Source organism: Eumetopias jubatus, unplaced genomic scaffold, assembly GCF_037043125.1.
Source record: "Eumetopias jubatus isolate StellerSeaLion01/CBP00866 unplaced genomic scaffold, mEumJub1_p1.0 scaffold_3, whole genome shotgun sequence".
Lineage (NCBI taxonomy): Eukaryota > Metazoa > Chordata > Mammalia > Carnivora > Otariidae > Eumetopias > Eumetopias jubatus.
In genome coordinates, this window is record NW_028274809.1 from 50,719,418 (window position 1) to 50,779,706 (window position 60,289).

Genomic DNA, 60,289 nt, shown 5'->3' on the forward strand with positions numbered 1-60,289 from the left:
CCAATATGTACTGAAAACCTATTTGTAAACGAGAAATACAAAAATACACATCCCAAAATTTCTGCCCTTAAGAATCTTACTATTGTAAGCAGTCAGAAAAATTTCATATTTCATTTCATTTCAACATATGAAAAGTTGAATGAATAAATATAAATGACAATTCATAGAACAGTATGTGATGAAATGCTAAGTAAGTCAGACAGTAAGTTTAATAAAGAAGAAATGAAGGAATTGAGTCAACTTGTCCTTGAAATTTCATCGTTAAAATGATTTGTTTAACATTGTCAAAACTACAACTTACAAATTTATACTGTTTTAATATACACTATCTTATTTCACCCTCAAAATTGCTTTTTGATAAAGAGTGAGAAAGGACTATTAGGCTCATTTTACAGATGAGGACACTGAGGGTCAGAGAAGTTCAATGACTTAGACAAGGTCAAGATATTAGTATGAGATGGAACCAGGACTAAAACCAAATATGCCTTGCTAGATTTTATATTCATTAAGGTTATTATAATGAATAACTCCTCAATGTTGTTCTTTTCTAGAACAATCAGCAAAGATTCTTTTTCACACTCATTCATTAATCCATGCAACAAATATGTTTTGAGTATCTACTAGATGCCTGGTTCTGTTGTAGGCACTAGAATAAAATGGTCAAATTACTATCCTTGTGAGCTTACATTCTAGACAATAAAATAGACACATATATAATATTGTTTATTACAAGGTGCTAACAGTTATGGAGAAAAATAAAGCAGTACAAGAGGGATAAAGAGGGCCATGGGGTTGAGCATTTACCTTTTTAAATAGGGTTGTCAGGGAAGTCTTCATTAAGAAGTTAACATTTGAACTTAGAGAACTTCAGACAGAGAAATCCACCAATCAGGAGCATTTCCATTCCCAGCATGTTCAAGAAACAGCAAGGAAATATATGTGGCAGGGTGGAGTGAATGTGGCTAAGAGTAGTAGGAGATTAAGCCAGAAAGGAAAGGGAAAGTTAGATCCCATAGAGTCTGGGTGGCCACTCTAAAGACTTTGATGTCTGCTTTAAGTGAAAACGAAGGCCATTGGAAAAGTAACATGATCTAACTTCTATTCTTCATGTATCACCCTGACTGTGGTGTCAGGATTAGACAGTAAGGAGCTGACAGTGGAAGCAGGGAGACGAGTCATGAGGCTCTATGAATAATCTAGACTTGCCCCACTATGCTAACAGTTGAGGTGATGAGAAGTGGTCAGATTCCTTATATATTTTGAAGGCAGGACCGAAAAAAAGAATGGCCCCAAGGATTTTGGACTGAATTACCTGGAAAGATGGAGCTGTCATTAACTGAGATTGGAAAGATTGTGAATGAGCCAACTTTTTAATTTTTTATTATTTTATTTTTTGTGAGGGTTGTTGGTGGTGAAAGATCAGGTGGTGAATATCAGGAGCATAGTTTGGGACATGCTAAATTTGGGATGTGTATTACGTATCCAAGTGGAAATGTTGAATAGGAAGTTGAGTGGAATTCATGGCCAAACTTGGGCTAAGAGACATAAACCTGGCAGTCATCAGTTTCTAGATAAAACATAAAAAGCCATGAGATTGGGTGAGATCACCAAGGGAGTGAATACAGGGAAAAGAATAGAATCAAAGACTGAGCTCTCAGGCTCCCCAACATTACTAAATGAGGGAGATGAGGATTTCTTCTAGGTAGAGAACATAACAAGACTCTCCTACACGTACAAATAGTCTGCCGCCACCACCACCACCACCACCATCATCATTATTATTACTTCCATGACCACATAGCTGTTATGTGATGCTGGTTAGGTGCACTAGATCGCCCATTCATGGTGCTTTGCACAGCAAGAGTGACCTCTTTGCATATCCATGAGAGTGGTGAAATTGCTGAGTGGGGAAATTCCTTAGCCAACTTTCATATGATAACGGATGCCTTTTATTCTACTACTATAGAATATTGATTCACAAAGGGCTTTGCTCTGGATTAACATGCCATGATTAAAGAAGCTACATAAGGTAATTCTAGAGAAAAAAAAAGAATCTGTTCTCATTTAGGTTGCAATACTAACCAGGTACTATGGGAACAGCACACTGGGAAGTATCATGAGATATACAACAGAGTTACAATATAGCTCTCAACCTTGAGGCCTCACAAATTGTTACATGCCTCTATAGCAAGGGGTAATCTGATTAAGTGATATGGTTGTGAATGAGTCACTTCCAGCGGCCAGGGTTGGGGAAGAGTTCATGAAGGTCATGCTTATACAACAGCCTTCCTGGAACAGAGCATATGGATTGAAAGGCAGCTCTGTGTTGACTTGGAGAGAGGAGTAGGTAAGATCTAAGTAAGGGGCATGAAGAGACTGGGACCAAGGAAGTCTTGGGGTGGTGGTGGTTTGGAGGGGAGCATGGCCTAAGCAGTGGGAGAGGTGAGGGGTCTGGCCATCCTGGGCCAAGTGTCTAAAGGGTTTTGATTAAAACTTCAAAGGGTAAGTCTCTAACCACTTACACTGCTTTAAAGACACATGGGTTTGGGAAAGCCAGGACATCGGGACTCTGGGCACTTTCTCATACTGGGCATGGAGGCTGAACAGCCTCACTGACCTTCTGGGTCCTTCCTAAATCTCAGCACGTGAGGGGCACAGGAGTGACTTCCAAAGATTGCTTTCTCTCTTCCCTTCACCCCCACTAGTGTTAGGTTTAATTTCACTAGGAAAATGTGTTGTGAAATTTTTAAAAACATGATTTTTTTTACATGAAAACATTCTTAAAGAACAGAAAGTTGCTATACCAGACAAAAGTGACACATATTCTTTTGTCTATTTTTTCATTCCCTCTCTGCTTTCACAGTCTACATTTATTGAACATGTATATAAGACATCATGCTGAGGACATAAAATGGATGGAGCCTAATTTCTGCCTTCTGTGGAGGTTCTGGCCTGTGCTCACATCATATCATGTTATAGTTGGAATACTTTCTGGTAGAAAAAAAGTCATTCAAGCATGTGCCCCATCACATCCACTCTTCATAACCTCAAATAGTGGGTTTAGTTTAATTTTGCACCTGTGTGCCTCAAAGGAGAAAGTAATGACCAAGCATTTTGTTAAATAAAGCCAAACTGTTCTTTTAGCTGCAGTCATCGTGTGCTCTCCTTGAAGGTTAAGAGCCTACAGAAAAACCTAGTGCTAAAATTATTGAGTTTTATAATTTTATTCCACTAACAATTGATGGTTTTCACTAAGCAGGAAAGAGGCATAAGGCATTTAGTGGGATAGGTGGTTTCAAGACTTTCCTAGTCAAAGGATTTTTATTTCATATTAACAACATCAGATTTTCTCTGAAAGCTTTCTTTTGGAAAGACCATATTGAACCTCAGAATGTATTGTAAGTGCCTTAATCACTGTAATAAAAAAAGATAAACACTGTGGCTGTTTTCATAAATTTCAATGTTCATTTTATGTCTTTGCTGCAGAAGAAAGTCAAGAGGGAAAAAATGAACTCCAGCACTTTGGTATAGTTCATCTAAAATTTGTTTTATTTTTGTTTGTTTCCTTAACAGTTAGGGCTATATTTACCATTTGGGACTGGGTAGATTGCAGCAACAATGACTTTGGCAGAAACTTTTTTTTTTAAAAGAAACTGAGAATTTTGGAACATTTCCAAAACATTACACTAAGGAACCTTTAATTGGTAGCTGTAAAGTTTTGTTTAAGCTTAGCCACTTGGTATTTTATGCTTGTCTGAAAAAAGTTGCCTAGTATGAGGCTGCCAAAGAGCATACAATACACACAATAAGTTAAATTTGTAGTTCAGTATGCCATCTTGAAACAAAATGGTGACCGAGGAGAATTTTCAAATCAATGTAAAATTTTATGGGTTTCTGGGAAATATTTAATGTAAATTATTGTAGTCTTCTATTTTAGACTAGCAAATTAATCAAACTGTAATGGAAAGTCTCATTCTAAAGTTTTTCTAGTTCGTTTGCTTTAAATCAATGGATTTAAAATTTGTTGGTGGATATTCATAAGTTGGAAGAGCTCTATAAATTAAAAATTGAAAATCTTATTCTTTAGAATAGAATGGAATGCCTTTCCAAAGAGTTGTATTTTTCTCGTGTTTAATCCAATTTCAAAGACTCCTGTCTTCTTATCAAGCTGAGCTGCACAGATAAAGGCTATGGGCAGATCTCGGCTACAGTTGACGGCGTTATCACTAGTGTAGACTGTCTTGTCTTTGCTAGATGCCCTAATAATGAGACACTGAATCTAATTCTAACCTATGGTGCTTCATTTGTCAAATCAAGGCCATCTAAATCAGAGCTGGAAAGAGGGAAAGAGGTGGTGTTGAGAAATCTCTGAAGAAACTGGCTCAGAAGGCTCTCCTCTCCCTCTTCCTGCAAACTGATTCTGAACCCTAGATATTTTCTCTGCATATCTCAATGATCTGGGTTTTTTCTCCTTCCTCTTTCTCCCCTAAATTATCATTATCAATAAAATAATTAGTATGTGCTGCTGATCTAACAGAAGGATTTAAGTTACATAAATTTAATTGAATTTTCTTATCATTGAAAATAGGATTAAAAAGCCCCAACCCCACCAACAACCAGATAATTCGAATTTCAATTATATTCAATCTGGCTTTTTGTTCTTAATTAGTCAAATTTGTTTGTTAATATATAGATTCAATCATAGGGATGGGTAAATTGTTTCTGTTTTTCTATGTGCTTAAAATGTAGGCATAACATTGATCTAAAAATAAAATCAAGTAGGGGCGCCTGGGTGGCTCAGATGGTTAAGCATCTCCCTTCGGGTCAGGTCATGATCCCAGGGTCCTGGGATTGAGCCCCGCATCGGGCTCCCTGCTCAGTGGGGAGCCTGCTTCTCCCTCTCCCTCTGCCATTCCTTCCACTTGTGCTCTCTGGCTCTCTCTATCTCTCTGTCAAATAAATAAATAAAATCTTTAAAAAAATAAAAAATAAAATCAAGTATATAGATATAGTACATATGTGTATGTATAATGCAAGAAAGAAAAAGGAGGGAAGTGGGAGAGAAAGGAAGGGAGAGAGGGAGGGGGTAGAAGGGGAGAGATCTCGAGGGAGAGAGAGACAGAACTTTTGGTTTGGTAAGGGAATGGGGTTTGAAGGTCACAAGGTGGAGAAGTTAAGCATTCTATGGAATATTTGCAAATATAAAAAGTTCCTAGACCCTGTCTGCTCTTAAGTACAGAGATACATTTTGAAGTTTTTTTTTTTTTAAGATTTGATTTATTTATTTGAGAGTGAAAGAGAGAAAGACAGAGAGAGGGAGCACAAGCAGGGGGAGTGGCAGAGGGAGAGGGAGAAGCAGGCACCTCAGTAGGGAGCCTGACGCGGGGCTCAATCCCTGGACCCCTTGATCCCAGGATCGTGATCTGAGTGGAAGGCAGACGCTTAACCGACTGAGCCACCCAGGTGCCCCCATTTTGAAGTTTTTCATTTCATTTTTCTTCTCTGCCACTCCTGTGTTTTCCCCTTTATTAGTTTGAAAGTTACATTTGTAGTGGTTACCTTAGATACTTTGAAGGACAAATTTAACCTAATACAATCTAACGTTAATAATTAGACAATCAAATAATCCTTCCAAACAATAAAGGATTTTAAAATGCTTTAGCACTAATCAGTACACCTTTGGAATTACATGTGTTGTTACCCAGTAAATAGGTACCTATGTGTGGACATTCCTTAAAAAAAAAAAAACAAAGAAAGAAAGAAAAAGAAATTGGGACACATCAGTTAAGGGGTCAACAGATGTAAATTTTTATAAATAATTTATAAACTAATTAATAATGGAAATGTACAGGAATTTTTTATCCCTAAGACACCCATAGTTTGTAACCATTCCATATCATGGCGGAACATATTTATGTTCTGACTTGAGTCTTCGTTCACAGGCTCCTGTGAACATACTCATTGATTATTTCTATCAATGAAGGGTTGCAAATAAAATAAGCAGGAGAATCTTGGTGACAGGACATGATAAAGCTGGTAGGTTATATGGTCAATTACAAGCAGATTACACAGAAGCTCAGTGGTTTTCATGGATCTTGCCTCAGAAACTTATACTATTTTATGGCTTTAGCTACAGTACAGATCAGATTCCTGAACAGTACTCATATTATAAAAAGGTACGACATAATTTTGGCCTTATAGAAACATACAATATGCTAAAAGCACCTTCAGTCCTGGGTTTTCTGGGGAGGGGGGAAGGGTTATTGAGCACACCATCTGTTCCGTCTTATATTTATATAATGCTTCATCCCCAGGGCATTTCTGTTTATAGATAGGCAAGGAACAGGCAACATGAGAGAAAAGTTAGTGGGAGGGTCATGGCAAACATGAGAAAAATAAAAATGGTGAGAGTTGAAGGATTGGTAAACAGTATATTTTTCATCTGTGACCTATTTATTCTTTATAATCCTATTTATAAAATTAAACAGTAATATTAATAAGAGTAGCACTTTGGCATCAAAACATCTTTTTGGAATCGTACCCTTTTTGGTGGTGTATTGCTGAGGGACCACACAGAGGTCCCATTACCATCCATATTATAGGGGAACTAGATTCCAGTGGCATACAGTTGTCCCTTTGGCTGATGGGGTGAAATTATACTTCTGGTACATCTTGAAGGAGTCCAGTAAACAAATCCCTCTCTTACCAATTCAAATTAGGAACCAGTTGGAAAATACATTCTAGCAGAGAAACTAATGGATGTTATTACCAACAAAGTTGATTGGGGAATGTGGCTTTAGGTATAGGGCTAACAGGACTTGCTAATTTTTGACTGCCGGTTTAGTAAGAATTAAGTGCCCATTCACAGTAGTGCTGGACCACCTGAGGCGAAGTCTCCCTGCAACGGCTGAGCCACCCCTAGCAGTGACCACACGGGGCACCAGAGAGAGTGGAAGAGCGCCCAAGGGGAGGGGGGAAGCCTGAAGCATCCTTTGCTCAAATTCACAGGTCAGAAAAACTGCTCCTTGTCCAGGTTCCTCCCATGATTTTCCAGCCTGGAGAGAAGAGTGGACATCTCCTCCTCTCTGTCGAAGTATCTTCTTGTCTCGCTGCTAGTATTAAGTTCGTCCCCTGCATCCTTCCATCTTGTCCTCCTGTGCTTTCCTTTGTTCTCATTAACCTCCCTGCGGTGAGTAGGGTAGTTGCCTGCTGTATTGATCCTGCACAGCCATCAGACATTTTTTTCTGCATTTTCTCCTAACCACTTATTTCAATCATGTGTTGTAGCCTTAAGGATATAGTGTTAACATTAGTTATATCCATTTAAGATGCAAACATGGGAACACATATTTTATGTATTTTGAGATCTCTATACGAAATGGCACAAATCTCAATTATCTACATTCAGGAGAGAAAAATTAACTTTTTACTTTGGTTAAAAACATGGAATGTGTGAATGCCTAAGGAACATTACATTTGTTAAAACTATAGAATAAGTTTATTTACATACAGAACCTAGATGTTTGTTTCCCTAGAGGTAGCAATAGCTACATAGAAGCCATTGATTGGCTATCTATTTGGGTAATTTTTTCTTTTCTAAATGTGATTGAATTCTGTTCTATGTAAAGTAGTTTCTTGATTGCCTTTGGTTCCTTTGTTATAATCTTACTAGGAATGACGTGCTACAGTTTTTTTTTTTTAAAGATTTTATTTATTTTATTTGAGAGACAGAGAAAACAAGAGATAGAGAGCACGAGAGGGAAGAGGGTCAGAGGGAGAAGCGGACTCCCCGCCGAGCAGGGAGCCCGATGTGGGACTCGATCCCGGGACTCCAGGATCATGACCTGAGCCGAAGGCCGTCGCTTAACCAACTGAGCCACCCAGGCGCCCTAAGTGCTACAGCTTTTGTGGTTTTCTGTTTGGTTCTTCTTAAATACTTTAGGGAAAATCTTAGCCTTTTCTTGACCACAATCCTCAGAGAAAAACAAGTTCTAAAACAAAATGCATCAAAGTTGCTGCAAAGTTTCCCATCTAATCTTTTACTATAAATGATATTTGTAACACTAGGCAGCACACACTGACTTATTGATGTGGTGCTGGGTGACTGAGGGTTCCTCGTGGCTTATGCAAACCTGGCAATTAGAGTCTTACAGATACTTCTGTGAACATTTTTTATATCTAGATGAGAAAATGCAGTTTCTTGCAAAAACAAAACAAACAAACAAAAAAACAACCAACCAAAAAAAAAACCCCAAACATATCCACAGATAATGTAGGAAAAGAAACAAAAATAAAAAGAATATATGGACTTTTAATTTCGTGAAATGAAACATTAAATGTCACCTGCAGGACAAATAATCATCTCCAGTGTACACCCTTAGGGTATTATAATATGCAAGGTGACTAAATAAATAGATACACCAACATGACAACATGTCAGTGAAATGTAAGCAGTTTTTCAAAAGCTGTTTATGTGCACTATCAAAAATGCCTAATCATTTTCAACCTGCTAGTTCTTTCTAAACCTCACCTCCCACTCCTTCTGTCTTCCACATTAAGCAAAGGACCTGTCTGAAGATGAGGAAAATTTGTGGCTTGGTTTGCAGGTGGAGTCATCTACACTCTTGGAAGGGAAAGATATTCTGTCTTTCAATAGTAACAATTTTTAAGGGAACTCTTTCAGGACTTCACCAACCTCTACCTTGAACATTCTTTAGATCTATTGTAACTCTTTCTTGCTGTAACATAATGTTGTAACTGAGTCTTTCCTCAGTTAAGATATAGGGCTGACCATTTACGTTCCATTTTGTAGAGAAAAATTTTATCAGAATGCACATTTTATGATGGCCCTGACTTTGCTTTGTTTATTGTGCTCTTTATTCCACCTAAAACTATCTGGAACCTAACAAGCCAGCAGTAAGTGTTTAGTAAATGAATGGATGAATTTTCTTCTTCAGAACAACAATGTTCTTTTAAACTTTTTCCAGAGATTACATTCCATCCCTGCTCCCCAAAGAAGATGTTTCATATTTCCTCTGTATCTTGTCCAGTTTGGTGCTTTTGGACACAGATTTCTAGACTTTAATAGCTATGTTGTCATTGTGTTAATCACCATCTTCATCACTGTAATAAAAAACATGAAAACATTTATATTGTTTATAAAACAGTGTAAGTGGATGCCAATGGACATTCCCCTCCAAGGCCCTCTTGAAGATCTATAAACTGTTTTCATTTAAAGGAGATTATATTATGCTTACAAATTAAAATCACTTTAGTTTCAAAATTGGTGAGAAAGAAAATCTAAGAAAAGAGGTACTGTGTCTTACTCTTGCAAGATATTTAAAGAATTCAAAATGTTTTCGTTCGGCAGTTACTAGTGAAAAGTCAAAATCTGAACTTCCATCAAGACAGGAGGTAGATTTATAGAAATTCTGTACTTAGAAAGTATCTGGATGGCCTTAACTGATCTTCATGTGTGTTGTTGTTTTCATAACTTTGCAGGTTTTTATTTTTGGCAGGCCAAGAGGAAGGATGGCTGATTTTTTGGTCCCCATTTCCCTTTTCACCTCAGATGGAATAATTGATGTTAACTCCGTATAACATCTTTCCCTAATTCTCACTGGGAAACTTTCCCATGTACCCTGCTGCCTTTCAGAGGACATGTAACTAGGGGGAAAATATGGTTTCGCAGAAGACCTGTGTGCAAAGTCCTATCAAATCCTAAACCTCATCGGGTCAAGCAAGGAATTGGAGAGACTCTTACTTTTCTGTTCCTTTAATAATGTACATGATCAGACTGACAGCCAATATTGAGGATCAAAATAAGTATTACTTATTATGAATTGTAATTATTAAATATATTCTAAGTAAGCTTAGAATCTATTTCTTATAAAGGATATAAGTAAAAACAAATTTTTATCTAGATAGAAGGTATAGAAGAGATAGAAAGTATTATTCTCCCCTAGAAGTATTTTGGAGGCGGTCATGTATCATAATGTTATAAGTAATGGGCTTAACCAGATGTTTTTCCTCTGGGTTCAAAAAATTACTTGCTACTGTGTTCAATTAATAATATTGTATTAATAACATATCAGTCATATATTCAGGGTAGGATTTGAAAATTATAATCTTCCTGTCTTGCCTTATTATTTCTGAGAGATTGCTCAAAGAAGACAAGTTTTACCGAACAAATTTCCTAAGATAAAACCAATCTTGGTGTTAAGGTCTTTGCTACTTATCATCAGAATGAATCAGGATATCAAGAGAATCAGTGGAATAGAATTGAGAATCCAGAAACACCCTTTACATTTATGTTCACTTGATTCTTGACAGAGATGTCAAAACAATGAAATGGGGAAGGAATAATCTTTTCTACAAATAGTGCTGAGACAACTAGATAGGCACATGCAAAAGAATGGAGTTGGACCCCTTCCTCACACCACGCACAAAAACAAGCTAAAAATGGATGATAGCCCTAAATGCAAGAGTTGAAACTATAACATTTTTAGAACAAAGCAGAAGAGTAAATCTCGTGATCTTGGGTTACTCAAAGCCTTCTTAGATATAACACTAAAAAGCACAAGAGACAAAAGAAAAAGGTAGATAAATTGAACTTCACCAATATTAAAAACTTTTGTGCTTCAAAGAACACTATTAAGCACATGAAAAGACAAACCATAGGCTGAGGAAAGGTATTTGTAAATGATATATCTGATAAGGGACTTGTGTCTAGACTATGTAAAGAATCCTTACAACTCAAAACAAAACAAAACAAGAACAAATCATCAATGACAAACAACCCAATTAAAAAATGCAAAGGGTCTGAATTGAGATTTCTCTGAAAATGATACGTAAGTAGCAAATAGGACTTGAAAAGATGCTCAATATAACTAGTGGTTAAGAAAATACACATCCAAACCACAACGAGATGTCATTTCACACTCATTAGGATGGCTATAATAAAAAAGACAGACATTTATAGTAAATGATTACGAGGATGTGGAGAAATTGGAACGCTTACACATTGCTGGTAGGAATGCAAAATGGTATAGTTAATTGGAAAAGAGTTTGGCAGTCCCTCAAAAGGTTAAAAATGAAGTTACTATGTGATCCAGCAAATTCACTCCTGAGGATATACCCAACAGAAATGAAAACATATGTCCACACACAAAAAATGTGTGCACAAATGTTATAGCAGCATTATTCATTATAGCCCCAAAGTGGAAAAAAACAGGTGCCCATCAGCTGATGGGTATTTGGTTTTTTTCCACTTTTTGGCTACAACATAGGTTAACCTAAAAACAATACAGGAGGTGAAAGAAGCCAGTCACAAAGAACCCATATTGTATGATTCCATTTATAGGAATATGCACATATATGTTTAAAATAGGCAAATCTGTAGAGATAGAATGTAGATTAGTTGTTATCTAGCGCTGAAGGGATTAAGGGGGAAATGAGAAGTGACTGGTAATGGGTTTGGGTTTCTTTTTTGGGGTGATGAAAATGTTCTAAAATTGATAGTGATGATTGTTACATAACTCTGTGAATAAGCTAAGGACCACTGTATTGTATGCTTTAAAAGAGTGAACTTTATAAATTTTATGTGAATTATATCTCAATACAGCTGTTATTAAAAAAAGATATCTGAGGAATGGCATGCAATTTAGTAGGTTGAGTATTTACATTATATTAAAGCTTCCCAAACTGCTCCTTGTGGGCATTGTGCCTAGGGGAGGAGTAGCTTCTCATGCAGAGGACTGTCTGAATTGGAATCCTGATATGACCTTTTGTTAAGTCATGGGATCTTAGGAAAATGATTCATTCTGTGGCACAGCTTCTTCATTCATAAAATGGGAATAATAAAGCTGCTATGGTATAGAGTTGTTGTGATGCTTAAATGAGTGAGATGCTTTAATAGTGCTGGGCATGTAGTAAATCAGTCAATGCTGTGTAAGCACTTGTTATTATGATAGAGTCTACAAAATTCAAAATTTCATCCTCTGGTGCTGACTGAATTCCAGCTTGTCCTGTTTCCAGCTTAGGGAATAAATACATTGAAAAAGGAGCCCAACTTTGAGTAAGGAAAATAGATTTCCTGGGACAAATTTCAGACAGATAGCAAAACAAGATATGGAGGAAGAATAAAATAACATCTGCATTTGCCTCCTCATGATCCAGTTCTTTATGATGGAAAAATGGGGAGAATGATTGAGAGAGTATCAGCCAGAGGTAGAGTTATTAGCTAGTGATGGGACGAGTAAAGTAGCTGAGGGGACCTTGAGGGTCAAGGGCATCAGTTAGAAAGGATCGGGGGGAAAAACTGAATAGGATGATTAGTATTCTTGGGGTAGCAAGAAGGTCAGCAGGCCAGGATCCCGACATGGGGTAATTTAGCTTATTGGTGAAATAAGGGTAATAAACCTAATCCCAGGAACGGTTCTGTTAACACTAGGAGGATCCCTGTTAAGATTTAGGCCTTAACATTGGCTAAATTATTTTTGAAATGCCTCATTTTGACCCTAGAAATTTTTCAGTCGCCATTTTTGATATTCTGATGAACATTGACTCTGCAAGACCGAGGAAACAAAAATTGACTTAAAAAAATTCATTGGCTTTAGTAACTGATATATTTGCCAAGTTGGCAGATTCATGTTCTAATTATTTATATATCCATGGAAGAGAACAATTCATCTTCCAGGTTAAAGATGAGATGTACGACTCACATTTAACAATCCACAGGTGACTGAGGACTAGCTGGGTTATTGCTTCTTATTGATTGCTTTGCAGGATTTCTAATATTGTGGGGATTATTTTAAGGCTTTTCTGACTTGGCCTTGATGGTCACAGTCAGTTGCTCAGTTGTTCAGCCATAAGCCTAGAGCCCACGTTGGAATGACCTGTGTGCCTCTTGATCTCCCTTCACCAACAGAGGGGGAACTAGGGAGGAAATCAAAGACTTTTAAAGGTATAAAATGTAAGATGTAGCAAAACACGTAGGTCTATTGTAGAGTAAGATGGCAAAAGGGTATTCTAGAAATCATCTGTAATTACATATTGTCAAAGGGAGATTAGAAAGAAATTCAGGATCACCTGAGTTTCAAGTGTTGTTAGATGGGGGTTCACTACAGTCTGGGGTCCACTCGGATGTGTCCCATACCTCTCCTTCTGGAGCCCCAAATCCATTTGGGCTATTTGGAAGATTTGGATGATTTTATGTGATTATGAAAATGCAATATCATTATGTTTAATTATCGTACATATTGTATATAGGCGTTGGTGCTTCCAAATGAAAGAAAAACACACACTTCCAACGAAGAAGGATGGTGTAAATAGAAAGACCACTGAATTGAGCACCCATTAACTGCCATTAGCTGACTCCATGATTTTGCAGAAGTGATTTTTCATCTCTGAGTTTTTTTCAAAATTAGGTTAGGGAAGGCTGGGAGGTTAGAGAGGGGAGGAACAGGTGGGTGGGCCAGACTGCTGAGGTTCATTCCATTACTAAGATACTCTGGTTACTCCTGGAACTTCTTTGAAGCTGGATCTATTGTTCTTTTGTTGTCAGTGGGGGTGGAGTGGTGCTATTTTCCTTTAGGAAAGTACGTGAGGGTCAGATTGCCAGCTGGTTTTATCGTCAAGTCTCACTGGGGCTCTGAGGTTTGCCTTTGAGTAACTAGCAGAGAAATCTAGTCCTCTTTCCCTCCCTAGACCCCCTTGAGAGTGTCATTTAGCTGGTAGACTGCTTTATTGAAATTTTGTTTCTAAATTCCTCCTAAGAAAAGATCACCCGGAGATAAAATAATGGAATCTTTATAGTACGCAAAGTTTACTAAGGGTAAATCAGGGCTTCATCTCTTGTTCAAAAGAGTGATTCTCAAAGTGTTGTCCCTGGACAGCAATACCAGATCACCTGGGAACATATGAGAAATGCCAAATCTCAGGCCCCACCCCAGACCTACTCTACCAGAAACTGCATGGGGCCCAGCCATCCACGTTTCCCCAAGCCCTGCAGGGGATTTTGCTGCACGCCACAGGTTGAGGGCCCCTGCCCTGATGCTGATGAAGCTCACCGGCCGGAAGCTTTTATTGGATTGTTTGCAGACTGGAAAGGTAATACCTTCCTAAAGTGGAACTTGAGGAATTATAAGGTCCGCAGAATAGTTTGAATGAGGTCACAAAGCAATAAGATCTCCCCCTCCGAAGAGCAAGGCTTCACATTCTGTTCCTGGGAAGGCAAAGCCAGTGTCTGACAACCAGTGTGGACAGGGTTCAGGCCAAAACCTAGGTCCACAGAGAGCCCTGGTCGATCCTGGTCCCAAATCCTCTCTGCCTAGGAAGAAATGTGATTGTCGGAGTTGGGAAAGGAGCATGGATTCAAGTCCCACCTCCGACGGGTCCTATTCTAGTCGAGAGAACTTTGGGAAATTCCTCCATTCCTCTGAGCCTCGGTTTCTTTGTCTTTGCAACTAATACCTCCTGCAAAGCATCGAATGGCTTAGGTGGCTCACAGATAGTAGGTACTCAATAAACACTAGTTCACTTGCTCCCTGGGTATGTAAGGCTGATCCCCAGTTGGTGCAGAATGGGACTAGCCTCAGTCATTCAGACTGATCCATGCCCATGCTGTACTAGTTGATAATTATTTCACAGATCAGCCCTGCCTGTAGAAATATAAGCACATTTTCTTAAGGGACAGATGTCGATCCTCTTTTAAACGCAAACCCAGGGTAAGTTTAAAGTGTGCTTAAACAGATGAAAAAGAATGTTGGACACTTAAATTATTGTCAAAAACAAGACATTACAAATTCTTTTTTTTTTATTGGTCAAATTTAAATTTTGGAAAGATGGCTATTTCACAGTGAAAACCTCTAGGAAGATCTTTTTTTTTCTGTTTGGTATTTTATTTTTTATTTCATTTTATTTTTAAAAAGAGATTATTTACTTATTTATTTGGGAGAGAGAGAGAGATTCAGAGATAGCGAGAAAGAGGAGAGGGAGAACCAGGCTCCGCATTGAGCAGGGAGTCCGACTCGGGGCCATGACCTGAGCCTGAGGCAGATGCTTAACTGGCTGAGCCACCCAGGCATCCCTGGTATTTTATTTTTATCTTCTTAAATTTTTTTTTAAAGATTTTATTTATTTATTTGACAGAGAGAGACACAGTGAGAGAGGGAACACAAGCAGGGGGGAGTGGGAGAGGGAGAAGCAGGCCTCCCAGCTGAGCAGGGAGCCCGATGTGGGGCTCGATCCCAGGACCCTGAGATCATGACCTGAGCTGAAGGCAGATGCTTAACAACTGAGCCACCCAGATGCCCCATCTTTTTAAATTTTAATTCCAGTGTTGTTAACAGCCAATGTTCTATCAGTTTCAGGTGTACAATATAGTGATTCAACAATTCTATATAGGAAGATCTTTTCTTGAAGTCACTACTGGAACCCTTGTTAGGAAATTAGATGAAATGCCAATGACCATAGTGCCATGATGCATTCTGAGAAAGCTTATTGGCCATGCATAGGTCTGGGGGCAGTTCCTAAGCAGCTGAGAGCCCAGAATTGACTCACAGCCCAAGTAGGTGCTGGGGGCGGGTGCTATGCTCTCAGAGAGTCAGGGGCCACACACACGAGGTTACTTTGAAGTGCCCTCATCCCCTGAAGAGGCACTGGATATGCTTTGGCGGGGGTGGGGGGGTGGGGAGCCTTTTAAGGTCCTGGAATCTGGCTTCATAGATGTTTTTCAGTATGGTCTTGGTTCATTAATAATTTGCATTTGCCACCTTGACAACTTTCTCAAATGTAAAATCCACTGCAAAAATCTTTGATTTTCCTCCTTAGTTCTAAAAAGTGAGTTTTAAAAGATCCCTATTGCTGTGCCCATCAGAATATCACTTAAAAAGCTTCAATTCTCCAGCCACTTATGTGTTGCCTGCAAATTCTTTAAGCTTTCTTCGGCAGATCTGGGGAGATGTCTAAAGCAGTCCACTGCTTTCATGCAGCCCAGTCCCACTGTTACAGAAGGATTCAGTCAGCTCAACACCGGTTAAATAAAACCGTGCAAAAATAACATCAGAGAAATAAATGACCTATGACCTATTTCCTCTGAGGAACCAGGTTTCAACCTTCCCTTAATTTTCTCTAACTGTGGGGCTGTTGGAAGGGCATTAATTCTCAGGGGTATGGCTCATCCACTAGTGGAGACTGTTTGTCATATCTAATTGGTGTTTCCTTCAGGATCACATGGCCTATTGTTCAAACTTCGCTATCACTATTTGTTCAAATTGTATTTTATTTCTCTTTCAGATGTTTATTATTTTTTACTTTTTAGACATTTATACTTTAATATTTAAAATATTGCATTCTAAGTATACCAGTTCACATTTCTCAAATGTCTGTTTAAAAAAAAGAGAAGATGAATTCTCTTCTTGAAAAAAATCACATGTGCCATTTAGGAAGGCAGAGCACACCCAGATGAAATAATAAAAGAAAAAAATTTTTTTTTAAAGATTTTATTTATTTATTTGACAGAGAGAGACACAGTGAGAGAGGGAATACAAGCAGGGGGAATGGGAGAGGGAGAATCAGGCTTCCTGTGGAGCAAGGAGCCCGATGTGGGGCTCGATCCCAGGACCCTGGGATCATGACCTGAGCCGAAGGCAGACGCTTAATGACTAAGCCACCCAGGTGCCCCAGAGAAAAAATTTTAAAGCAGTAAATTGACAGGTGCTAAAGAACAATTTGCAAAAATGAACAAAGTTCAAGAGGAACTAGTTAGAAAAATGAACAGACCCAGGCAGTGTACTCAAAAAGGCTTCTGGGAGGCAGTGAAATTTATTTTGGGTTTTAATAAAGACACATCTGGATTAGAGAAAACTTGTGGGGGGACGTTAGACAAAATGGATAAGTAACTTCTGTGAAGGGGAAGGAAAGCAGCTTTTATTTCAGATAGTTGTGGAACCATAAAAACAATTAGCTTGTTTCTTCTTACATTGTAAGACTTAGGATGAACAGGAGAACATATATATAGCAAACAATCTATTACAGCTACTCTTCGTTTTTTCCAATTTATTGAAAATCCCAGCCACATTTTTAGATGCAGATTAGCCCGCAAATGCTCTAATATTGACTGTTTTCAATTTTCTTCTGGCAAATTGTACTTGCTATATCATTTTTCATCTAATTCATGTCTATAAGTTTTGGCTTTGTTCTCTTACATGACATTAAATGACTGTAGACCAGGCAAAGTTTGTATACTAACTCAATGACTCCCTACCTACCATCTGTTTTGTTCTTTTTTCCCCCTAAGTGGAACAAACTTTCTTCTGCAAAAATTTAACTTTAGTCACAAACTGGTGTTTATGGTCATTTTAGAGATAAAATTTCATAAACCCAAGTGAGCACTGCTGTTTTGTTAGTGCCATCAGGTCAATGCTGGCGAGTGGAAACCAGCATCTCCCTGTGTGCTCTGAAGTGGGGGCATCTTTTTTTTCGGCTTCTCACTGACTGTGAGAAATGGCTGGATTAAAGCAGCAAAATATTTCAATGATGCAGAGCAAAGGTGACTTCCTGTTTTGTTTTAGGGTTTGTTTCCTTCTCTTCTCAATGAAGGCTGTGTTTTCTGAGGGGTCTGCAATCCTTTTGCTGGGTGAAAGGGCAGGGTGCAGGGCCTCTGTAGGTCATTCCATTTACAATATGCCCTGAGAAGGCAGAGGGGGAGAGGAAGGAAAAGGGGCGGCTCATTAGTGGAAGGAGCAGAACAGGAGGGGATCTGTTTTCCATTTTCTTCTCTAGATTGAGTTAATTTGGATGGAAAGGGTTTTATTGTTGTCATCATCATGATTATTATTACCTGTATGTAATTTTCCTACGTGGTTCTCTCAAGTGTTAGGTGAAATTGTTGGTGACAAGAGATAGTGTCACGTTATTGTAGTGAGTAAAATCAGAATAAAAAAATCTAAATACTTCAAAGCAGGTAGTTTTTTACTCTTAACCTTAAGAAGCAAAACTCAAAAATTCTAATTCTGCAGGGCAAAGAAAAAAAATTTAAACCCGTTTCTTGCTTCTGGTGGCCCACTTGTAATTATGAACATTTCTTTTCTTTCTTTTTTTTGAAAGGCAGTCTCCCCCCCTCCCACTTTGTTATTCATAATGGAGACTCGCGTAGACCTGACCTCTGGGTTGATAAGCCTCCACTGCTGCATGCAGGGCGCTGTGCCTTCTGTGACTTAGACATGTAAAGCGACATTACTGCAGTCCATCCTCCTCAGGTCTGACTTTGCGCAGAGCTGGTGATCCGCAGAGGTAAAGCTTAAAGAGCCACCTCCAGGGAGCGAGGGTGCTTGGGCGGGCTCCCAAGTGGGGAACTTGGGGTACTCCTCCATGAGGGATTGTGGTTGGCTTTCAGCGAGGGGCTGGGGGCTCTTCTTTGGAGCCAGTGTGGGCATGGGGAAGGGATGCACGTCTCAAGTCAGCGCCGTGTGGGGTTGTAGCGTCCGGGCTGCTTCTCCAGGCTGCCCTCCCCTCTGCCTCCAACCCGCAGACCTTCTCTCCTCCATCCCCGCTCCCTTCCCGGGAAAAGGAGCCGGCGTTGGAGGGCTGGGACTGCACCCGGCGCGGGGGGCGGGCAGAGCTGCCTCTCTGGCCAGGAGGTGGGAAAATGAAGAGCACCGGGTCCGAGGCATAGACCTCGCGTCGGGGCTCCTGCGGCGGCCGGGTCCTTCCAGCCTGCGGCGGTCGCTGCAGCCGCGGCAGCTCCTACCAAGAGCTGGATCTTTTTGCTCAGTCTACAAGACTTGAAAACTCTTACTGCACCCTCCTCCCCCATTTAGAGTCTTTTCCCTCTGGTTTCCCCCTCCATCCCCCGCACCCCTCCCCCCTTGGAGAATTTCCTGCTTCTGTTAACACCTTTTTCGTAATCCAGGGGACGTGACAGTCCAGAGCTCCAAGTGCCTCAGCTGAATTCTACTTTTGTTTTTATTTCTCCCTCGCTTCCTCTTGTTTTCCTCTAATCTGATTCATCTGCGAAGTCTGACGCTTCTGCCAGAGGGAGCAAGGAATAAAGAGATGCTGCTGCCCCAGAAGGCTTAGACGTCGGGAAAGAAGAGCCAGAGCGGCAGGGGCGGCGGCGGCAGGAGATCGGCGGAGCTCGTGGGACCCCATTGGGGGAATTTGATCCAAGGAAACTGAGATCGTCGGGGGAGGAGAAGCTCCCAGATCATTGTGTCCATTTGCAGGGGGGGAAGAGGGGACCGCGGAGCGGGCCTCTCGGCGTGCTCGGCACTACTCCACCCTGCCCCGTCCTGCCGGGATCATGGTCTGCGGCAGTCCAGGAGGGATGCTGCTGCTGCGGGCCGGGCTGCTCGCTCTGGCTGCGCTTTGCCTGCTCTGGGTGCCCGAAGCTCGGGCTGCAGCCTGTGAGCCCGTCCGCATCCCCCTGTGCAAGTCCCTGCCCTGGAACATGACCAAGATGCCCAACCACCTGCACCACAGCACCCAGGCCAACGCCATCCTGGCCATCGAGCAGTTCGAAGGTCTGCTGGGCACCCACTGCAGTCCCGATCTGCTCTTCTTCCTCTGTGCCATGTACGCGCCCATCTGCACCATTGACTTCCAGCACGAGCCCATCAAGCCCTGCAAGTCTGTGTGCGAGCGGGCCCGGCAGGGCTGCGAGCCCATCCTCATCAAGTACCGCCACTCGTGGCCCGAGAGTCTGGCCTGCGAGGAGCTGCCTGTTTATGACCGTGGCGTGTGCATCTCTCCCGAGGCTATCGTCACCGCGGACGGAACTGGTGAGTCCTGACCTGGCCCGGCCTCTCTGCTGACCTCCAGCCACCCCGCTTCTCGCTTCTGGGAGTTTTTGTTACTCGCCTTTTACTTTCTAATTCTGCCTTTTTTTCTTGGGATCGCTTCTCTGAATCACTCCTCTGTGGGGCACCACTTCTTTCTTCTCTCTTCCAGACTGATGCACTCCGTGCCAGTAGGTAATCTGTCTTTCTACAACACGCATTTCTTTCCACTCCGGTCACACTTGTTGTCAACACTGACCTTGCACTTTTCATCCTTTACATGTCTGCGCAGCCTCATCTTGTATGAGTGATGCTCCCTTCTTACTGTCTTAATTTGTTTACAGTCATTGCACTTTCTTCCCGGATTCTCTTGCATTCTCAAGCATCCGTTTTCCATAGCTTTGCTGTTTTAGCCGCTTGTCAAGATTGTGTGGTGAAAACAAAACCGAAGCACCCTTTTCTTCAAATCATTAGAAATGCCTAGATAATTTCAGTAACCTTACTCCAACCCACAGATGTTAGTGGTATGTGTTTGCTCAAAGTCCAATTTGAGCAATTACCTTCACCTTAAATTTCCCCCTCCTTTCAATGAGATAAATTGTTCTTCCATTCCGGACTGAAACAGCTGTGAAACATTGCTATGCACTGCTAATTGGCTTCTGTGACTTGCTCCCAGCCACAGAGCTGGCGAAGTGAAATTGCTGGGCTCTTTTCACATTCCCACATGCCTTCAAGTCCTTTTGTAAGTGACATATGGATGAAAGGAGTTATATTTAAGGCGTGTTATCATCGTTCACTCATGTAATGTTATTTTGAATCTCAGCCCTTATCCCATTGTTAGGATCTGCAAGTATGTCTTTAATATCTTATTTCATGCCCTTTGTTCTGTGTGTGCATCAACCATACATTCATCTTAATCTTTCCTTACCGGAAAGCTGGATTGCTGTTCTACATTTAATGGAATCAATCACAAGTTGTTTTCTCACTAGTGTTTGGTTTAATTTTGACACTCCTAACTCTGAAGATCTCAGCTAGACCTAGTTCATTATGGTTCATTTAATTCTTACTAAATGTCACTCTTACCAGTTACCCCTGAACTCAAATTTCACCCTCATAGAATTTCATATTTTTTATGGTTGGTCCTTTTTCATACCCCCCCGCCCCCACACCAAGGAATTCTGTTATTAGATGTGATGACTTGATTGCCTCTTCTGTTCATTTCCTGGGCATCAGTTTTTTTCCTCCTTCTGCCTCTCCACTTGCTCAGCCTATGCTCATGGCCTTAGTCCATTTCTAGGTAATAGTTCTTGGTTTCAGAGAAATGACGTGGGAAAATTGCTTTCTGTGCACATTGACCTGCTTAACAGAAAGTGAGTGAAGAGGCAAAAAGTACAAATAGCTGCAAAACCAGCACTGAACAGAAAGATTCCAGAAGCTTAGAAGCTTTTCCATCGTCCTCTCACTTAGCGAATTGGTCTTATATAGACCTATTGTCTTCTTGATTTTAATCAAGAGCTAAGAACTGGTTGTATACTATAAGCAGAAAGGAATGTACTTCCTATTAATCTTTGGGCTAAAACACTCTTGAGCCTTTGTACTCACTAACGTCACAGGCTGCATAGAATCTGGAAGAGCTTGGTCAGTTGCTGCCCTGGTTTGCCAGGCACTTAGAATCAGTTAAATGCTGGCGCTTCGCTCAGGCCAAGGACTAGGAATGAGGTGGCTGTGGTTCACTCTGAAATGCTTTCCTCCCCTTAAAGGAAAAGACTTGCTCTGAAACCTCTCTTGGAGATGGACCTCAAATGAGAGAGGCTTGGCAAGGGTAACAGCTTTCAAAAGCCATGGTCAATATGGATGGGAAGCAGTTTCCTTAAGTGTCCCTGAATTACCTATCATTGGGGACCGAATGCAGAACAGTTGCCTCATTGAAGCACTCAAATAGGCCATCATGGAAACAATTTGTCAGTACGTGGGACCTGGTTTCTGAGCTGCTTTAAAATGCCATAATATCTGCTTTGTTGACAGCATCCTTGCTAGAAAAATAGGGAGGGTTAGGTGGCAGTGGGAACCATATTTTTTGTGACAGTCTCCCTTTACCACAACCTTCAGTGTGAGTCTGAGAGACACCAGCGGCAGGAGGCAGCTGCAGGGGAGGTGGGGATGGGGAACGGAGAAGGTGGAGTCTACCCCCAAGGGTCTCCTGGCTTCCCAGGCCAGCTTGCTGAAAATTGCATTCCCTATCCTGGGTCAAACTGTCAGGCACCTGGAATTACTTAGTAACTACCATATGTGGCCAGTTTAATTTACGATGCAATATACTCTTTGGTTCAGTGGGATATGATAGTTCACGAAGCCCCTTTTTTCCCCTTCCTTTACGTATAAACAGAATTATGTTTTATGATTAGAAACCAGTGGAATACAAAAATGAGGTCTCCCTGAATAAAAGGGGCCACCTTTCACAATCCTTCAATGCCAAGAGGATTTTTAAATCCTACCATTCACAGGGGTCTGTTATCTCCACAGACAAGTTTAGGCCCATTTACAAAGCAAAGTCTTATTGAAATGGAGTAGTGCTTCAAACTATGTTTTGCTTTCAAAATACTAAGGGCCAGCATACATTAAAAAAAACAAAAAAACAAAAACCTCCTATCCTGACCATTACCAACAAATTCCTATGACATTTGTTCTTTTTCCACATTGTCTATTTACTATGGAGCTGTGGCTTCATGTACAACTGCTTCATCTGAGAATTCATTTCGGCCAGTTCAGACCTCGAGTCCAGGCTTCAGGATCGTGTGGCAAGTCAGGAGTGTGGGCTGGGAGCCCAGCAGACCAGGCACTGGCGCTGAATCTGGACTCTGCCTCTTCTTGAGTGTTATTATGGGGAAATTCTGTAAGCTCTCTGATTGAAAGTTTCTGATCTGTACCATGGAGACAGCCCACCTTTACATCCCCCCGGGGCCTGGTGAAGATGAAATGAAGCAGCATCGTACCTGGGACGTAGTCCCTGGCAGATTGTGCAGCTGCTCTGCTCTTTTCACCACTTTTGCTCGTTCTAGCAAAGTGAGGTGTTCTTTTTTGAAGTGGTATGCTGGTCAACGCAGATACAGCTTAGAAGTTTGATCACTTCAGCTCTGGAAACCAAGCTCTACGCCGGGACCCAACTGGAAAAGTGGATCTTCCTTCTGAACACATAAGCTTAACATTGCATTTTCCACAAATGGACCTGGACCTCGGGCTCAAGAATAAATCCCTTTTGGGAGCACCAGGAAGAAGGAATGAGTCTGAGGGATGTCGGTCAGTTACAAGTGGTTTATCTTGGAAATGTAGCGATCAAGAATTTAAGAAAACTTATGGTATGATATTTACCAGCTATTTATTCAACACCCATGGTTTGCCATGCCAAGGGCTTTATAATCAGTCCTCAGTCACCACTGCTTTCCGCGGCTGTGTTAGCTCGTCACCCCAGCTAACACGTCTCCACATCTCTCTCCCCTGCCTGTGCCGCGCCAGCTTTCGGGTGCAGGCACCGCTGTGCAGTCATTTCTCCATGCTCTGAGGAACAGGCAGCCTTTTCTTTAAGCCCTGGTCTGCAAATATTTGAGGGGCCGAATACCAAGAAGGAAGAATTATTTAGTGTGATAGGAAGGCAAATGGAGTGGAAAGGAGAAATGGAAATTTTAGATTAAGGCTGGAGAAAACCCAGTTCTAAGGATCCCTCACTCCATAAAATATTGAAAGGCACTCTGGACGGGGTAGGGAAGAGGGTGTCTCCGCGAGTTCTGGTATTTCATTATAGCTAACCTAATTAGTGGTGATAGAATCTTGCATAGTCCCCAAATCCTATTTTAATAACTTCTTTTCTATTTCATTCCTACTACCAAACTTCCAAATCGTTGTTGCTATAAATAGCAAAATCGACTCCGTTCTGTTTGGCCTTTGTCTTTCCATGAGGTGTATAGAAAGAAGAGCTACAGTTTTGAATAATGAAGAATTGGTTCTGTTTCTGCAGTTTCACAGTTTTAGAGGTAGGTGCCCTAAGTTGGAATTCCAGTTTTGCCATTAATGTTAGACCTTGAGCAAGTCATTTGAGATTGACTTTGGGAATAGAGAAGAACAAAAGAACTCTTCATGTGAAGTGACTGACAAATGGCCAAGCAGAGTGTGAGTGTTTAGCAACAACAGTATGCCCTCTCAGGAGAGGGATCTTGGGCAGCAACAGAATGTACCAACGTTGTCTGTCTGCTGTTTTAAGTGTGTTATGCATATCGACTTATTATAATAACTCCGTGGTAGGTATTTTGAAGAAAAGGAAGCTGAGGCGTACAAGTGACTTGTGCAAGTTCATAAAGCTATTAAGAGAAAAGATTCAAGCCAGAAGCCGTTCTCCACTACACTTCCTGTCTCATGAAGAGAGGTGATTCATAACTTTAGAAAGAATCGGCATCTTTTGACTGTCAGATTGCAGTTAAAGGATCAAATTTTGTCCATCGTATTTTGAAAGCCCACTTATATGTAGCTTAAGAGAATAAAAGACAGCCCTGGACAGGGATTCCAAGAGATTAGGGATAACTACCTCACTGCCCTTTTGAGATAACAGTGCATTCCAGACTCTCACATCTAACCCAGAGCCCCTCCATCTCATCATGCCACAAAGTGCACTCTTCATTTCCTTATCCTCATCGACCTATACTCTTCTAGTATCTTTTCTATGGCTATGAGGCCCCAGCATACCCATGCTCCAGGCCTAGGAGTCAACCTTGATTTTTACCCTATTTTTTTTTTAAGATTTTATTTATTAGAGAGAGAACATGAGCAGGGGGGAGGGGCAGAGAAGGAGAAGGAGAAGCAGACTCCCTGCTGAGCAGGGAGCCCAACACGCAGCTTAATCCCAGGACCTGAGATCATGACCTGAGCCAAAATCAAGAGTTGGATGCTTAACAGACTGAGCCCCCCAGGCGCCCCCAGAGAGATCATTTTTGTATAGATCATATGTGTGTTATGATTATTGGACATATTAAGGAATAAAACAATTGGCATGTTACTTTAACACTTGGATACATTTATCATGAATAAAGGCTTTGAATAGGATAAAAGTCATTAAATTAATAGTATATGACTGAGTTGAATTAATGTTTTAGAATCAAGTTATTTGTTGCCTATTTATTTGGTGGTTACTATCTTTCCTTGTGTATAGCTTTTTAAATACCATATGAATAAAAATGAAAGATAAAAAAAGATCAAATCCCAGATGATGATTACTAAGCCTGTGAAAGTAATTCATTAATTGTAATTTTGAGTGCTATTGTCCTAAAATGGTATTCAGCCACTCCTTTTTAATTTATTCATGATACATCCTATAAGGAAAAAGGACAGGGGAAGAATGTTATTTTCTGTTAGGATAAACAGATATTAAACTCATTTAACAAAGTGTTAATACAAAATTAAAACTTATATAAAAGTTTGGAGTTCAAGTATCAATAAAAATAGATAGCGAGGTGCAGCAAGTCTCAGCATGCTATTTTGCTGAGGCACTCTTATTCACTAGAGGCTACGTTCTTAAATAGAACACAGAAGAATATGTAAGTACTATTTACTGTGTATCACTACCATTTTCTGGGATTATGGTAGAGTCATTGGCAATTTCCAGTTATTACCATGTCTATCGCACTGGCTTGAGTGGTCCTTGCATGGTATGCTTGCTTTCTGCTGAAGAACTGTTTAGTTTACAGGTAACAAAGGGCGTGAGAATGTGTTCTGAATGCTTTCCTGACGCACTAAGAATTTAAATATATGCTAGTCATGTGTGATACGTCTATTTATTGAAGAGATGTGTTTGCTTCTTTAGTTAAGACACAAGCGTTAGGTGAATGCTTAATATGTACGTGGACTTTATTGTGTCAGAAATTGCATGAGACTCAAAAACTTATTAAATCCTGAAATTTTATGTGCAGTTGATGAGGATTCAAGAAAGTGTATCATCTCTCAATCACATGAAAGAATAGATCTTGTCCTTATTTGACCTAGAAGTAATAGAGTGCCAAGCTCAGGGCACTAATAAGAATCCACTTCCTTGAGACTCTTGGGTTCTTACCCAAATTAAATTCATGACTGAATTGGATTTTTATATGGGAACTTTTGAAATAACAATGACTAAAGTATAATTCTTTTATTCTATCACCTTTCAGATTTTCCTATGGATTCTAGTAATGGAAACTGTAGAGGGGCCAGCAGTGGTGAGTATATCACTATCTTCCCCTAATTTTCATTTGTTTTCAAATTAGTCTTTGTAACCTAGATACTCAACTCTTATATGGGTACGTTTGTGCCCTATGTTTTAAAAGTAAACTTAAAAAATTATATTTTATTTTAAAAATTAGCATATAATAAAATTGACCTTTTCTCTTGGTCTTTAAAAACTGTGTGGATTTTATGAGTTCTGTGGATTGTAATGCATGGATAGACTTGTGTAACCACTACCACGATAAAGATACAGAATAGCTGTAACACCTCAGAAGAAACTTCCTCATGCTATCTCTCCATAATCTTCTCTCACCCTTAACCACTGGTCATCACTGATGTATTCCCCACTCCAGCTTTGTCTTTTTGAGATGATCTTATAAATGGAATGGTAGAGTATGTAACCTTTTGAGATTGGCTTGTTTCACTTACCATAATGTCTTTGAGCTTCGTCCAAGTTGTTGCTGCATGTAGCAGTATCGATTCATTTTAATTGCCAAATATCTTATGACTTGAGTCTATTACCATTTGTTTAGCCATTCATGTCTTGAAGGATTATTGGTCTGTTTCTAGTTTTTGTCAGTCATGGGTAGATCTACTATAAATATTTGTGTAAAGGTTTTTGTATAAACATAATTCTTCATTTCTCTAGGGTAGATATCTAGGAATAGACTTACTGTGGTTATATGGTAAGGGTATGTTTAACTTTGTAAAAAGCTGCCAAACTGTTTCCAAAATGGCTGTTCAATTTTACACTAGCAATGTGTTAGAGTTCCAGTTGTTGTGCATCCCTTCTGGCGTGTGGTATTTTCAGGTTTTTATTTTTTTAATCCTAGCTATTTTAATAGGTTTGGAGTGATAGCTTACGCCTATGAAAGTAGTGCTGTATTCTGGATATAAAGAACCGTGTTTTGGTTCCATTGATTTTTCTCTTATTGTTTCTCTGTTTTCAATTTTATTGATTTCTGCTCAGTATTGCTTTCCTCTGCTTGCATAGGATTTATTTTGCTGTCTTTTTTTCCCCCCTTAAACTGGAAGCTTAGATTATGATTTGAGACTTTTCTTCTTTTCTAGTATAGTAATTTAATGCTATAAGTATCCATCTAAGGATGGCTTTGTTTGCTTCTCACAGAGTTTGATAGGTTTTATTTTAATTTTTCTTCTGTTTAAAATTTTATAATTTCTCTTGAGACTACCTCTTTGACTCATGAATTACCTGTGCTGTTAAATTTGCTGCTATTTGGAGATTTTTCTCTTTATGTTGTTATATTTTATTCTAATTCTGCTATGATTAGAGAATATACTTTGTATAATCTTGATTTTTTTAAATTTGTTAAGGTTTATTCTGTGACCCAGGATATGATTTATCTTGGTGAATGTTTTATTTGCACTTGGGGAAAAATATGTATATTCTGCAGTTGTTGGGTAGAATGTTCTTTATTTACTTGAGAGAGAGAGAGAGACGGAGATAGTGAGAGAGAGCACAAGCAGGGAGGAGAGGGAGAAGCAGGCTCCCCGCTGAGCAAGGAGCCCAGTGCAGGGCTTGATCCCAGAGCCCTGGGATCATGACCTGAGCCAATGGCAGACACTTAAACGACTGAGTCACCCAGGCGTCCCGGGTAGAATGTTCTTTAAATGTCAATTAGATTAGTTAATACTGTTGTTTAGTACTTTTATATTCTTGCCCATTATCTGTGTGCTACATCTATTGATCACTTTGAGATTAATATTTAAGTCTCCAAATATTGTAGACTTTTCTATTTCTCTTTTCAGGGCTGTCAGTTTTCTTTCATGTATTCTGAAACTCTGTTATTTGGTGCATTCACAGTATTTTTATGTCTAATTGGGGAATTGACCCTTCATCAAGTAATGTCCCTCTTTATCTCGTAATTTTCTCTGCTCTGAAGTCTATTTTCTTTGATATTAATATATAGCTTCTTCAATTTTCTTTTGATCTGTATTTGCAAGGTAATCTTTATCCTTTTATTTTTAACATAACTATATTATTATGTTTTAAATAAATTTCTTGTAGACCTGTATAATTGGGTCATTCTTTTGTTGGTATTGTTTTTTGTCCATTTTACCAATCTTTGTCTTTTGATTGGTGTGTTGAGACCATTTACATCTAATGTGATTATTGATATGTTTGTATTTAGATCTACCATTTTATTTGTTTTCCGTTTGTTCCTTCTCTTTTTCATTCCTGTTTTCTATTTCCTAACTTATTTTAGATTATGTGAATGTTTCTCTCTCACACACACACGTATATATCTGTGTTATATATAATTTTTTTTCACATGATACATGTATCATGAGAATATGTATCTATACTTTTTCTTTCAGACATAAAAAGTGTTTCTTTTAAAGATTTATTTATTTATTTTGGGGGGAGGGGCAGAGGGAGAGTGAGAGACAGAATCTCAAGCAGACTCTGTGCTGAGTGTGGAGCCTGATATGGGGCTTGATCTCATGACCCTGAGATCATGACCTGAAACCAAGAGTCAGATGCTTAACCGATTGAGTCACCCAGGCACCCTGACATTAAAAATGTTTTAAAACAACTCAATAGGAGAATAGCCTACTGTGTTGACACAGATATTTTTAATTTCTATCATTTTTCCTGATTTCTAGTATTCCTTCTACTTGAAGAGCATCCTTCAACACTTCTTTTTAGAACAATTCTGGTGGCAACAAATTCTCTTAGTTTTCCTTTATCTGAAAATGTCTACCTTTCACCTTTATTCCTGAAGGACATTTTCACTGGATATAGAATTTTGGGTTGGCAGTTCATTCAGGCTTAAAAAAGTTATTCTATTTACTCTGTCCTCAGTGTTTCTCATGGGACACTGGTAGTTATTCAAATCATTGTTCCCCTATATAATGCATCAGTTTTCTCTGGTTGATTTCAAGAATTTTTCTTGGTGTTTAGTTTTCAGGAGTTGGATTATGCTATGTCTGAAATTTGATTTCTTTGGGCTTATCCTGTTTAAGGTTAACTGAGTTTCTTGAGTCTATAAGTTTTTGCATTTGTCAAATTTGGGAGGCTTTCCGCAACCATTTCTTCAAATATTTATTTTTATAGCACATTCTCTTCTACTTCCAAATCTGTGATGATGTGAATGTTAGAGCTTTTGTTATTGTCCCACAGGTCCCAGAGGCTCCGTTCATTCCCCTCCCGATCTTTTCTGTTTCTTCAGATTAGATAATTTCTTTTGGTTTGTCTTCAAGTTCATTGACTCTTTTCCTTGATCATGTCTGTTCTGGTGTTGAGCCCATCCAGTGAATTTTTTTACTTCAGTTATTGCAATTTTCCACGTTCAAAATTTCCACTTGGTTCTTCATTGTATCTTCTATTTCTTTCTTGAGACTTTCTATCTTTCCATTCATTTCAAGGGTGTTCACTATAACTTTTGGGGGAATTTTTATAAAAGCTGCCTTGAAACTGTTGGGTAACTTTAACATTTGTGTCATCCGATTTTTTTTTTCCTGTACATATTGAGATTTTTCTGATTCTTCATCTGTAGAGTAATTTATTGCATCCTGGTCATTTTGATTATTATGTTCTAAGAATTTGGGTCTTATTTAAAGTTCTATGAAAAATGTTGATATTTTTATTTTAGCAGGAGTCAATCTTGCTGGGTTAAAGTAGCAAATTCTGACTTGTCTTCTGTGGGTTGTGCTTTCAGTATCCGTTTCATTGTCAGTCTTTGCAGTGCCTTTCAGATTCATTCCATGTGTATCCTACCCAGTGGCCAGTGTGAGATCAGGGCAATGATCTATCCCATAATTTAGTTTTCAAAGTCTATGGTATACTGCTTAGTGTCAGATTCATATATATACCCACAGGTGAACCTACCCAGTTCATAAACAATTTTATGGAATTTTTTCTAAGTTCCTCCCTCTCTGTGGTCATCTCAGTACTTTTCAGTTTGTTGGGGGCTCCCCAGCTTTGGGCTTTTGGCCAGAAAGCTGGAGCCTTATTTATCCCACTTTCTGATGTACTTCCTGTGACTGACTCTGCATCAAGGCCACATGGTGGGAGGACAAAGCAATGGGACTTTGCCCCAATCTCTTGACACTACATGTCCAATCAGAAAAAAAGTTCTTTAACATCGCAGTTTAGGCTTCTGAGGGCCTCCCTTGGTGCAGCTATTGTCAGTACTGCCCCAGGATTTCTTGAGGGATACAAGAGAATGGAGTGTTAGAAGACCCTTTCCTACTTCTTGAGTCAGAACTAGAGGGCTTCTCCTGAAGAACTCTGTCTGCATAATGCCCACTTACAGGCTATGGGCTGTGTTGAAACTAGGCTGGAGGGTACCAGAGGGGAAAATTTGATTATCCTACTACCAGTTTGATAGTACTGGTTTTCTTTCCCAATCTTCCTGCTACTATTTACTTTTTGGAGCCCTTAAGTAGTTGCTTCATGCATTCTCTGCGTTCAGTGAGAGAGACAGGGTGGAGGCTAGTTACTCCATCTTACTATAAAATAAGCATTCAAATGAAGTATGATGTATATGAAAAAAGCACAAATCATAAGCATGCAGCTCAGTGACTTGTCACAAAGTAAACACTCTTGTGTAGCCACTGCACAGATTAGGATATATACCATTACCAGAGCTTCAGAAGCCTCCTTGTGCCACTTCCAAATTTCTCCTTCCACCCTTCTTTCCAAAGGTAACTACTAGCAGAAATTCCAATAGCATATATTAATTTTGCCTAATTTTGATCTTTTATGAATATATATATAGTGTGTGTGTGTGTGTGTGTGTGGCTTCCTCTGCTTCTTATTATGCTGTGTATAGTAGTACTTCTGAATTTTCATTGCTGTGTAGTATTTTATCATATGAATATACCACACATTATTCTAATGTTCTTGGATATTTGGGTTTCTAGTTTTTATTTCTATGATTAATGCTGTATTTGCTCTTACAACATTATAACTACAATTAATTACCATATACCTTTTCTATTTCACTTTCCTCTAGGAATTTGCACTGGTTTGGGTCTGTGTGTCCTGCCTTGTAAGGTGTCTTTTCTTTATTTTTAAAAGATTTTTTATTTTTTTTTATTAGAGAGAGAGAGGTGTCATTCCCCTCCACAGCCTTGAGATTAGTGGGAAGTTCTTTTCTACATTTGTTTTCATTTCTGATTTAGCCTCCACAGCCCACACATTCTTTCCTTTTGGACTGGACAAGCTTCCCTGAGCACATCCTTTCCTTCTTTATAGCCCCTTGAGTTCTCAACACCCACCATTCAAAGTAGAAACAACAAATAACGGTTGCACTTTACCCCCCCCAGAAAAAAAACCCAGCTTTAGTTGTCTTTCAATGTGTTGAATCCCTGTCATAATAAAAATATTTAATGAAAGAAAAGCAGGAGGAGTTAGGTTTTCTTTCTTGGCTGTGGGGGATGCTGGTGGTGGGAAGGCTTAAGGGAAGATCTAAGAATGGGAAACAGGACTTCCCAGTGGAAAGTAGCCAATCTGGTTTTATTTGTGGTAATCAGTCAACATTCAACTTTGAATTCCAACTTTCTTCCTGACTTTGTTAAATACTATTAACTCTATACTTCTCTCCAAATTCAAGGGAAAATGGAAACTTAGAGGGAAAATACCATTCCTTTTCTATTGAGAATCCTGTATCTTTAAACTATTAATGTCAGAACAAAACAAACTATTAATACCAAAAGAATTATTTTAGTTGTTAATTTACCTGCTTATCCTCTATAAGAACCATTCCACTGAAATGACCTGAGATCATGACCTGAGCCAAAATCAAGAGTCGGATGCTTAACCGACTGAGCCACCCAGGTGCCTCTGCCTTGTAAGGTGACTTATATGTGGAAGTGGAATATTTATTTTATTGAGTTGTAAATAAGTTTAAGATATGAATTTTCATTAGACTGCAGCAGTTTTCACTGTTGATTTCCATTGAATCTTGTCAGAGTGACAAGGGTTTGGCCAGAGGCAATGTCTGCCAAAGGTGCCCAACAAACATTTATCTTGTGAAAAAACATAAGTGAATGAAAATGACTTATTTAGAATTATTTCATTACCTTGATGCAATTGAGAATGTTTTGGCAGTGTCATAAAATCAGCTGGAAATTATTGGTGTCTAGCCCTGGTTCTATTTTAATGATCACTCCTACTCTATATTTGATCAAAACAAACCACAAGGCTCATTTGTATAGTATAATTGGTAAGTCAACATTTTTGGCCAAGTGCAGGCATGTGCTATCAAATTGTCCAGAAGTTATGGTTAGAATAATATAGCACTTCAATGTGTCAACAAAAGAAGATGGCATAAATAATATACAAAAACAGTTCAATGTGTAAAACTACCTGGAATGAATGTCATTTCCTGGGTTTAGTGTTTACTGTTCCTCCTTTACAAATGTTTCCCTGTTCCCTGGTATAATGGGAACGATGAAAACCAACCAACAAACAGGCAAAACCAAGATCATTCTGCTTGCAAAAAAAATGCACTGACGTAGTCACATGTTCTGTAAAGAAAATATAAATTATTCACACTCAAAATTTTATGTTTTGGAAAAATGGAGCAGCCGAGGTTGATAAAACGGGGAATGAGGAAGGTACAAAAACATTGTAACCCACATAACCTCACTTTAAATAGTGTCAAGCTGTTTCTGCCCAGAATTTGGAAAAGAAACTCCAGTTAATTTATCCTTTGTCTGGAAGTTTAACAATTCTTTTCTTTTCTTTTTTCTCTCTTTTCTCTGTTCTCTTATAGAAGCATAACCAAATTACTTTTCTGATTTCTTTCCAAATACAAAATCAGGCTGTATTGACCTCTGAGTTTCCATCGGATGTATTTTCGAATCACGGAAACATTAGCAGTATCCCCAGTGTAAGTTGGGTGCTCTACAAAGTTTTCACTAACATCTTCCTGCCCCTATCTCAGAGGTGCTTCAGAGAAACTCTTCTGGGGGGCTGAGGGGCAGCTGCTGAGTAACTGGATTCCTGATTGCCTGCACCTGCCAGGTCTGCCCCAGCTACCCCTCTTTTGGGGATGGCCTAGGCCTGGCTTGGGTAGTATAGATTCATTCTCTCTCTCTCTCTCCTTCTCCAAACTTCTTTCCTCCCCTTTCACTTCCTCCTAATTTAGAGAAGGAATTTGTTTTTTTTCCTTTGGTGCAAATGTTTATTGACTATAGCAGCTGAATTAACTTGGGGGCAACTTCTGCCCTTTGCTGGAAAAAAATTAGGGTAGATAAAAAGTAGTATATTTACAATTTTACAGTAGCTTACAAGTATATGCGTCCTTTATTTTATTACTTTGCAATATTTGACACTTTTGACTCCTTTTTATTCATAAACATTCTCCTTCTCCAGCTGTTACCCAAATCTCCTGGTGCTTCTCCTGCCCCCCCCGCCCCGCCCCTGGCAATGGGCATTCCCTTAGGCTCTGTGCTTGGCCTCTGTCCCTATCTCTCTGCAGTGGTTTCTTCTCACTGGAGTGCAGCCAGCTCCATGGGCTTAGTTATCACTCTCGTGACTCCAGGTTTTATCACTGCCACGGGGAGAGCACCACATTTCTCCTTTAGTAAACACTTCTATCCGGGCCACCTAGTTGTACTTCAAATACAACCTAGTTAATAATTAAAGCTATCTTTGTATCACAGATTTCTTCCTTGCAACTTTCTTTTTTAGTATGTGGCACCGTTGTTTTCTCAGGTCCCCAGTATCGAAACTTCATAGTCCGCTTATTGGTCCATCCACCCCACTGTTCTTTAGAAATGTCATGGCTGCCTCTTCTTGCCAGGCATACTGTATGCCCGGGACATGGGGTGAGGGAGTGAGCAGTGACCGCACCTCCCTTTTCTGCCCTCTTTTCTATGTGCTTGAGAGGGCTAGATAGATACCTGATTTTTTTTTTTTTTTTAAGATTTTATTTAAGAGAGCAAGCACGCGAGAGAGCCCAGGTGGGGGAGGGGCAGGGAGAGGTGCCTGGGAGAAGCAGGCTCCCCAGTGAGCAGGGAGCCCAGATGCAGGGCTCCATCCCAGGACTCTGAGATCCCAGGGTCCTGGGATCATGACCTGAGCCAAAGGCAGACGCTTAACTGACTGAGCCACCCAGGTGCCCTGATACATGATGTTCTAAAAGACTGTGAAGCCCACTTTGCTTTTGTTAATTGAGCTCTTTAGTGTATATCGCTGAACATGATACTTCAGCTCTCACAGGAGAAAATGGGCAAATCTCAGTGATTATATTTTGTATATCCTGAATGACCCTTGGATCCAGAAATGTTGTGAAGGACAGTTTATTTAAAAATTTCCAAAGACCTAAATCCTAAAGAATAAACTAAATTTCCTTTTCTTATTAATACAGTGTTAGTCCTCTCAATCTTAAACAGTTCCCTTTTACAAAGTACAAATTACTATGAATAGAGACCTTTATTACAATATTTGAGATTTGTTTTTTAAGCTAAACTGAGCAAATGTTATTTTTGCTTTTTAAAGCCTTATTACCTATGTTCACCAATCAACTGCATTGCATTTTCCACATACTGCTCTTATCCAAAATAAAATCTAATAGATTCTTAGCCTTATGCTTATGATTGGGAAATAAATATTATTTTAAACATGTAATGAACAGCTGCTAAGTCATGGCACACTTCAGTTTATGGAAAAATGAAAGGAATGTCTTATGAATTTTTATGTTATTGGTACTTTATCGATGTATAATTCACTTACAGTAAAAGGCATAATTAAGTGTATGCCACACTGAATTTTGGCAAATGTATACATCTATGTAGCTATCACTCAGATCAAAATAAAGACATTTCCATCACCCGTGAGAATTCCCTTGGGCCCAATCACCCACCCCACTGTGAGGCAAGCACAGATGTTATTTTTATCACCATAGATTAATGTCTGTTTTTCAGATTCATGTAAATGGAATCATATAGTACAATATTCTTTTGTGACTGGCTACTTTTGTTTTTGTGTAACGTTTTTGAGATTTATCCATTTCTGTGAATCACTTCATTCTTTTTTGTGAAACAGTATACCCTTGTGGGAGCATAATACAGATGTGATTTCTCAATTCTATTTTTTTTATATAGTTCTCCCCCCAAACTAAATGTAATATATATAAAAGTTTCTATCTCTAGGAAAAAATTTAGTCAATTTTTATCTTTAAACTTAAACCTTTAAGTATAAACTTTAAACTTTAATTTTTAAATCAACTTGCAGATGATTTTTGGTTAGAAAATCATCTGTTTCATCATCTGCTCTTGAATTTGCATAAAATATCTTCAGATCTTTTTGTTTATATATTACTGCTAAGAGCTAACATTCAGTGAATGATTTACTAAGTAATAGGCTTTGTGCCAAATTCTTTAAGTGAATTATTCTTTAAATTCTTAACAATAACCCTATGAAGTAGACAGTATTAGTTTAGAAATAGGTTTTGCTGAAGGTAACTTGCCCAAGGTCACACAACTGGGAAGTAATGGAGCTGGGATTCAAACCCATGTGCCCTTAATCATTTTGTCATATTCTCTTGCATTCTAATACTTATTAGAATGGTCATATATGTGATCATTTTGGCTTGCTAAGTTTGATTCTTCCAATTTTGAATATGTACATGACAATTCAAATGGACTCCTTACATCAGGACAGAAATTAGCTTGGTCTGCCTGAATCAAAATAGCAGAATCTGGTACTGTTGAAAAGCCTGATTGCTTAATTTTGGTGGGCACCACAGTTCTGTAGGTGGCAAGGAACCTTGGACAAATAGTCCTTCTCTTATTCATTAGGTGGTCTTTATATATAATGGATTAAAAATCCCAGTGAATCTTGATTAAATCTGACATTTATGAGGCAGGTATACCAGGTACTGTGGTAAGTATTTTATGTGTATTCCCTCATTTATTTCTCCCAGTAATTCTATAAAATATAAGTCCAAATTATACCTAAGGGTGTACTTATCAACACCTCTTATAGGTGAGAGCTGGATCTCAGTAAAGAAGTCATAGTTAAGAATATAGAGGTTCAAATTGTAAAAATTTATTTTTTATGTCTGTTTTAAAATTTGTGGTTTCCTCTTGTTTCTTAAAATGGAGGGAAGAGGGCAAGTGGGCTTATAGGGTCAAATGCCAAGATATAAAACATATAATACATTTGGTACAAATTAAAATTACTTAAACTCTAATTTGATTAGAATGAGTCAATCTTGAAAGAATTACAGTGGAAATTGTAAAACAAATAGAATTATATTTTCTTTAATCCCCACATACTTTTTGACAATAGATCCTGCACATAGATATAAGATGTCTTCTCCTAGAAAAAGCAGAAAAATACTAATTCATAGATAGTAGTATTCCAAAGTCATGGTACCTGAAAAGCTATAGGGGTTTTAGAATCCAGCAAAGGAAGTCAGTTATAGTCTTATGGCTCTGGATAGGGCCCAGCAGTAGTGAATCTCAAGCAAAGGTCAAGAATAGAAAATTGTATCACCCTTAAGCATGAACTTGAACAGATTGCATTAAGTAGTGAAGGTCCACCGAGAATCAAATTTCATAGTTTTATCAGGTACTTATAATTCTTTAGATCTTATGAAACCATATGACTCTAAAAATACTATTATCATTGTTTTCAATAAATGAGCCCATTTTTATGAACAAAAATTCGAATAAAGGAGGATGTGATTACTTTCCTCTCTGAACTATCTTTATAAGAAGCCTCATTGTTGAGACAGTGCATGGTGGGTGTGCGGAAGGGGGGGTATCTCCTCTGAGTGGCAAACCAGATTCCGTGGAGCTCAGGTATGTTAATTTCACAAACTAATGTTTGCATGAGGGTGATAAACTCATGTTTGTATGAGGATGATAAACAGTCTTTAGTTTCATTAGCAGAGAAGTAGGAAATCATTGATTCTAGGAGAGTGCCTGAGAGAACCAAGCAAAAACGTGAAGGAGAGCTGCCAGAGGTGGTTTCATGATGGAGGCCCATGGATGCTTGTGGGATATAGGACGCCATGCTGTTCTGCAATTCAGGATGTTATATTTGATCCTAGATGTTGAGGCGAATGAATTATTAATATAAAACCTCCCCCACATTTGAAGAATTTTTTTGTCTCTTATTTTTGTTGCAGCCAGCTCCTTTAACTTGTTCATGTATTTTTTTTTCCTGAGATAAAAACACCAAGGCAGTTCCTTTACAACCTTTTCTTCTCAACCAAATCAATATCTAATGGTTTTTGGAATGCAACCAGATCAATATCTAATGGTTTTTGTGCAAAGCTCAGTAAATAATAGATTTTATTTTGCCACTGTAGAAACCAAAATTTAAGAACCTTGTGCAGTTGGGAAGCTGGGAGAGGGACACTACTAGCAACATTATTAATAAATTAAAGTAGAAATGATGATAATATTACTGGCTCCATAAAAAGTCTGAGAAATCAACTATTTATAGTAAAAGAAGAAAAAAAAGGCTGTTACTCTGATTTAGGGTGGCAGGTACAAAAAAACATAATGAATAATGCATGTACTATATCCCTCCATGATTCTTTGCAATTTCTCAGTTCTTGGGCCTTCAGGGATAAAATGTAGATGTGAGTAAAAGTACTTTAGAGGAAGAAGAATCAATCTAAGATATATTTTTCATGAATACACTCTCATATAAATATGTTTGGTTTGAGTTAGCATAAATAAGTGAAAGGAAGTCCTTCCATATTTGAGACTTATAAATTTCCACTTCTCCTTTTATTCTGTTGTTTTATTGAGCTATTAGTTCAACCAGGCAGATGTTTGTTGCAAGAGCTACACACTGAAGCTGACAAGGGTCACATTTATGGCATGGCCTTGCCAACTCTGAGGCTAACAGAGATACGTGCTCTATAGATGAATCAAATCTAGTCCCAAGAATAAATTGCTTTGCTCCTTAGCTATTAGGAAATGGTCGAGCTATGTATATGTAGTTGTGTATATATAGGTATGTAAATATCTACTTGAAATCTTCCTAAATCACTTTATGATTTAATTTTTGAAAAATCTCTGCTTGGGAAGGTTATGGAATCTTTGTTTATGCTTCAAGCAAAGTTGTATGCTAACAACATCCTATTAGACTCAATTCAGTGATGGTATAGTTTTGCCAAGAATTATTATTAGAGTATGAGCAAATTTCTAAAGAATTATAAATATATAGATAATTTATGTACATGCATTATGTTTGAGAAATATCTATTTTTAAATGCTAGAAAAGCACAAGTACCTATGTGTATATCAGTGAGGATAATTTGTAAATCAAAGACAATAGCAGTTATTTCTTCAGAAATGGTCTCATCTCAAGAATATTTCTCCTTGAGGCACCTGGGTGGCTCAGTCATTAAGTGTCTGCCTTCGGCTCAGGTCATGGTCCCAGGGTCCTGGGATCGAGTCCCACATCAGGCTCCCTGCTGGGGGGGTGGGGAAGCCTGCTTCTCCCTCTCCCACTCCCCCTGCTTGTGTTCCCTCTCTCTCTGTGTCTCTCTCTGTCAAATAAATAAATAAAATCTTTAAAAAAAAATCTCTCATTTTTTTTTAAAGATTTTATTTATTTATTTGAGAGAGAGTGAGATAGAGAGCACGAGAAGGGGGAGGGTCAGAGGGAGAAGCAGACTCCCCACTGAGCAGGGAGCCCGATGTGGGACTCCATCCCGGGACTCCAGGATCATGACCTGAACTGAAGGCAGTTGCTTAACCAACTGAGCCACCCAGGCGCCCAAAAACATCTCTCCTTAAAAAGGAACCCTTGTGAGGGGCACCTGGGTGGCTCAGTTGGTTAAGCGACTGCCTTCGGCTCAGGTCATGATCCAGGAGTCCCTGGATCGAGTCCCTGGATCGAGTGCCGCATCGGGCTCCCTGCTCGGCAGAAAGTCTGCTTCTCCCTCTGACCCTCCCCCCTCTCATGTGCTCTCTTTCTCTCTCTCTCATTCTCTCTGTCTCAAATAAATAAATAAAAAAACAAAAACACAAAAAAAGGAACCCTTGTGAACTGTTCATGGGAAAGTAAATTGGTATAGCCACTGTGGAAAATAGTATGGAGGCTCCTCAAAAAATTAAAAATAGAGGGACGCCTAGCTGGCTCAGTCAATATAACATGCAACTCCTAATCTCAGGGTTGTGAGTTCAAGCCCCACACTGGGTGTAGAGCTTACTTAAAAACAATTAAAAATAGAAACCCCATATGACCCAGTAATTCCATTACTGGGTATTTACCCAAAGAAAACAAATACACTAATTCAAAAGATATATGCACCCCCTTTTTTATTGCAGCATTATTCATAACAGCCAAATAAGGCAACCTAAGGTTCCATTGATAGATGAATGGATAAAGATGTGGTATGTACACACACACACACACACACACACACACACACCCAAACACACTGGAATATTACTGGACCAAAAAAAGAATGAGATCTTGCCATTTGTGACAACATGAATGGACCTAGAGGGTATTATGCTAAGTGAAATAAGTCAAACTGAGAAAGACAAATACCATACGATTTTACTTATATGCGGGATCTAAAAAACAAAACAAATGAACAAACAAAGCAGAAATGGATCCATAAATACAGATAACGAACTGGTTATTGCCAGAAGGGATGGGGTAGGCAGGATGGGCAAAAGGAATGAAAGGGAGTGGGAGGTATAGGCTTCCAGTTATGGGATGAGTAAGTCACAGGGATACAAGGCACAACATAGGGAATATGGTCAACATATCCCAACATAACACAGGAATAAAAGGCATAACAGGGAATATGGTATTCTAATAGTGATGTATGGTGACAGATGGTAGCCACAATTTTGGTGAGCATGGCATAATGTATAGACTTGTTGAATTACGGTGTTGTACTCCTGGGACTAATGTAACATTCTGTGTCAACAATATTTCAGCAAAAAAAAAGAATATCTCCTTAAAAAATTTGTAACATTTCAGTACAAAATAAAGCAACAGTACAATAGAACTAGATAACTTTCCTTTTTTGACAAATAGGAATATAAATGTTTTGCAAATAAGAAAGTTATTATTGGAGTGGCCTTCTTTAGAATAGCAACCAATGCTGGAATTACCCATAATTTATTGATTTGAGATCTTTATTCCATGGAAATTGTGTGTTAAAAATTATCTGCAGAACAAGGGAAGTGCTGTGTGTAGTGTGAGAAAATTCTCAACTCTTTCATGGATGAGAATAATGTTGCCACTACTGCTTTGTAGAATAGCACCGATCCCCAGTAATGGTGATTTCTAGAACTTAAACGCTGCTAGGAAGGGTGCTTGCCACTCTTCTTGGGATGCTACTTTAAAGCATGTTATCCATAAGTTCAACTGGAAGTAAAATTTATTTTGATTAGAAAATATCAGCTGGTCATCAAAATCTTCTGCCTTTTATTGGTCTATACTAATATAAAACATTTCTTAAAATACTTCTGTTGGCTTTCTTTCTGTGATTCATGTGTTCTTTTTTCCTTTTTCTGTGTCAAAGCATAAACAGATGCCATTTATCCTTAATGAAGCTTTCTCAGGGACACTAGTTTAAAGAAATCTTCACATGAATTAAATGCTTCCTGAGATAATTATGTATTTTCTATTTTTACGTTGGCTTTAATGACTAACAACTTACAGTTATGATACATATGTGACCTATATTTGTTAGCTAAGTAATCTATAAACAGTATAGTAATCCACTTTCCAAGATGTTAAGTGATTTATCCTATATATGAAACATTTTGAGACAATTCAAATTTTAATTACATATACTTGTCTTATATGTAAAAATGTATTCTTGTCACTACTCACCAGATTTGAAAAACATGGAACTTCTCATTTCAAATTATGTATTAGTAATTTCTTCCAATAACCTTAAAAATACCATTGAGTTAAATAGCGGTTACTCAACCTCTAGATGGGACTTGTGGCTGCTCTTCATTAAGTTCACTGGGTTGTAATCATACCTGCTTGTCTCATTGAGTTGCTTCTTTTAGATCAGGAACTAGGATTTGGAAAAGTGTCATGTGATCTGTAAGGCATATATGAATGCAGGTGGCACCCCACAGAGGTAAACCAGTTACCTGAGCATCAGCAGGAAATTGCCTTTCAGTAGGCATTGATTCTACTTCCATAGGCACTAAACATGCCTCTTTCGGGATTCGGGGTTCATGCTTTCTTCATGCGTGGTGGTGAACAGGGTTTCCTCAGGATTCAGGTGGTTTGTTGAAGACTAGGAGCTTATGAGCATATTAACATTAAATAAGAGTCTGGGTAAATAGAATAAACATGAATGTAGTCCCAGGAGAAAGAGATTAGACACAGAATTATGAAGAGCCACCTCACCACCAAATTTGGATCGAATCTTACCAACAAATATGAATGAATAAAAGAAAGCTCATGTTGAATTTTTGCTTATAGTTAAAATGTTGTATTTTTCAGAACGCTGCAAATGTAAGCCTATTAGAGCTACACAGAAGACCTATTTCCGAAACAATTACAACTATGGTAAGGATAACTTCATGGTTGACCTATAAACTGCTGTGCTAAGAAAGGGGTGTGTGTGTGTATGTGTTTGTGCGCATGTGCCCGTGCATGTGTGAATTCGTAGAACAGTTTAAAAATAAGGCTTAAAACCAAACAAGGACAACTTTTAAGCACAAGTGCCCTGTTCCTCCTCAACAATTAAAATATCTCATGGGCAAAATTCTTTTTTTCTTTTTTCTCATGGGCAGAACTCTTAACAAATGCTTGGTTTTGCAGCATCTTGGGCAGCACTCCTGCTGTCTTAGCACCATGTAATTAAGTAAGTACCCAGAGCTGTGTTTCAAACGAGATGGGAGGGACTCTTCCTCCCCTGACGTGCTAAAGAGGGTTTGAGCTTGAATGTTTGGAGCTGCCCGGGTTTTCAGTCGTGCTTCAAAATCCCCTTCACTGGGGTAAATGGAGGAGCGCTTTGACACATCAGGGAGGGATGGGTAATAGAGTACAGCTTGGTTTCTCCAATGAGTCCATCTCATAGAACACATTGGCAGAGTTGGAAGATAACATTGACAGAAGTTGTTAGTATTTCAATTAAGGAAATGTTTTTTGTCTAGCTTGACCAAGAAAAGTGACATTCTGTTAAAATATTGATTGAAGAACCACCACTCCAAATGTAGCTGGCAGACTTAACTGCAGGAGGAAAAGCCTCCTGTCTGTACCAGGTACTGTGCTGGGTGGTTCCTATACACTCTCCTTTATAGTTTTCTCAACTTCTCCAGGAGATGTATTGTTATGCTATTTTTATCAGTGGTTATTGAACCCAGATTGTCCTTTCTTAAATTATTTAGAATGTATTTTTGGGTACTGGCATGCTTGAGAGTCACAGATATCAATTACTATTATATTTGGAAGGCTCAGTTAGAATTTTTGAGCTGATAAAATAAGGGACAAATCAACATCTGTTGTAATCCATAGGCATTTTATTGTGATTTTTTTTCCTAGCATCTATGAGATTAATAAAGGTCGTGTGACTATCTCTGAAGAAGATTGTTGATGCTGAGTCAATGAATAAAAACATGACATAGAGGGGCACCTGGGTGGCTCAGTTGGTTAAGCTACTGCCTTTGGCTCAGGTCATGATCCTGGAGTCCTGGGATCCAGTTCCGCATCTGGCTCCCTGCTCAGCAGGGAGTCTGCTTCTCTCTCTGCCCCTCCCCCCTCTTATGTACTCTCTCTCACATTCTCTCTCTCAAATAAATAAATAAAATCTTTAAAAAAAAAACAAAAAAAATGACATAGATTTTTAAAGGAAACTTTATTATTAAAATGAGAATTTTATTTAATTTATGTGCCTTATTTTAGAGGACAGAGGACATATAGCATAGATTTATTTTAATTCTATACTGTTGGGAATTGGAAGGAGAGAAATTGGTAAGACTCTGTAAGAGTAATCTTTGATATCTATGAAAATACTCTGTATTAAAGGCATAAAGTAGAAAATTCTCAGTGTAAATAAATTTCTTTGAAATAAATGTACTAGTTTCCCAAGTTTTTCTTCAATGGAATCAATTTTTATTTTTTGCTTAAAACTCATCTTAGGAGGAATCTAATTTCTCTTAGCCGGTGGTGGATGCACTTTCCAAGGTTGAAAGGTCATGTTTTTCTGAGAAGTCAAATGCCGGGCTGCTCGTCTGAGAACCCATTCCTCTAAAAACTGATGTGAAAAATCACAGGGAAATGGAGGTCTTGATATTTAGGAGATTAGGTTTTTCAAGATTGAAAAATGTTATGTGAACTTTTAAGTATAGGTATCCTAAAAATGAAATCATAATAAAAATGTTATTTCAAGGAAATTTAGTTGACTTCATATTTATTTTACTTCTATTATAATCAATTTTTACTTTATCTCACTTTTTTAGTGCTGTGACGGTTGGTGCTGCTATTTTGGTTAAGAGTTAAAATACAAGTGGTTATAAATCCGAGTGAATATTATAACATAAAATGGAATACAGGTCACAATTAGTGGGAAGGAGATAATTTCTTCCTCATAGCCAAACAATAACCAGGTTGCCCATAGTTGAAGGATTTCATGTATCTGTTGCCTACTTAGAGCTTCTTTGGGGGGAAAGCAGGCACTCAAATGATTAAATAGAAGGAAGAACTCTGAAAGGAAAATGCAACTTAAAGTATAAAATATGTTGATTTTTATCACTAGTCTCTGCCTGTGTCTCATGAGAAAACAAAGTGGGAGTGAGGGTAAATGATAATACAGATGAAGCAGAGGTTGCTTCATTCAGATTAATTCAGTAAAAGCTCTTGAGCTTTAACAGAATTACTTGAATAATAAAGTAAGTCTTGTAGAGAGATATTTATTTTGGAGTGGGTACATGTGCTAAAAATTTCTAATGAAAATAGTAGACACACTGGGTAAATAAATCATTAGTTTGAGAACATTTGCACAGTTTGCTAATCTCGAAGAGTTGATGGATGCTCTGAGGCACATTTACATAAACCAGGACACACAAAAAATGTCTGCTAGCTGGGCTTGTCAATTTATCAACTGAATCTCCCAAACGACATTTCAAAAAGGCAATCTTATTTTTTTTTAAAATCAGACTTGAGAGAACACGAAGAAGGGATTCCTTTGCTCACAAGTTGCACCAAGCAGGGACAGCTGGGTTGTTCTTTCATTCACGGTAGTCCTCACACTTTCTCCGAAAATTGAAGTACCTGTGGAGCGAAAATGAGGTTTTGTCCTAAAGCTTTTAGAACCAGGAAGTTAATTTCTATCATCCATATGTCCTACTGGTGTTATGTTATTGAACGTTTCTGTATGAAGTTGGGGCATTGATAGGAGGAATGGTTTATCAGCTGGCTTTATGTTTTCATGGGTTACTTTTTTCTATTCCTTTGTAGTCCAGAAGACCCTAAAATCCATGGGAAGGGACTCAGACCAAAGTGGTTTGCAGATATGTGCCTAAGAGGCTTTCAAAAAGTGGATTCATTTGGATACATTGTGTCTTCCTCTCTGTAACGTCCCTGGATATTGGACTAGGGAGCTGGGCCAAAAGCCACTGGCTTCTTGCTAATTGACATTTTTTACTTCTTTGCAGGCTTTTTCAAACCCCTCCTTAAAAAAAAAAAAAAAAAAAGACAAGCTCATTTATCAAAAGGAGGAATCTAAAACATTTGGCTCTTCCAGAGGACAGAATATACAGATTAGAAGCAGAACTGTACTTTGTAGATTCTGAGTCAAATACTTTGACTTTGCAGCTGAATTGGTTACTTTAAAGCAGTTCATCTTCATACTGAGAAGTGAAGCTGGCTTTTGTGAGCTACATTGCGTGCCAGTATTTCCACTGAGAGAGGTACATCATGCAGCGAACATAGTAGACCGTGTTCCATAGCACATGAGCGGAGGGAATGTTGAAGGGTCTGTCTTCAAAGCACATGGAGGAAACAAGGTCTCATGGTAGCAGTTCTTTTTTTTTTTTTTTTTAAGATTTTATTTATTTATTTGACGGAGAGAGACACAGCGAGAGAGAGAGAGCACAAGCAGGGGGGAGTGGGAGAGGGAGAAGCAGGCTTCCCGTGGAGCAGGGAGCCCGATGCGGGGCTCGATCCCAGGACCCTGGGACCACGACCTGAGCCGAAGGCAGACGCTTAACGACTGAGCTGGAGCCACCCAGGCACCCCAGCAGTTCTTATTCAATAAGAAAATGTAGTATACCTATAGGAGAATACAAAAGATAATCTGGACTGAGACGAAGGAAGAAAGAAGCTGTTGTCTGAACAGTCCCTAAGACGAGCAAGATGGAGAGATCGCAGAAGCAGCTGGGGAACCCTGTAGAAGAGATTTTAAAACACTGAAGGGGCTCCGACCCTTTAGAAAATCCGTTAATACATCTGATAGAAAGAAACAAGGCATATTAAATACCAGGTCTTTACATAAGAGTGAAATTAATAACTGAAACCACATATGTACACATTCAAAATAAAATTTTGGAGGAAAATCCCATCAGATTCATTCAGCCTTGATTAAGTGGATTTCTCACATACACACACATACACAAATATGTATGTGTACACGAATTGGAAGGGGATCAGGGCTGAAGAGTAAAGGGGCAGGTGTGTTGTGTAGTGTGTCATTCACTACCATCTAAGGCAAAAGTATCTGGCTGACTTCTACGAATTGACTAGAAAGGAGCCTACTTGTCTTTTTTGAATGGGGCATCTATTGTGTTTCATATTACCACATCAACTTTATTTTCTTTTATCCAGTCATTCGGGCTAAAGTTAAAGAAGTAAAGACCAAGTGCCATGATGTGACTGTAGTAGTTGAGGTGAAGGAGATTCTAAAGTCTTCTCTGGTAAACATTCCACGGGACACCATTAACCTTTACACCAGCTCTGGCTGCCTGTGTCCTCCACTTAATGTTAACGAGGAGTATATCATCATGGGCTATGAAGATGAGGAACGTTCCAGGTAATTCACTCCCTAAGGATTCAGAACAATTGCTGTGCCTATCCTTTATTGCATTTCTCTAGACCTCTTACTCTGGGTTTCTTACCTGGGGCTCTGTCTACCTTCTAGGGGCTTATAGTTAGATTTTTGTTGGGTCCCTCAATATCGTGTATTGGATAGAAAAGTGTGTGCAATTTGTGGGCGTGCATTTTTCTGGGGAGAGGGATCATAACATTTCTTCTTAAATGAGTCCATGACTCCCAAATTATTAAGAATTACTGTTCTAAAACTTGGCTGTGCTAGTCTAGAGTAAATAGTAAATCTTTCTTGACAATGATTCCTTGTGTTTTTCAGTAATATGTTTTTATTTTTCAAAAATTGTTGCTTCTTTAAAAAATACAGATTACTGTTGGTGGAAGGTTCTATTGCTGAGAAATGGAAGGATCGACTTGGTAAAAAAGTTAAGGTAAGCCTGTATTCTATGTTCAAAGTGCTACATAAAAGTAAAAGTAGGAAACCAGCCATTTGTCATTTAAATGAAGAGTTGCCCTTAAGAGCATGAGAAATACTTAAACCTGAGATGTGTGTGTCTGTCTGACTGTGTCTCAAATTCTAAGGATGGAGTTTGTTTTTAATGTCAATTTAAGAAGTGAATTCTCTCTCTGTAAGTGCATCAGAGATACAACCGTAGTTGCCTCACTTCGCACAATGAGAAATCTGGGGTGGCTCCACATTATCATTAGGGCTCCAGGATCCTCCTAGCTTCCTGTTCTGTCTACCTCCAGCATCACACCTGTATTTCAGGGAGAAAGAAAGGGAGGTAAAAAGGGCTTTCCAAGGGGCGCCTGGGTGGCTCGGATGGTTAAGCGTTTGCCTTCGGCTCAGGTCATGATCCCAGGGTCCTGGGATCGAGCCCCAGGGAGCCCGCTTCTCCCTCTCCCTCTGCCTACTGCTTCCCCTGTTTGTGCGCACTCGCTGTCAAAAATAAATAAAAATCTTTAAAAAGAAAAGGGCTTTCCAAGTGCCCCCATCTGTCAATTTACACTTAGGTTTTAGTCTCCCATCCATCCCTAGCTGTAAGAGAAGCTGATAAGTATAGTATTTTAGCTGGACATGTTGCTTCCTTGAACAAACTGTAGTTCTGTGAGTCAAAGAAGAAGGGGAGAGCAAATGATGGGCAGAAAACTGCCGATGTTGCCCCGGTTCATAGACACCGATTCCTCTGTACAGGATGCAGCCACATTCATCTGTACGTAAGAGATCTGACCGAATCGGGTCCTTTAGAGCAGTAATGGAGCTTTATTTTTAAGCCAATGATTCTTAGATTCTGGAAATGTTGCATTTTTAAAAAGCACAGTAAATGACCTTATTATAGAAAGTTAGAAGGTTTCATTTCTTCTTACTCTACTAAACAAATCTGTTTCAAAGAAAGGAATGTGTGCATAGAATGACAAAGAATTGAAAAAGGTGTGTGTGTGTAGTGGGCAGGGAGGGAGAAAGAAAGAGTGGGAATTGTACCAAACATAATACATGCCCTTCCTTCTGTGAGTTTGAAGGCTTGGGAAACATTTACAGGGTAAGTTAAATACCCCTGGGCAGTTTATCTTCTACATCTGGCACTTGACAGAGCAGACACATTTGAGTTTAAGTGACCTACAAAAATGTAAAGGGCATTATTTTGGAGAGAGAAACTACCCTTTGGTGGTTCTTTTTTCCCCTAGTATATTTGTCAAAAGTGAGATGTATTTCAAGTTCAGACTTGTGGGAATTCTCCATTTGTATCTCTTTTCAATTACTTTGGTGTTTATTAAAGAGTGTCTCTTCTTCAGGAAATTGGAACCTCTTACTGTCCTTTTAATTTGGTTTTCTGCTTGCTAATGCAGAACAGGAATTTGTCCTAAATTCCTGTACCAGTTGGAAGAGCTTTCAACATCCCTGCTACAAAGCATGTAACGAGGTTTGCTGCTTCTCTTTTGGTACCAAAACAATGACCATCATGTAAAGACCCAGGACACACGGCTTGTTTATCCTATTTCTCAGGCAAATGTATTTTCCATTTTCTACAGGAGACTCACAGAGTTACTGTGAAATCTTTTATATTCTCAGTCTGGATTTAAACATGGTAAAGGGAAGAATTAAATCAATAACGTGAACAATTTTTAATTCATATGCAGATACTCATGGCTAAAGATCTTGGATAGAAAAATCTCTTTTGGCTAGAATTATTGAGGTTCTTACTTTAGTTTTCCAGTCAATGTGAGGATGTAAAAAAGAGTTTTATGGAGGATGCCAGTTTTTTGTTTTTTTTTTTTTTCAAATAAGAGTTGCCCTTTTTAGCTGATTTTTTTTCTTTTTGCTCAGTGAATAGAATAAGAAATAAAGAACTTCTTATGGTTTTGCCATACAAATGGTTGTTTACCTAAGTCTCTGATATAGCAGGTTGTTCAAATCAAAATATTTGGTCTGCCTTGGGCAGCTGAGAATCAGACTATTTTTTAACAGGAAAAACAGTAAGACTGTGGAGTAAAGTATGCTAAAATGAAGAATTATTCACAGTAATTGAAAAATGATTATTAATGTACTAAGCCCTTTATGTATTTTTATTTATCTTCAGAACCGTCTTGTAAGTATGTTCTATTATTAATTCCAATGTGTTAATGATGAAAATGAGATTTAATAAGTTCAAGAAACTGTGCACAGTAACTGATGGAATTAGAATTTGAACTTGGGCCATCTGACCTTAGTTCCTTGCTGCTCAAAGTGTGGTCTCCGGACCAGCAACATTGGCATCACAGGGAAGCTTACTAAGTATGAAAATCTTGGGCCCCATCCCAGACCTACTGAATGAGAATCTGTAGTTTTAACAGTATCTCCAGGTTATTTCTATCTTTATTGAAATTTGAGAAGTGCTGCAGTAGTCCTTATTCACTACCTATAATACCTGAAATGGAACTTCCTTTTAATTTATCATTTTACATGTAGACACTCTTGGCATTGTTAATATGAAATATTAGTGAGCTTGATTGTGGTTATGAGAAACATTGGTAATGTCTGCTTTGTCCAACTTTGAGTGCAGAACCTTGTCTGTTGTGATTGTTGCACTTGGCAGAGATTACTTGGAAATATATTTTTAAGAGATCCCATTTGCCCCCCAAATTTCCATTTTTTTCACTGCTTAAATCACATATGTTTTAAAAGGCTATGTTCTGATGTGTCGTCAGAGAAGAAGATGAAAAATAGCCCTTTGAATTCTGTGTGTAAATCTTCCATTTGTTGATCACCAGGGGCATGCCAGACTGTGTATGTTACCTCCAGAAATACCCACAGATTTGGAGAGATATTTGTGTCACCATTAGACATGGAAATTTTAAGTTTGAGGTTTGCTATGAAAACATGACTGACATATTCTAGGTGGCCACTGTTGTGCTTTTTATGATCAGAGAATTATGTCCATATAAACATCATCTGATGACAAAATTTTATACTTTTTTATGATCAGAGAATTATGTCCATATAGCATCACAGGATAACAAAATGTTATACTTTTGGAAAATGCTTTTGAGATCTGACTTTGTGGTCTCACTAAGTTGTTAGAATAATAGAAATGATGACCTTGGCGATATGTGCATGCAACCATTTTCTGTTTTAAATTTCACAGCGCTGGGATGTGAAGCTCCGTCATCTTGGACTGAATAAAAGTGATTCTAGCCATAGCGATTCCACTCAGAGTCAGAAGTCTGGCCGGAACTCCAGCCCCCAGCAAGCACGCAACTAAATCCTGAAATGCAGAAAGAACATCAGTGGACTTCCTATTAAGACTTGCGTTGCTGGACCAGCAAAGGAAAATTGCACTATTGCACGCCATATTCTATTTTTTACCACAAAAATCATGTGGTAACTGATATTACTTCTATTTTCTCTCTTGTTTTCTATTTTTCTCTTCCCTCCCCCCACCTCCTTTTTTTGTGGTCTGAGTGCAGATCCTTAAATATATGTATTCTGTTTCACTAATCCTGGGAAAACTGTTCTTTGCAATAATAATAAATTAAACATGTTGATACCAGGGCCTCTTTGCTGGAGTAAATGTTAATTTGCTGTTCTGCACCCAGATTGGGAATGCAATATTGGATGCAAAGAGAGCTTTCTGGTATCCACAGAAAGCTAGATATGCCATAAAACATAGTCTGCTCATCTAATTACCATTGCCTCATTTTCACATGCCTTTTGGGCATTCTCCTCATGCTTAAAAGTTCTGAATGTTTATAAAGGTAAAATGGCAGTTTGAAATCAAATGCCATACAGGCAAAGCAATCAAGCACCAGGAAGCATTTATGAGGAAACGACACACAAGATTAATTATTTGCAAGATTGGCAGGAAGCAAAATAAATAGTGGTAGGAGCTGGGGAAAGAACATTTCGCCTGATTGAGAAGCACCACTGAAACCAGTGGCTATTGGGGTGTAAACAGTAACATTTTTCTTTGGGCAATACATTTGATTTGTTTATGAATATATTAATCAGCATTAGGGAAGTGAATTATAACTAGACATCTGCTGTTATCAGTGTGGCTCTGTTCAATTTGCTTCCCTTTAAATAAACCCATTGGTGTAAGTCTTTTTTTCCCCATCTTTTAAAATAAATCTTGACTTGCTGCATCGACCAGGGAAAGAAAGTATGTATGCATGTGCACCGGGGTATTATTTTTAAAAGATACATAGCTCTATAAAGTGCTGTAGTTTGCAGGATGGCAAAATGTGCGAGGGTGTGTGTGTGTGTGTGTGTGTGTGTGCACGCGCGTGTGTGCACTCACACCCAAGCTGTACTGAATTACAGGCCTGTACTTTATCATTTGGATTTGTGCTGTTTAATGCTCAGTAAAATATGCCTAATAAAAGGAATTCTGGTTGTCAGGAGAGAGGTTTTTCTGACTTTTGAACCAAATGCACAATCTCACTAGCCCAGCTGCAGTATCCCCAGGGACCTTGGGGGAACAACAGATACTTTTCCTTCCTTCCTCCCGAGGGGTTCTTCCCTTCAATTTACATATTTGATATGAGCAGAATCAAATTTCTAAGCTATGGTATGCTGAAAATAAAACATTTATGAAGCAAAATGGTGCTGTGCCTCCTTCTACAAGGGCAGTCGTGCCAGAATGAAATTCATTCTGGAACAAACATTTCCCCAGTAGTAAATAATTCCTCTAAATTCTCCCTTCTGAAGGTAAAAGAACATCCTGACTTTCCAGCTGATGCCCGAGCCCTTGCGGTTTCTGGAATTCCAGAAGAGTTCCCACCTTTGCCTCCGTGAAGACTGCATGCTCTTTTGAGCTGCCCGATGGTTGTTATTGGATAATTTGGCCACCTGTCCTTTGGGCTTTATTCTCAAATAGCTAGAGCAGGTGCATCTCTTTTTGATGCTGCTGTCATAGCCTTAAAATGGTGAGTTTGGGTGTCACAGGGTAGTCGTGAAGTGGTACAAGGGAAGAACTGCACCTTGGGATCTCTCATCGTGATATTGATGCCTCAACTTGAGCTTCAAGGATTGAAGACTAGAAAGTTGTGCCGCTTGTCCTGTTTCTCTATGCGTTTTTCATGTTCACTATGGGCAGAAGGGCAAGAACGGACCGTAGGAGATTGCAAAGAATCGGTTTCTCAAATCCACAAAATGTCATCATCTCTTCCAAAACATAGTAAAGAAGACATTTTTTGAGAGAGAGAGAGTGAGAATGGGGGAGGGGTAAAGGGAGAGGGAGAGTGAGAATCTTAAGCAGGCTCCATGCCCAGTGCGGAGCTGGACACAGGGATCGATCTCACACCCCTGAGATCACGACCTGAGCCAAAATCAAGAGTTGGTCACTTAACCAACTGAGCCACCCAGGCGCCCCCCAGCCCCATAGTAAGAGGAGTCTTAAGTGATGAAATATTTTGATGTACAACGAAAGACCCAGATGGGTCCAGCCCCTGCAGTATTTTCTCGGGGCTGGGAGGTAGCGGTGGCGGTAGTTTTTAGTTTCCGTGTAGAGATGTGACACAGTTTATGCTCAGAACATACACAGTTGTATTTATAAACAAAAGAGCACTCCATTTTTGGATTCAGCTGTGATCTTTGCCACCTTCCCTTTACTGGTCTCTACTGGTAATGCTTGATTTTGCTTATCTGTGTGGGATTCTTTCAGTTAAAGTTTCCAGTGGCATGAGGTCCATGAATAAGATGCTTTTGGTATTTCAGTTTGATAGTTGCAATACCTTCATTAATAAATTATGTGCAGTCCTCTTTTGGGAGATAAAATGATTTTCATCATGATGGTCGTGTTTCTAATCAGACTGCAAAATCATTTCTACTCTGCAATTGCCATAATACAAATGCATCTTATTAGTGCCTCTGTACAGGCTTTTCTGACAGGTACTCACTTTCAAAGCCACTAAAAATTCAATATATATGCACCCTTGTTGGTAAGCTTGAGACTTAGAGTTAATTTAAAATTTCTTTGAAAAATTTTGTTCACCTTCAGGATTTTAATTTCTCCAGCCAAGTAACAACACCCAAATATTAGGTGTGTGCTGAATAGACTAGCACAAATTAAATAACAACAAATTTGGATTCTCTGTACAGATATGTGAGTATTTACTGTGTCACATATAGAGTGTAATCTGGTTCAGTTCCATATGTTGCACTGAGCATTTGGGGGTGGGGTGGGACAAATCCATGGCGTTCCACATCTGTTCTGTATTAAGAAGGCAAATACAAAAATTACAATCACTGTGAGTAAATACCATTACTTATTGCCTTCTGTAAGAAATTACTTGCTATTTTTTTCAGCAAGTAAAATGACAAGTATTTCAAGATCGGTGTTTGTTCAGACTGTAATCTTTAATATTTAAATAATATAAGCATTCAAGAAGATGGTAAAAATGAGATAGAGCAGAGATTTCTAATACTGTTCCGGAAATCCAACTGATAGAATTTTTGAATATGGTTCCCAGCTGTATCAATAAGAAAAAATGGTAGAATCAGACCTTTCTTTAGTTATCTCTTCGGGTGATAATATCTAACAGTGGCTAGAGCTTTATAGAAAACACCTGTATGTGTATTACCTCATGTAATCCTTGAAAGTCTGTGAAGTAAGTATTATTTCCATTTTACAAATGCAGAAATCAAGGCCTCAGAACTCCAAGTTTTGTAAGTAGCAGAGCTGGGCCTCAGAACCTCTTATTTTATTTCCCAAGTTATATGTTTTCCACCATTGCAAATGCTGATAAAAAGATCAATGCATCCTGACATTGTAAAAAAGCATAGGGTCAGGCATGGAGTGGGCTACTAATGTTTTTTCTTAAACTGAGTTCTCCTGACTGCATGCCAGAAAGCACATATAATATAGTTCCAATTCTGATCCCAAGTACTGTCGTTTTTGCTTTTCAGTTTTCCTTGCCTACCAAATTAAAGTTTCAGTGGAATGATTTTTATAGATGGCAAGCAGATAAATGAACAATTAAAGTGATTCTTTTGGTATTGATAGTTTGGTTTGTTTTGACGTTAATAGTTTAAAGATATGTGATTCTCAGTAGAAAAAAAATGGCATTTTCCCTCTAAGTTTCCGTTTTCCCTTGAATTTGGAGAGAAGTGTGGAGTTAATAGTATTTAACAAGGTCAGGAAGAAAGTTGAAATTCAAAGATGATTGTTGACTGGTTACCACAAATAAAACCAGATTGGCTACTTTCCACTGGAAAGTCTTGTTTCTCATTCTCAGATCTTCCCACCACCAGCGTCCTCCACAGCCAAGAAAGAAAACCTAATTCGTCTTGTTTTTCTTTCATTAAACATTTTTATTGTGACAGGGATTCAACAGTTGAAAGACAACTAAAGCTGGTTTTTTTTTGGGGGGGTGGATAAAGTGCAACAGTTATTTGTTGTTTCTACTTTGAATGGCAGGTCTTGAGAACTGGAGGAACTATAAAGAAGGAAAAGACGTGCTCAGGGAAGCTTGTCCAGTCCAAAAGGAAAGGATATGTGGACTGTGGAGGCTAAATCATAAATGAAAGCAAATGTAGAAGAGAACTTCCCACTAATCTCGAGGCTGTGGAGGGGAATGACACCTCTTGGTAGCAGAGCGGTGCTGGGGCTGCCCTTCCAAACAGCACACCTCTGCACACACTTAACATCGCGAAATGGGATTGAATGGGCTTGTAGTGTTGGGTCTTAGGAAAATTTAGGGCATCAGCAAGTGTAGGTTGGGGTGATACATGAAGCTTAGGATAGCTCTGAGATGGTAAATAGTCTGTGAAACAGAGAACAAAGTATTTCTTGTCTATACTGGATGGCAAATAAAGCTAATAACGTTGATGTGGTTCACTCTAATTTTATTTCTACATTATTTTGGTGACTCTGGTGGGGGGGGATCAGGGCTTCTCTAAGATAGGATCCCTATATACTATTAAGAAGAGAATTTGTAAATACTTATGACTTAACTGGACAAAAGAATAGAAGAATATAAACAAAATCTCTACTGCAGAACTCTTTCCCTGTGACTTGTAACTCAAATGATCTATCAAAGCTTTAAAAAGAAGCATGGGGCACAGAAATATTATACCCACAGAGATTGCATTGTCCTGTCTGCGTACATTTATCTCTTTCCTCTTGTTCATTCTCCCCTATTCTGCTTCTCCTCATATTGCTCTGCTCATTAAATGAAACACAGGCCTGTAGGAAGTAAATGCAGAATTGCTAGAAAATCAAGCATGAAACAAACAGAAGAGATTGACATTCTTTAAGCCCATTGATCAATATCCATGAAGCTCATCTGAATTTCTTTCAAATTACTAGTTCAGGCAGTCTTGTCTTTAACTTCTCTTATATACCCAATACCAATGGTCTGAAACTAGAGGTGTCAGCACTCCTTCCTTAGAAACATTCGATCATTCAAAATGGCCCCCTTATCACACCCTGAAAAGAGCTTTGAAGTTAGGGCACCTGGATCCAAATTCTTGCTTTGCAACTTACTGGCTGTTTAGCCTGCTCTCCAAGTTCTAAGATCAGGTGAGTGGAGCTGGGCAGTGCCTGTTGAGCAGTGCCTGGAGCACGGTAGGTGTTTAATAAATATCAGAATTATTCCACATTTTACTCTTGAATTCTCTCTGTAAGGTCCACAGTTCTCAAACAGGGCTCTATTGAGGGCTTAACCCGCTGAGAAGAAAAAGTGGCTTCCAAGAGATCTTACACCCTGCCCTGCTCTCACTCCACCATCTTTAAGATGCCAAACTCAAAAAATTCCCTTCATTTATTCGCAAGTTGAAGATTGAAATCCTCTTTCTTTTCTTCTTCTTCCTAAGCAGATGTGCTTAGACAGTGGCATGGTCAGGAGACAGGATGAACACTCATTCAATTAAGAAAGATACGATTCTGGAAAAACCACAATACTCAATTCTACAAATACTTCTGTAACTGATAAATATTTGTTTTCTTCCAAATATGATTTACTTTGGAAATCAAAAAACCAAGATGCTTCTCGAATCACTTTTAAATACAGAGGATGGTAAACTAATGGGAAGCTTAACAGCTTTATGTTGGTTATCTCTATGGAGAAGCCAACTTCCAGACTGATTCACTTAATCTTCCAGCTTTGGAAGTGGGTTTTTATGCTTTGCTGTTATTCATTGTAATAGATTATTTCACATAGAGGAACAAAACAAGTAAACCAATGTTTTTCTTAATGTTATTGGTAAAATCTTGGTCCCCGAGAACGGTTATTGTTCACTGTTTAGGTGAGCAAGAAGACATCTCTTGCAAAGATATGTGTTCTCATTGTGAGCTGAATTTTGTCAGAGGAGCTCTTGGTGTTTTTCATTTCCTAGAGAGTTCCAGAAGTACTAAAATTATATCAAGACAAAGTGTTTATGTTTCAAAAGAGCAGGTTCTGCATTCCAGGCTACACACTGAGGGTTCTCAAAACAGAGGCGGCTTTAACTGAAATTTGGGAAATAAGGATAACTCCTAAGGGCTTGGACTAGTACATATTGGAAAAAATAGAAGAGAACCTATCAGCCAGCTGAAAAAGGAAACAACCTGATTCCAGGGATTGGCATGCCTTTCTGTACAGATTTGCATAGTAAATACTTAAGGCTTTGCCTGGGCCATAGAGCCTCTGCTGCAAGCTCTGCCCTTGAGGCTTACCAGCAGACATTGACAATACAAACATGAATGAACATGGTGGTGTTCTAATAAACCTTTATTTACAAAAACAGGAGGTAGGGTGGATTTGGTCTTTGGGCTGTAGTTTGCCTACTTTGTGGGTCATCTAATCAAATGTTCACTAACTAGTTTGAATGATTTTATCATTTTTTAGACTTAATGAAATAGTTTTGGTGGCGTAGAGAATTAACTACTGAGAAAGTTTAGGCTTGTGCTTAAATAGGACTTTGCCTAGCATTTTGCCATTAGAGCGTGAATCTATTGGGTAGAACATTGTTCTCTTCAGGAATAAAATGCGAGGGCTTGGGAAATATATCAAATTACCATTTCCTTTGTATCAGTTTATTAACTAGGGCTGAAAGAGGCTCTAGAAGTTGCAGGGGAATACATGGTACCTGGCCTAGGGAATAAGGGAGTGAAAGAAGCCAGGAAAGGGAGATGTAAGTCGCCCCCTTTAAGCAATTATTCACAGGACTCATTTGACCACCCAGTAATATTTTGTTGTTTTCCTGCAAAGGCTCATTCTTTAGGATGATCCAGCAGGGAAAATCCATACATAATAGAAGATGGTAGAACCTACAAAAGAAATAAGAACAAAAGGTAATTCTTTTAAAATCCCTCAAACTGCTGCTCTCATTTCTCTCTCACCTCCCATTCATTCTAGTTTGGTGTATTGAAATGTGTTCCTACTGCTAATTATCCCCTCTTTTTAAAGCTGGCAGGCCTATAGTAATGAAAAACTATAAATATGGTTTGTAGTTGGCATTTTAAAAAATGTTATTTACTCTTTGCTGTTTCCTTAACATTTCCATTTAAGTTGCTAAAAATAAAAAAAAAAAGAAGAAAGAAAGAAAGAAAAGGAAAGGAAAAAGAAAAAGAAAAAAAAAAGATACTAGGAAGTGTTGCCCATGCATTAAAAACTCTGTTGTGTGTTTAACCCATTCACCATAAGCTTGATTTACAACTGCTTTCCCTGCCTGATGAATCCCACATGCCCCATAATTTAAACATCTTAATGTGCCTCTCACTGGAGTCCCTTTTTATTTGAATGTAAATTGATTCTGAAACTGCTCCCAGTCAGAAGTTTGTGTTTGAAATACTGTAGCTTAGAGTCGAATATGGTCATACTAAGGTTCAGTCTGTGAGGTATAGAAATGAGGTTCAATTGCCGGCATAATTAACTTACCTCGGGTTAATTTAACCATAAAATATACACTCCAGCTAACTGTTGAACCTGCCATAAATAAATAAATGACAGAGATCCTGAGCCATTCAACAAATGGACTGCAGTTTGTTCGTATAAATACAAAAGAATCTTGAGTTCCTTTCTGGATTTGTGCAGTTTATTCTTTTTTTTTTTTTTTTTTGGAGGACTTTTAGGGATTTTCAATGGAAGGAGGCAGACATGATTCTTGTAGCATTCTAGACCTGAGAGCAAGCCCACTAATTCTTATCTAGTCCAGGTAAAAACCAAATATAATCTATGTAAGACAGTGGCTTATCTATCATCTATCTCATTCAAAAAAGAGTATTCTGGAAGACATTTAATGATCTCCTTTTGTAGATAATTCTGGAATTTAATAATAATTCCTGCTATTGGCAAGTTCCACCACAGGTTTTAGCACAAGAAAATGTCAAATTACATGAAATATTTAGTGACAATTATAAATGTTATACTTTTTTAAAAGTGCTTGTTCAATACCTTACATTTACATAGCCAGATCTGTAAGTATTTTGGACTTAGGCTGGATATTCTCTTAATAAGTCTTGGTAACATTTCAAGTCCTACTGTTCTCCTTCAAGCTCAGGAAGGAATGTGTTAGCTTCAAATATGCCTGGGTTCAGCTGTAGCTGTCTTTGGAGACAAACCACAGACCCTTGACCTGATCCCCTTCTCAGAGCCATAGCCTGGAGAGTGGGAAAACGTCTTGTGTGATGAGGCCACCAACTAAACAACAACAACAACAACAAAACATGAATAAATGAGGCAGTAGGCACACAAATGTATCCAAAGATAGGCTTGAGCCTAGAAAATGTCCAGAGTTCCACCGAGAAGGCTAATACCCTGACCCTAGTCTAGTGTCAAACAGTCAGAAGCTGTGTTGAAGCAGAGATCTGCCTCCAAAACACAGAGGATGGTGATTTTGACCCAGGGAACCAACCTCTTGGACAACTGCTTTTTTTTTTTTTTTTTTGTCTCAGGAAATTAGGTTGTGGTCTTAAAAATTCCTGAGGCTTGGAGCAGATAGAAAGGACGTAACAATTGCACCAGGAATTATGCTAGACTATAAACTTCTTCTTTCCTTAGAAAGCGAAAGAAAACAAACCTGCTTTAATAACATGCAAACTTAAGTTGTAAAATAGCTCTTTACATTGATCCGGCGTTGTTTATCTTAAAGGACACTTGGACACTTCCTCATTCAAGGGCAAGTTTTTACTGCGTGTTACTGTGGCAGATGCTGTGTTCTTGCATGGTGTCTGCCCTGCTGTAACTTACAGTGTGATGTGGGAAGCAGACAAGGCAAATGACATACTGTGAGAAGTGCTAAGAAGGATAAATAAGATGCAATGATATTGGGGGTGGAGGTGGAGAGGGAGGTGGCAGGGAGCAGGTGACTACCTGCTGAACAAGGGGAGTCATCGAAGTAGAATCTCTGTGAAGCTGATGAGACTAAGCTTTGGTGTCCTTCACTTCTCCTGGCCTCTTCCAAGGTCCTGAGGCATCCCATGATCATGTGTTTTGTGATGTTTGCAAATTTAAGATTTAAAAAAAATTATTTTTCCATAAAAAAGATTCCCCCAAATTGCATAAATTTTAGGGCTCAAAAAGTCTGAGTTCAGGCTTGGTGGTTGGGGAAGATTTCTCTGTGGAAGAAATATTGTAATTGATTCCAACAGGATAAGAAGGAACCTGCCATGCTTGATGTGGGGATAGTGGTCCAGGTAGGTTGCAGGACCATTTGGAAATTCTGAAGCTGGAAATTGCCTTGCCAGATGGAGGACCTGTGGAAGGAGTAGAATGGGGAATGGAGAGAGAGGTGGGAGATAAGGTTGGAGATGTGAGCAGGGGCAAACATGGAGGGCCATGGTGGCTACATTATGTAGTTTGGTTTATGTCAATGTGATATGTAAAACCACTAGCATGTTTGAAGCAGGAGAATAACATTATCAGATTTATGTTTTTTAAAAGATGATTCAGGGGCACCTGGGTGGCTAAGTTGGTTAAGCATCCAACTCTTGGTTTCAGCTCAGGTCATGATCTCAGGGTTGTGAGATTGAGCCCTGTGTGGGGCTCTGTGCGTAGCACAGAGTCTGCTTGAGATTCTTTCTCCTCCTCTCTCCCTGCCCCCACTCTCCTTCTGCTCCTTCCCCCGCTCGCACACATGCTCTCGCTCTCTCTCAAATAAATAAATTCTTTTTTTTAAGATTTTATTTATTTATTTGAGAGAGAGAGAATGAGAGACAGAGAACCTGAGAGGGAGGAGGGTCAGAGGGAGAAGCAGACTCCCTGCAGGGAGCCCGATGCGGAACTCGATCCCGGGACTCCAGGATCATGACCTGAGCCGAAGGCAGTCTCTTATCCAACTGAGCCACCCAGGTGCACCAACAAACAAATAAAATCTTAAAAGATGACTCAGATTTTATAAGAACGTTTGATATGAGGTTGGCAACATGCTCAGAGAAAGGAGGCTGTTGCAATATTCCAGGTGAAAGATATTGGTGGTTTGGATTAGTTATGGAGGGAAGTAGGCTTAAGATGCACATCAGATTTTGGAGTCATAGGACTACCTGATGGGTTGGATGTACAGCGCTGGGAAGAGGCAAGAGTCAAAGGTGACAAGTGATTTTCTGACTTGAGCCACTGGGCGGATGGTAGTGTTACTTACTACGATGAGGAGGGCCTAGGAAGAGGGAAAAATTGGGTGGATGGGTCGTGGGGAAATAAGAGTTCTGATTTGGCTGCATTAAGTTTGAGATACTTATTACTCAACAGGAAGATACTGAATAGGTGGTAAGATACATAGTCTGGAACTTAGAAGAAAGCTATAGGTACAAATTTAGGCGTCACCAACATATATATGATGAATAGCATATTTCCAAACTATGTAAACTTCCTATTTCTGCTCTTTTTTAGCAGTTCT

General features: G+C 39.0%; 1 protein-coding gene across 2 annotated transcripts; it reads left to right on the top strand.

Annotated features, from left to right (window-relative positions):
- The first annotated feature begins 13,013 nt into the window (after positions 1 to 13,013).
- FRZB (frizzled related protein) lies at positions 13,014 to 49,736 on the top strand. Of its 2 annotated transcripts, XM_088022093.1 has the most exons (7): positions 13,014 to 13,024; positions 19,318 to 19,781; positions 25,967 to 26,014; positions 41,455 to 41,520; positions 45,778 to 45,982; positions 46,364 to 46,427; positions 49,620 to 49,736. In XM_088022093.1, exons 1-7 carry the CDS (start codon positions 13,014 to 13,016, stop codon positions 49,734 to 49,736), a joined length of 975 nt encoding a protein of 324 aa, XP_087878219.1. The 2 variants fall into 2 exon arrangements, with proteins under 2 accessions (XP_087878219.1, XP_027979236.1); XM_028123435.2 differs by lacking the exon at positions 13,014 to 13,024 and having other exon boundaries at positions 19,304 to 19,781.
- The last annotated feature ends 10,553 nt before the right edge of the window (positions 49,737 to 60,289 follow it).

Coding starts and splice junctions, on each gene's coding strand:
- FRZB (XM_028123435.2), top strand. CDS start 19,304: ATGGTCTGCGGCAGTCCAGGAGGGATGCTGCTGCTGCGGGCCGGGCTG. Junction 26,015..41,454: donor CTGTAGAGGGGCCAGCAGTG/GTGAGTATATCA, acceptor TGTATTTTTCAG/AACGCTGCAAATGTAAGCCT. Junction 41,521..45,777: donor CCGAAACAATTACAACTATG/GTAAGGATAACT, acceptor TCTTTTATCCAG/TCATTCGGGCTAAAGTTAAA.